Source organism: Arachis ipaensis, chromosome B10 (genome assembly GCF_059453495.1).
Source record: "Arachis ipaensis isolate K30076 ecotype BB chromosome B10, ASM5945349v1, whole genome shotgun sequence".
Classification (NCBI taxonomy): Eukaryota; Viridiplantae; Streptophyta; class Magnoliopsida; order Fabales; family Fabaceae; genus Arachis; species Arachis ipaensis.
The window spans coordinates 51,208,016-51,280,104 of record NC_142435.1 but is presented as its reverse complement, the minus strand read 5'-3'; the positions used below and the strand labels follow the sequence as shown (position 1 = coordinate 51,280,104).

Genomic DNA, 72,089 nt, shown 5'->3' with positions numbered 1-72,089 from the left:
AATTGAGCTAACCATACTCTTCCATTAACCAAGAGTATTTCACTTGTTTGTGTTTGAGCTGTGTTCTTGTATGACAGGTAGGAGAGGAGAGACATCAACTCCTCCATATACCGAACCAGAGAGGACCCTTCATAGACTTAGAAGGGAAGCAAGAGGGAAAAGAGTAGTGGGAGAAGAGGAATCTGAAGGAGAATCTGAGGACAATTTTGAGGAAGCTTTAGATCTCAACATGGATAGAGAAGTTCACAACCATGAGAGAGCTGATGGAAACGATGCCATCCCTGAGAGGAGGGTTCTTAGTTCATACATAAACCCAACCTCTGGGAATTGTGGTAGTAGCATCCAGAAACCACCCATTCAGGCCAACAATTTTGAGCTCAAGCCACAGCTAATATCACTTGTGGAAAATCATTGTTCCTTTGGAGGAAGTGCTAATGAAGACCCAAACCAACATCTCACAAAATTCCTGAGAATTTGTGACACTGTGAAGTCCAATGGAGTCCAGGAAGATGCCTATAAACTGCTTTTGTTCCCATTTTCACTTAGGGACAAAGCAGCTAAGTGGCTGGAATCATTCCCAAGGGGGAGTCTAACAACATGGGATGAGGTGGAAAGCAAGTTTCTGGCACGTTTCTACCCTCCACAAAAGGTCAATAGGCTTCGATCTGAGGTTCAGACTTTTAGACAACAAGATGGTGAAACTCTCTACGAGGCATGGGAGAGATTCAAGGACTTGACAAGGAAATGCCCACCAAACATGTTCCATGATTGGGTGCAACTGCACATCTTCTATGATGGGCTCTCTTATGAATCAAGGAAGGCTGTAGACCATTCATCAGGAGGTTCATTGAACAGGAAAAAGACTGTGGAAGAAGCCATTGAAGTGATCGAGACAGTGGCTGAGAATGAGTACTACTATGCATCAGAAAGACACAACACTAAGGGAGTCATGGAGCTGAACCATGTTGATACAATTCTAGCCCAAAACAAGGTATTTGCCAAGCAACTAGCAGAGCTTACCAGGCAATTAGAAACAAAGCAAGTGGCTGCAATACACACACAAGATCAAGAGGAAGTAGGCATTGAAGGAGGTGATTGGGATGAGGCTAACTATGTGGGAAACCAACAAAGGCAATCATATGATCCACATTCCAACACTTACAACCCAGGCTGGAGAAACCACCCAAACTTTGGGTGGGGAAACCAACAAACCCAACCACAAAACCACAAACCTTACAACCACAACCAACAAAACAATTCCACATACCAAAACTCCAACCAAAGATCATACCAAGCCACACAAAACACTTACCCCCAATCATCATATCATGGCCAAGATAATCAACATACCCAACCTAATCCGAACCAACAATTTCAAGATCAATTAAACCGAATAGAAGGAATTATGGCAACCATGAGTCAAGACATCATTGAACTGAAGAGCTTCAGGGATGATGTGAGAACTACCTTAAGAAACCATGGTGAAAAACTCAAAAGGATGGAATCTCAAGTAGGAGAGCTATCTCAACAGGCACCCAAATCAACTGCAGTGTTTCCTAGTGACACAGAAAAGAATCCTAAAGGGGAACAAAAGAGAGTAAGATGGGAAGAGTGCAAAGCCATCACCATAATGAAGGAAGTCTCAGAAGAAGAAGGAATCAGGCCCTCAGAGCAGGAACCAGAAATCTTGAAGGAAGGTGTGGAAGAAGTTAAGCAAGAAGGTGGAACTGAGCAAGCCAAGGAACTACAAAAAGGCATGATGGAAATATACCAACCAAAAGCACCATTTCCTGAGAGGTTAGGAGGAGGTGAAAAAAGGAAAACCTACTCAAGGTTTCTAGAGACATTTAACTCTCTTCATGTCAATATTCCCTTTCTTGAGATTCTTCATCAAATGCCCACACACATCAAGTATTTAAAGGAATTGTTAAGCAAAAAAAGAGTTTTGAAGGGAGGACAAACAGTAACAATGAACAAAGAATGCAGTGCTCTCATCAAGAAGGACACACTCTCTAAGAAAACGGACCCAGGAAGTTTTCATATCCCTTGCATCATAGGGGAAACAAAAATTGACAGAGGATTCTGTGATCTAGGAGCTAGCATAAATGTGATGCCTCTAACTCTTATGAAGAGGCTACAACTGAATGAGGTGAGATCCACTGATGTAATCATACAACTGGCTGACAAAACTCAGAAGCAAGCTGAAGGGGTAGTTGAAAATGTGCTGGTGAAAGTGGGGGATTATTATTTCCCCACAGACTTTGTCATTGTGGACATGGAGGAAAGCTACTTACACCCTATCATTCTGGGCAGACCATTTCTAGCCACTACTAGAGCACTCATAGATGTAGAACAAGGAGAGCTAATTCTGAGAATACATGATGAACAGCTCATTTTCAAAGTCTTCAAACCTGCATCTGAGCCTGAACCAGAACCTGAAAAGCCTAAAGATGATAGTAGCCATCCGTGTTTGGAGGAAAGTAATCCAGCAGCTGAGACTCTAAAACAGTCATTGGAAGGCAAACAAGAGTTGCAAGAGTTAGAGCCACAAGAATCAGTGGAAACAGATCAGAAGGACCCTCCTGACATAAAGGTCAATGAAGAAATCCTCAAGAGAAAGGGAAGAGTGATAGGGAGATTGCCAAGAGGATGGAGAAACAAGAAAATTCCCACTGAAGGTTTTTCTCCGGGAGATAACGTGATATCAAGTCATTATCTGCCAATCCCACCTGGCCTCAAAACCATTCCTTCCCAGCTCCCTCAAGTGTTCACAATCAGGAAAGTTCTTTCTATGGAACATTTAGAGGTCATGAATGAATCAAGTGGGGACGTTTTCATAGTGAGAGGAGAGGACGTCAAGCACTACAATCCACCCTAACAAGGGACAACCGTCAAGCTAGTGACGTTAAAGAAGCGCTTCATGGGAGGCAACCCATGTTTTTAGTATCCTTAATCTTTAGTGTTTTGTTTTACATCTAATAAAGCATGGTTTCTTATGCATGAACTTGAATCCTCAGGACAACTATTGATTAAGTGCACTAAACCTTGCATGTAAATTACGATGGGTCTCTAAGTTTGGTGTGCTTGATGGCACTCCCAAATCTTACTCGAATTGAATTCCATCTTTCATTCAAGGTGCACAACCAAACATTAAGTTTGGTGTTCTTTTTGAACACAGTTTATGAAAAGCAAGAAGTTCCTCTGGATTTCAAAATTCATGACAAGTATACCATTCACATGTTTTAATACTTTGGTTTCAATTACTTAGGTTAGTCACTTTGTTTAGAATCAAAGAGCCAAGGTGACTATGATTTATTAGAATTATGCACACTCATTAAGGACAACCAATATGGATTTCATGTCATCAGGAGACTTAACCAAACACTAAGTTTGGTGTCCAAATAATAAGTGTGCATACATGTAGAAGTCACGGCTATAAGCTCATAAAGACAAGCATTGATTTACATGTGCAAATACTATTCATAATTCACATGGACCGAAAAATGATAGCAAATTTGTTTGTTTGTGCAGGTACAAAAGAAAAGACAAAAATGGAGGAAAAAGACAAAGGGAGGTACGTGCTTGGTCAAAAAGAAAATTCACAAATCTTTGAAACTAACACATGGGAAAAGGAAGTTCTGCAAGAAAAGAAAGCTACATGTACAACCTAATGCATCCAGAATACTTCCAAGAAAATGAAAAGCCAATCGTCCTTATCTACAATTCATATATTTACCATCAAGCCACCCTTCACAAACCACCCTAGCCGTTCATTTTTCACTCTTGGGCACTATAAAGAACCACTTGGGGAACGAGTCCCACACCACCAATTCTCCTTCATACACATTTTCCTTCATCACAGCATAACTATCTCTTGCCGAAAACAACCTCACCACACCTCCAACAACACTTCTTGCTTCACCTTGTCAACTTTAGCTTGTCACTTACCAAAACTAAAAAAAAACCAATGGCAGCTTCATCTAGCCACAAAAGAAGAAAAGACAAGCAGCCAATGGAGGAAAACAGGGAATTCGATGCATGGAGATACAGATCAGTGTTCCATGAGATTCAAGCCGAATGGATGAGACCTAAAACGGTACTAGCTGAGGTTCCCTTTGACCTTGAAAAGGATGAGTTCCCAGGTGTTTGGGAAAAGATCAAAAAGAGGAAGTGGGAGCTCCTAACTAAGCCAATCACTAGAATCAACATCAACTTGGTGAAAGAGTTTTATGCAAATGCAGTAAGGGAGGATCAAACCAAGAACCCCACATACAAAAGCTATGTGAGAGGGGTGGAAGTTGACTTCAGTCCTAAAGCAATCATGAAAACTCTTGGCCTGAAAAACATACATTTCAGCCAAGTAAGTTATGAAGAAAGGATGATAGGAGAACCTGACTATACAACTATTGCTGAAGACCTTTGTGCCATCAGAGCTGAATGGGTGAGAAAAACAAGAGGGGCTCCAAGAGTCTTGAGAAGGGGAGACCTAACACCTGAAGCTAAAGGGTGGTATGCAATAGTTAGGAGATCCATCCTACCCACTGCAAACTCTTCAGAAATAGTCCCTAAAAGAGCCATCTTGCTACATTGCATTATGGTTGGAGGAGAGATCAAAGTTCATAAACTCATTGCTGAACAGATACAAGAGTTTAGTGAGAAAAGTGACCCTGAATCCTGGCTCCACTTCCCTAGCACTATCATTAGACTATGCATCGATGCCCAAGTACCACTTGAGGATGAAAGACCTAATTGGCTATATCCTGGACTGGCCATAACTGCGCACAGAATGACTCTTGGCCCAACTCCTCCAAGACATACAAGAAGAAGAAATGAAGAAGGGCAACAAGTGGAAGCCGAGCAAGAAGCAGAACAAGAAAGACAGGAAGGAGAAGATAGAGAAGAAGAGCAAGAAGAGCAAGCAACTCCTGAAAGAAGACAACGAATTCCCAGAGACCCCATGGATATGAGCAGAATGCAGGAAATCATGGAAGGAATGTCTCAACAATACATGAGGTCTCAGGAGAGACAAGAGGACTTTCATCTAAAAATGATGGATATGCAAAGGAACTTTGAATCAAGATTCTTCGATCTGCAAATGGAACAAAATTTACACTTACAGGAATCCTTCAGCCACATATGCCAACACCAAGATGCCAATGTCTTGGCAATCAAGGAAGCCACCACTTTACAGAATGCAAGATACTCAGTCCAAGCTGATTACAACATCAGTTCGCAAATCAAGCTTAACTACATAGGGGAACATCTACACAAGATGGACCCAGCATTCCCAGCTTATGATGAGTATTTCAAAGGGAGGAAAGAAGGAGAAATAAACAAGGCAATGATCCTTGAAAAAGGAGTGGAAGAAACGATGAAAAAAGCTGGATTCTGGAAAAAGCTCATAAGAAAAGACAAGGGAGGCACAAGTGGTCAAAAAGAGGCAGGAAGCAAGAAGAAGCAGGATCCCAAGAATTAAGAAGAACCAAGCAATAAATAAGAGGTGGTCTCGTTCCTTAATAATCAAATGATAATTGGTGAATTGTCTTTATGAACGTGTTTTCATCATAAGTCATTTAAGTGTTATGTGGAGTTTTTTTTATGAGTCGTTTTTTTTTTAGTATGTGTGTTTGTTAATTGCTTTGAATAAAGTGAATGCCTAGATGTTTGGATATAACTTCACCTTCTTAAACAAGTGCGTGCCATGCTTGTTCTGTTTCCAAAAATAAAAGAAAAGTTTGAACAAAAGTAACTTGGCTAAATTAGTGACAAATCAAGTAGAATTAAGTGGTGGTATGCATGCTTGATTGTTTAGTCAGATCACTAAAATTAGAGTGTAGAATTATCATTTTTTTTTTTTGTGTAGAAAGTGAACATTGTCTATGGATCTTGATGAATAAATGTCTTTGGCCATGAAAAAGAAAGAAAAAGAAAAAGAAAAAAGCCATGGAAAAAGGCAACCAAAAAGCAAAAAAAATTGAGAAAATAAGCTAGGTACCAATGGTTTGAACTTCTGAGACAAATGCCTGTGGTGTTTATGTATTAAGGATATGCTTGGATGAATAGGTTCTGAGGAGTGTTTCAACACTTGGTAACTTGGGTTAACTAACCCGGGATTATCAACCAAAAGTCCATTATCAAGAGCAACCTAAATACAAAACATTTAGTCACACAAAGAGGTGCTGGGCACCAATGTCTCAAGAAGACATGTGAACTAAAATGCCTAAAGTGGATATGTGTAGTGCACTGATAAGAAAAAGAAAATGCCAAAGGCTTGTGCAACACATGACACTAAGCAAACAAGGAGCAAAAGAAGCTCTAAGAAAAAGAAAAGAAAAACAAAGAAGAGAAAAGTGCCAAAGACATAAGAATAACAAGAGGCCATAGCAATTTTTGATGGATGCAATGAAAAAGTGATAATCCTACCTGATAAGTATGAAAAAGTGATGCTGCAACTTTCTGCATAAAACCCTTCTGATGAACTTCAAATGCTTGCTAATATAGCCAATGTAATTGCTTTTTGTTTCATACTCTCTTCTCAAATAACTCAGGACTTGCTTAGGGACAAGCAAGTATTAAGTTTGGTGTTGTGATGCCAAGGCATCATAGGCTAGTTTCACTAGCATTTTTCTGTTAGTTTTAGTTGTTTTATGCATTTTCTTGAGCTTAAAGTAACCAAAAATGGTTAAATGAAGAACAAAGTAATGAACCATCCAAACAATATGATTTTGATGCAAATTCCATGAGTTTTAGTTCTATTACTTAATTGCTATGAATGAAAGATTTCTCATGAAATTTTGCAAGACTTTGATGCAATTGTTTGGATGATTTCAGGGAAGAAGAGGCTAAGCAAGGAAGCAACAAAATCAATAAAGGAAGCTTGAATATCACATGTGGAGTTTAAGTTCCAGTTTAAGCCTAAACTGGAGCTTAAACGCCAAAATCATGAAGGATAAGAAATGCTGGGATTGAAGTTTAACCTCCAGTTTGACCTCAAACTGGAGGTTAAACGCCAGAATGAAAAGCCTCACTTAAGGAGCATTCCACGTTTAACCTCCAGTTTGACCTCAAACTGGAGGTTAAACGCCAGAATGAGTACGCCACCCAGGGAGGAGTTCCACGTTTAACCTCCAGTTTGACCTCAAACTGGAGGTTAAACGCCAGAACCAGGAAGAGTACCAGGGGCCATTCCACGTTTAAGCTCCAGTTTGACTCAAACTGGAGCTTAAACGTGTTCGATAGCTTTTCTACTCCAGGGTTGCTCTCTCCATCTCCACGTTTAACCTCCAGTTTGACCTCAAACTGGAGGTTAAACGTGTTCGACACCTCCAGGGCCACCATTCTAAGCTTCCACGTTTAACCTCCAGTTTGACCTCAAACTGGAGGTTAAACGTGTTCGACCTCCAGTATGCCTCCACCCTTTTCCACGTTTAACCTCCAGTTTGACCTCAAACTGGAGGTTAAACGTGTTCGACCTCCAGGGCTGCCCTTCCTATCTCCACGTTTAAGCTTCAGTTTAACCTTAAACTGAAGCTTAAACGTGTTCGACTACATGACTCTCCAGGGCTACCTTCTTCCAATTCCACGTTTAAGCTTCAGTTTAACCTTAACTGAAGCTTAAACGTGCTTCTACAAATGGCCTCACTGGAAGTGTCTGGCGTTTAAGCTGCAGTTTAAGCTTAAACTACAACTTAAACGCCACTCTTGAAAAAGGTTTCTGGGCCAAAAATATTGTGATTTAAGTTAGTCTTTGAGCACAATTATTAACTTAAACTTACTTTGGTATGAAACCCAATTAAATATCATGGTTTATGGGATTGGGCCTGAAGGATTGATGAGTTTGAAATCTCAATTTATTGAGTCATGTGTCATTATTTGATTATCACTAAGTTGGCTCAATAAATGTTACAGGATTTGGATCAACAACCTCATCAAGATTATGGATCATAAACCCAAGGCAAAAGGAAAGCAAGGAGAGGCCTCAAAGCCCAAGAAGCACAACTGAAGCTCAATATAGAAAGTGTATAAATAGGATAGAAGTTAAGTTAGAGAGGACTTTTACTTTGGACTTTCAGCTAGTTTTCCTTTTCTTTGTAATTGAATTCAGAGCTATGATTCACTAAACCCCCTTTCATTGGGTTAGGGAGCTCTATTGTAATTCAATGAATCAATAATAGTTTATCTTCTTCTTCAATCTTTTCTCTTGAATTTTGTTAGAAGGCTTCTCGATCTAATTCCATTGAGTAGTTGTCTTGGGAAAGAAACTACTCATACTTGGAATCCTTTGGAGCCTTGGGAAAGGAATGGAGGATTCATGCTAGAGAAGCTTTCTCACAGTGGATTGGATTGGGGTTTGGATGGATATTGTGACATGTAATCCTACCAAATTGTGGTTCATGAAATTGTGTGGTATAATCAGTGATCAAGCATCATCTCTTCTTATGAACATTTAAACCAAGGGATTGGGAATTTGTTTGTTTTTAGAGAGCATTGGTGAGCCAAGGAATTGGGATCCAATCATATAAGATTGCCAAGCAAAATTTAATGAACGCATTGGTTGAGGAAGAGATAAACATGTTTTGATTCGGAGATTTCAATATCTCCTAAACCCAATGAATTCCCCATTTCTGACTTCCACTTTCTATTTACATTCTGCAACTCCATTCTTGCAATCACCCCCATTCCCTTTTAATTTCAGCAATTTACATTCTGCTCTTTAATTCATGCAATTTAAGATTCAGCCATTTAATTTTCTTGTCATTTACTTTTCCCGCCAATTTTACATTCCGCAATTCTCATCTCAAATCTTGATTCCGCTCAACTAGAACACACTTCTAATCCGAATTGCTCACTCAACCAATCCTTGTGGGATTCGACCTCACTCTATTGTGAGTTTTTACTTGACGACGATAACCGGTGCACTTGCCGGAAGGAATTTTGCCGATCGTGCAATTTCCTAAATCGTAGCATAACAAGTTTATGCGCATTACAAGTGCACTGGGTCGTCCAAGTAATAAACCTTACGTGAGTAAGGGTCGATCCCACGGAGATTGTCGGCTTGAAGCAAGCTATGGACATCTTGTAAATCTCAGTCAGGCAGATTCAAATGGTTATGAGGTTTTGATAATTAAAATATAAATAAAATATAAAATAATATAGAAATACTTATGTAATTCATTGGTAAAAATTTCAGATAAGCGTATGGAGATGCTTGTTGCTTCTGAATCTCTACTTTCCTACTGTCTTCATTCAATCATTCATACTCCTTTCCATGGTAAGCTTTATGTTGGGGGATCACCGTTGTTAATGGTTATCGTCCATCCTCTCGGTGAAAACGGTCCAAATGCACTGTCACCGCACGGCTAATCATCTGTCGGTTCTCGATCATGTTGGAATAGGATCTATTGATCCTTTTGCGTCTATCACTACGCCCAACACTCGCGAGTTTGAAGCTCGTCATAGTCATCCCTTCCCAGATCCTACTCGGAATACCACAGACAAGGTTTAGACTTTCCGGATCTCAGGAATGACCGCTAATAATTCTAGCCTATACCACGAAGACTCTGATCATGAACCAGAAGGCTAAGAGATACACACTCAAGCTATTGCAGATAGAACGGAAGTGGTTGTCAGGTACGCGTTCATAGGTGAGAATGATGATGAGTATCACGGATCATCACATTCAACAGGTTGAATTGCGAGTGAATATCTTGGAATAAGAATAAGCTTGAATTGAATAGAAAAATAATAGTACTTTGCATTAATTCATGAAGAACAGCAGAGCTCCATACCTTAATCTATGGAGTGTAGAAACTCCACCGTTGAAAATACATAAGTGATGAAGGTCCAGGCATGGCCGAATGGCCAGCCCCCTAAACATGATCAAGAGATCAAAAATGATACAAAGATAGTCTCAAAAATGATCAAAAGATGTGAAATAAATCATTAAAAGTAGTTTTTATACTAAACTAGTAACTAGGGTTTACAGAAATGAGTAAATGATGCAGAAATCCACTTCTGGGGCCCAATTGGAGTGTGCTTGGGCTGAGCATTGAGCTTTACATGTGTAGAGACTTTTCTTGGAGTTAAACACCAGGTTGCAGCCTGTTTGTGGCGTTTAACTCTAGTTTGTAACATGTTTCTGGCGTTTAACTCCAGAATAGGGCAGGAAGTTGGCGTTTGAATGCCAGTTTGCGTCATCAAAACTTGGGCAAAGTATGGACTATTATATATTGCTGGAAAGCCCTGGATGTCTAAATTTCAACGCAATTGAGAGCGTGCCAATTGGGTTTCTGTAGCTCTATAAAATTAACTTCGAGTGCAGGGAGGTTAGAATCCAACAGCATCTATAGTCCTTTTTCAGCCTCTGAATCAGATTTTTGCTCAAGTTCCTCAATTTCAGCCAGAAAATACCTGAAATCACAGAAAAACACACAAACTCATAGTAAAGTCCAGAAATGTGAATTTTGCATAAAAACTAATAAAAACATAGAAAAAACAAACTAAATTATACTAAAAACTACCTAAAAACGATGCCAAAAAGCGTATAAATTATCCGCTCATCACAACACCAAACTTAAATTGTTACTTGTCCCCAAGCAACTGAAAATCAAATAGGATAAAAAGAAGAGAATATACTATAAATTCCAAAATATCAATGAAACTTAGCTCCAATTAGATGAGCGGGACTAGTAGCTTTTTGCCTCTAAACAGTTTTGGCATCTCACTTTATCCTTTGAAGTTCAGAATGATTGGCATCTATAGGAACTTAGAATTTAGATAGTGTTATTGATTTTTCTAGTTCAGTATGTTGATTCTGGAACACAGCTACTTTATGAGTCTTGGTCGTGGCCCTAAGCACTTTGTTTTCCAGTATTACCACCGGATACAGAAATACCACAGACACATAACTGGGTGAACCTTTTCAGATTGTGACTCAACTTTGCTAGAGTCCCCAATTAGAGGTGTCCAGAGCTCTTAAGCACACTCTTATTGTTTTGGACCACGACTTTAACCGCTCAGTCTCAAGCTTTTCACTGGACACTTTCACGCCACAAGCATATGGTTAGGGACAACTTGGTTTAGCCGCTTATGCCAGGATTTTATTCCTTTGGGCCCTCCTATCCACTGATGCTCAAAGCCTTGGATCTTTTTTATTTTACCCTTGCCTTTTGGTTTAAAGGGCTATTGGCTTTTTCTGCTTGCTTTTTCTTTCTCTTTTTTTTCTCTCTCTCTCTTTTTTTTATTTTGCAAGCTTTTCACTACTTTTTCTTGCTTCAAGAATCAATTTTATGACTTTTCAGATTATCAATAGCATTTCTCCTTTTTTCATCATTCTTTCAAGAGCCAACAATTTTAACATTCATGAACAACAAATTCAAAAATATGCACTGTTCAAGCATTCATTCAGAAAAACAAAAAGTATTGCCACCACATTAATCTATTTTAAAATTCGAAATTCATGTACTTCTTTTTCTTTTTGCAATTAAAAACACTTTTTATTTAAGAAAGGTGATGGATTCATAGGACATTCATAGCTTTAAGGCATAGACACTTAGACACTAGTGATCATGTAATAAGACACAAACATAAATAAAACATAAAGCATACTTTTCGAAAAACAGAAAAATAAGAACAAGGAAATTAAAGAATGGGTCCACCTTAGTGATGGCGGCTTGTTCTTCCTCTTGAAGATCTTATGGAGTCCTTGAGCTCCTCAATGTCTCTTCCTTGATTGTTGCTCCTCCCTCATGTCTCTTTGGTCTTCTCTAATTTCATGGAGGAGAATGGAATGTTCTTGGTGCTCCACCCTTAGTTGTCCCATATTGGAACTTAATTCTCCTAGGGAGGTGTTGATTTGCTCCCAATAGTTTTGTGGAGGAAAATGCATCCTTTGAGGCATCTCAGGGATTTCATGATGAGGGATTTCCTCATGCTCTTGTCCATGAGTGATATCTCTTGTTTGCTCCATCCTTTTCTTAGTGATGGGCTTGTCCTCATCAATGAGGATGTCTTCCTCTATGTCAATTCTAGTTGAATTGTAGAGGTGACAAATGAGATGAGGGAAGGCTAACCTTGCCAAAGTAGAGGACTTGTCCGCCACCTTGTAGAGTTCTAGGGATATAACCTCATGAACTTCTACTTCCTCTCCAATCATGATGCTATGGATCATGATAGCCCGGTCTATAGTAACTTCAGATCGGTTGCTAGTAGGAATGATTGAGCGTTGGATGAACTCCAACCATCCCCTAGCCACGGGCTTGAGGTCATGCCTTCTTAGTTAAACCGGCTTCCCTCTTGAATCTCTTTTCCATTGAGTGCCCTCTTCACAAATGTCTATGAGGACTTGATCCAACCTTTGATCAAAGTTGACCCTTCTAGTGTAGGGGCGTGCATCTCCTTGCATAATGGGCAAGTTGAATACTAAGCTTACATTTTCTAGACTAAAATCTAAGCATTTACCCCGGACCATTGTAAGCCAATTCTTTGGGTCCGGGTTCACACTTTGATCATGGTTCTTGGTGATCCATGCATTGGCATAAAACTCTTGAACCATTAAGATTCTGACTTGTTGAATGGGGTTGGTGAGAACTTCCCAACTTCTTCTTCGAATCTCATGTCGGATCTCCGGATATTCACCCTTTTTGAGTTTGAAGGGGACCTCGGGGATTACCTTCTTCTTGGCCACAACTTCATAGAAGTGGTCTTGATGCACCCTTGAGATGAATCTCTCCATCTCCCATGACTCGGAGGTGGAAGCGTTTGCCTTCCCTTTCCTCTTTCTAGAGGTTTCTCTGGCCTTTGGTGCCATAAATGGTTATGGAAAAACAAGAAGCTTTAGCTTTTACCACACCAAACATAGAAGGTTTGCTCGTTCTCGAGCAAAAGAAGAAAGAAAAGAGTAGAAGAAGAAAATGGAAGAGATGGAGGGGGTTTTGTGGTTCGGCCAATGGGGAGAAGTAGTGTGTATGATATGTGAAAATGAATGAGTGAAGATCAGTTTATATAGGAGTGGAGAGAGGGGTAAGGTTCGGCCATGTATGGGTGGGTTTGGGAGGGAAAGGGGTTTGAATTTCAATGGTGAGGTAGGTGGGGTTTTATGATGGATGGATGTGGATTGGTGAAGAGATTATGGAGAAGAGGGTAGGATTTAATAGGTGAGGAATTTTTGGGGAAGAGGTATTGAGGTGATTGGTGAAGGGTATTTGGGGAAGGGTGTTATAGGAAGGTGCGAAGAAGAGAGAGAGAGGAGGTAGGTGGGGATCCTGTGGGGTCCACAGATCCTGAAGTGTCAAGGATTTCTCATCCCTGCACCATGTTGGCGTGTAGACGCCCCCTTGATTGCCAATCCTAGCGTTAAATGCCAGGTTCCTGCCCATTTCTGGCATTTAACGCCAACTTTTCTCCCCTTTCTGGCGTTTAAACGCCAGCTCTATGCCCATTTCTGGCGTTAAACGTCAGTCTGGTGCCCATTTCTGGCATTAAACGCCAGTCTGGTGCCCATTTCTGGCGTTAAACGCCCAGAATGGTGCCCATTTCTGGCGTTAAACGCTCAGAATGGTGCCAGATTGGGCGTTTAACGCCCATTCTGCTATCCTTACTGGCGTTTAAACGCCAGTAAGCTTCTCCTCCAGGGTGTGCTATTTTTAATACTATTTTTCATTCTATTTTTGCTTTTTCAGTTGTTTTTGTGGCTTCACATGATCATCAACCTACAGAAAACATAAAATAACATTGGAAAATAAATAGATATGATTAAATAAAATTGGGTTGCCTCCCAACAAGCGCTTCTTTAATGTCAATAGCTTGATAGTGAGCTCTCATGGAGCCTGGTGCGTAGAAATTGTGATTACACTTTGATTATGTAAAATTCATTGCTCTTTCTTTCCCTGGCAATGGCGCCAAAAACATGATGCCAATACCATGGTTCACAACTTCGCACAACTAACCAGCAAGTGCACTGGGTCATCCAAGTAATACCTTACGTGAGTAAGGGTCGAATCCCACGGAGATTGTTGGTATGAAGCAAGCTATGGTCACCTTGTAAATCTCAGTCCGACAGATATAAAATAGTAATGGGGTTTTCGAAATTAATTAATAAAAGAAGGATAGAAATACTTATGTAAATCATTGGTGAGAATTTCAGATAAGCGTATGGAGATGTAATCGTTCCTCTGAACCTCCGCTTTCCTGCTGTCTTCATCCAATCAGTCTTACTCCTCCCTAAGGTTGGCTTTATGTAAGGATGTCACCGGTGCCAATGGCTACTCTCGATTTCTCTCGGGAAAATGGTCCAAATGCTCTGTCACATCACGGCTAATCGTCTGGAGGCATCACCCTTGTCGTTGGTTGCATCCTATTCCCCTCTGTGAAAAATGGTCCAATGCGCTGTCACTGCATGGCTAATCATCTTGGAGGTTCCCGATCATACTGGAATAGGATTTACTATCCTTTTGCGTCTGTCACTACGCCCAGCACTCGCGAGTTTGGAGTTTGTCACAGTCATTCAATCCCGGAGTCCTACTCGGAATACCACGGACAAGGTTTAGACTTTCCGGACTCTCATGAATGCCGCCATCAATCTAGCTTATACCACGAAGATTTTGATTAAGAGATCTAAGAGATACTCATTCAATCTAATGTAGAACGGAAGTGGTTGTCAGGCACGCGTTCATAGGGAATGATGATGATTGTCACGTTCATCACATTCAGGTTGAAGTGCGAATAAATATCTTAGAAGCGAAATAAGATGAATTGAATAGAAAACAGTAGTACTTTGCATTAATCTTTGAGGAACAGCAGAGCTCCACACCTTAATCTATGGAGTGTAGAAACTCTACCGTTAAAAATACATAAGTGAAAGGTCCAGGCATGGCCGAATGGCCAGCCCCTCTGATCTAAGAACCAGGCGTCCAAAGATATCTAATACAAAAGTAAAAGGTCCTATTTATAATAAACTAGCTACTAGGGTTTACAGAAGTAAGTAATTGATGCATAAATCCACTTCCGACGCCAGTTTTGGTGCCAGTTTGGGCGTTGAACTCCACTTTGCAACTTGTTTCTGGCGCTGGACGCCAGAATTGGGCAGAGAGCTGGCGTTGAACGCCAGTTTGCGTCGTTTAAACTTGGGCAAAGTATGGATTATTATACATTGCTGGAAAGCCCTGGATGTCTACTTTCCAACGCAATTGGAAGCGCGCCATTTTGAGTTTTGTAGCTCCAGAAAATTCACTTTGAGTGCAGGGAGGTCAGAATCCAACAGCATCAGCAGTCCTTCTTCAACCTCTGAATCTGATTTTTGCTCAAGTCCCTCAATTTCAGCCAGAAAATACCTGAAATCACAGAAAAACACACAAACTCATAGTAAAGTCTAGAAATGTTAATTTAACGTAAAAACTAATGAAAACATCCCTAAAAGTAACTAGATCCTACTAAAAACATACTAAAAATAATGCCAAAAAGCGTATAAATTATCCGCTCATCACAACACCAAACTTAAATTGTTGCCTGTCCCCAAGCAACTGAAAATCAAATAGGATAAAAAGAAGAGAATATACTATAAATTCCAAACTATCAATGAAACATAGCTCCAATCAAATGAGCGAGACTTATAGCTTTTTGCCTCTTGAATAGTTTTGGCATCTCACTTTATCCATTGAGGTTCAGAATGATTGGCATCTATAGGAACTCAGAGTTCAGATAGTGTTATTGATTCTTCTAGTTCAGTATGATGATTCTTGAACACAGCTATTTCATGAGTCTTGGCCGTGGCCCTAAGCACTGTGTTTTCCAGTATTACCACCGGATACATAAATGCCACAGACACATAATTGGGTGAACCTTTTCAGATTGTGACTCAGCTTTGCTAAAGTCCCCAATTAGAGGTGTCCAGGGTTCTTAAGCACACTCTTTTTTTTTTTTTTTGCTTTGGACCTTGACTTTAACCGCTCAGTCTCAAGTTTTCACTTGACACCTACATGCCACAAGCACATGGTTAGGGACAACTTGGTTTAGCCGCTTAGACCAGGATTTTATTCCTTTAGGCCCTCCTATCCACTGATGCTCAAAGCCTTGGGATCCTTTTTATTTCCCTTGGCTTTTGGTTTTAAGGGTTATTGGCTTTTTGCTCTTGCCTCTTGGTTTTAAGAGCTTTTGGCTTTTTTTGCTTGCTTTTTCTTTTTCTATATTTTTTTTTCGCATATTTTTTTTTGCAAGCTTTGTTCTTTGCTGCTTTTTCTTGCTTCAAGAATCATTTTTATGATTTTTCAGATTATCAAATAACATGTCTCCTAGTCATCATTCTTTCAAGAGCCAACATATTTAACATTCTTAAACAACAACTTCAAAAGACATATGCACTGTTCAAGCATACATTCAGAAAACAAGAAGCATTGTCACCACATCAATATAATTAAGCTAAGTTCAAGGATAAATTCAAAACTCATGTACTTCTTGTTCTTTTGAATTAAAACATTTTTCATTTAAGAGAGGTGATGGATTCATAGGACATTCATAACTTTAAGACAAAGTTACTAACTACTAATGATCATGTAATGAAGACACAAACATAGATAAGCACATAACATAGAAAACGAAAAACAGAAGAAATAAGAACAAGGAATGAATCCACCTTAGTGATGGTGGCGTTTCCTTCTTGAGGAACCAATGATGTCCTTGAGCTCTTCTATGCCTCTTCCTTGTCTTTGTTGCTCCTCCCTCATTGATTTTTGATCTTCTCTTATTTGATGAAGGATGATGGAGTGCTCTTGATGTTCCACCCTTAGTTGTCCCATGTTGGAACTTAATTCTCCTAGGGAGGTGTTGATTTGCTCCCAATAGTTTTGTGGAGGAAAATGCATATGAGGCATCTCCGGGATCTCATGGTGATGAGCTTCATACGCCTCTTGAGCTCCATGAATGGGCTCTCTTGCTTGCTCCATCTTTTTTTTAGTGATGGGCTTCTCTTCCTTAATGGGAATGTCTCCTTCTATGAAAGCTCCAGCTGAGTAACATAGATGGCGAATAAGATGAGGAAAAGCTAGCCTTGCCATGGGGGATGACTTTTCGGCTATTTTGTAGAGTTCATTAGAGATGACTTCATGAACTTCTATTTCCTCTCCAATCATGATGCTATGAATCATGATGGCCCGATCCACAGTAACTTCAGATCGGTTGCTAGTGGGGATGATGGAGCATTGGATGAATTCCAACCATCCTCTAGCCACAGGCTTGAGGTCCAATCTTCTTAGTTGAACCGGCTTGCCTTTGGATTCAATCTTCCATTGAGCTCCTTCCACACATATGTCCATAAGGACTTGGTCCAACCTTTGATCAAAGTTGACTCTCCTTGTGTAGGGGCGTGCGTTCTCTTCCATGTTTGGCAAGTTGAACGCTATCCTCACATTCTCCGGACTAAAATCTAAGTATTTCCCCCGAACCATTGTAACATAGTTCTTTGGATCCGGGTTCTTACTTTGATCATGGTTCTTGGTGATCCATGCATTGGCATAGAACTCTTGAACCATTAGGATGCCGACTTGTTGGATGGGATTTGTTAGAACTTCCCAACCTCTTCTTTGAATTTCATGTCGGATCTCCGGATACTCATTTCTTTTGAGTTTGAAAGGGACCTCGGGGATCACCTTCTTCTTGGCCAAAACATCATAGAAGTGGTCTTGATGGGCTTTGGAGATGAACCTTTCCATCTCCCATGACTCGGAGGTGGAAGCTTTTGTCTTCTCTTTTCCTTTTCTAGAGGATTCTCCGGTCTTAGGTGCCATTAATGGTAATGGAAAAACAAAAAGCTTATGCTTTTATCACACCAAACTTAGAATTTTGCTCGCCCTCGAGCAAGAGAAGAAAGAATAGATGAAGAAGAAGAAGAAATGGAGGAGAGGGAGAAGGGGTTGTGTTTCGGCCAAGAAGAGAAGAGAGGGTTCCGTTGTGTGAAAATGAGGAAGAATGGAGGGTTATATATATAGGGATGGGAGGGGGGTGAAAGTTCGGCCATTTAGGGTGGGTTTGGGTGGGAAATTGATTTTGAATTTTGAAGGTAGGTGGAGTTTATGAGGTAGGTTTACGGGGAAGAATGGATGGATGTGAGTGGTGAAGAGGTGATGGGGAAGAGAGATTGAGGTGATTGGTGAAGAGTTTTGGGGAAGAGTGCTTATGGGATTGTGTGAAAGAGGGGTGAGAAAAAGTGAGTGGAGGTAGGTGGGGATCCTGTGGGGTCCACAGATCCTGAGGTGTTCAAGGATTTACAACCTTGCACCAAATTAGGCATGTAAAATGCCCTTGCACACAACTCTGGGCGTTCAGCGCCAGGTTGGTGCCCATTTTGGGTGTTCAACGCCCATTTGTTGCCTATTTCTGGCGTTGAACGCCAGAACCATGCTTGTTCTGGGCATTCAGCGCCAGCTCTTCTCCAGGGTGCAATTCTGGTGTTCAGCACCCAGATGCTGCCCATTTTGGGCGTTCAGCGCCCAGATACTGCCCATTTTGGGCGTTCAGTGCCAGAACCATGCTCTGTTCTGGCGTTGAATGCCAGACAGGTGCTTCCTCCAGGGTGTGATTTTTCTTCCGCTTTATTTGATTCTGTTTCTAAATTTTTTGTTTATTTTGTGACTCCACATGATCATGAACCTAAGAAAACATGAAAAACAAAAATAAAATTAGATAAATAAACATTGGGTTGCCTCCCAACAAGCGCTTCTTTAATGTCAATAGCTTGACAGTGGGCTCTCATGGAGCCTCACAGATGTGCAGAGCTTTGTTGAGACCTCCCAGCACCAAACTTGGAGTTTGGATATGGGGGTTTGACACCAAACTTAGAGTTTGGTTGTGGCCTCCCAACACCAAACTTAGAGTTTGACTGTGGGGGCTTTGTTTGACTCTGCTTTGAGAGAAGCTTTTTCTGCTTCCTCTCCATGGATGCAGAGAGAGATCCTTGAGTTGTAGACACAAGGTTGTCCTCGTTTATTTGAAGGATCAATTATCCTCTGTCCACGTCAATCACAGCTCTTGCTGTGGCTAGGAAAGGTCTTCCTAGGATGATGGATTCATCCTCTTCCTTTCCAGTATCTAAGACTATGAAATCAGCAGAGATGTAAAGGCCTTCAACCCTTACTAACACGTCCTCTACTTGTCCATAAGCCTATTTTCTTGAATTATCTGCTATCTTTAATGAGATTTTAGCAGCTTTCACCCCATAGATTCCCAGTTTCTCTATTACAGAGAGGGGCATGAGGTTTATTCCTGAACCAAGGTCACACAGAGCCTTAAAGATCATGGTGCCTATGGTACAAGGTATTATGAACTTTCCAGGATCCTGTCTCTTCTGAGGCAATGTCAGTTGATCCAGATCACTTAGTTCATTGGTGAACAAGGGAGGTTCATCTTCCCAAGTTTCAATACCAAATAATTTGGCATTTAGCTTCATGATTGCACCAAGGAACTTGGCAGCTTGCTCTTCAGTAACATCCTCATTCTCTTCAGAAGAGGAATACTCATCAGAGCTCATGAATGGCATAAGGAGGTTCAATGGAATCTCTATGGTCTCTAGATGAGTCTCAGATTCCTTTGGTTCCTCAGAGGGAAACTCCTTATTGATCACTGGACGTCCCAGGAGGTCTTCCTCACTGGGATTTATGTCCTCTCCTTCCTTTACAGGTTCGGCCATGGTGATTAGTTCAATGGCCTTGCACTCTCCTTTTGGATTTTCTTCTGTATTGCTTGGGAGAGTACTAGGAGGGATTTCAGTGATCCTTTTACTCAGCTGGCCCACTTGTGCCTCCAAATTTCTAATGGAGGACCTTGTTTCATTCATGAAACTTACAGTGGCCTTAGATAGATCAGAGACTAAGTTTGCTAAATTAGAGGTATTTTGTTCAGAGTTCTCTGTCTGTTGCTGAGTGGATGATGGAAAAGGTTTATTATTGTTAAACCTGTTTCTTCCACCATTATTAAAGCCTTGTTGAGGCTTTTGATCCTTCCATGAGAGATTTGGATGATTTCTCCATGATGGATTATAGGTGTTTCCATAAGGTTCACCTAAGTAATTCACCTCTGCTATTGCAGGGTTTTCAGGATCATAAGCTTCTTCTTCAGAAGATGCCTCTTGAGTACTATTGGATGCAGCTTGCATTCCATTCAGACTCTGAGAAATCATATTGACTTGCTGAGTCAATATTTTGTTCTGAGCCAATATGGCATTCAGAGTATCAATTTCAAGAACTCCCTTCTTCATAGGCGTCCCATTACTCACAGGATTCCTCTCAGAAGTGTACATGAACTGGTTATTAGCAACCATGTCAATGAGTTCTTGAGCTTCTGCAGGCGTTTTCTTTAGGTGAATGGATCCACCTGCAGAAGTATCCAATGACATCTTTGATAGCTCAGATAAACCATCATAGAATATGTCCAGGATGGTCCATTCTGAAAGCATGTCAGAAGGACACTTTTTGGTTAGCTGCTTGTATCTTTCCCAAGCTTCATAGAGGGATTCACCTTCTTTTTGTCTGAAGGTTTGAACATCCGCTCTAAGCTTGCTCAGCTTTTGAGGAGGAAAGAACTTGGCTAAGAAAGCCGTGACCAGCTTATCCCAAGAGTTCAGGCTGTCTTTGGGTTGAGAGTCCAACCATATTCTAGCTCTGTCTCTTACAGCAAAAGGGAAAAGCATGAGCTTGTAGACTTCAGGATCTACTCTATTAGTCTTAACAGTATCACAGATCTGCAAGAATTCAGTTAAGAACTGAAAAGGATCTTCAGATGGAAGTCCATGAAATTTGCAGTTCTACTGCATCAGAGAAACTAATTGAGGTTTCAGCTCAAAGTTGTTTGCTCCAATGGCAGGAATGGAGATGCTTCTTCCATGTAAATTGGAATTTGGTGCAGTAAAGTCACCAAGTATTCTCCTTGCATTATTGTTGTTGGGTTCGGCTGCCATCTCCTTTACTTGTTCGAAATTTTCAATAAGGTTGTCTCTGGATTGTTGTAATTTAGCTTCTCTTAGTTTCCTCTTCAGAGTTCTTTCAGGTTCTGGATCAGCTTCAACAAGAATGCCTTTTTCCTTGTTTCTGCTCATAAGAAAGAGAAGAGAACAAGAAAAGAAGAGGAATCCTCTATGTCACAGTAAAGAGGTTCCTTATTGTTAGTAGATGAATAAATAATTAGAAGGAGATGATGGAGAAGGATTTTCAAAAATTATTTTTGAAAAAGAGTTAGTGATTTTCGAAAATAGTTTTTGAAAAAGGTTAGTAATTTTCGAAAATTAAAATCAAAAATTAAAATAATTAGTTAATTAAAAAGAATTTTTGAAAAAGAGGGAAGATATTTTCGAAAATTAGAGAGAGAGAGTTAGTTAGGTAGTTTTGAAAAAGATAAGAAACAAACAAAAAGTTAGTTAGTTAGTTGAAACAAATTTTGAAAAGATAAGAAGTTAGGAAGTTAGAAAAGATATTTTGAAATCAAATTTTTGAAAGAGATAAGATAAGAAGATATTTTTGAAAGGATATGATTGAAATTAGTTTTGAAAAAGATTTGATTTTTAAAATCACACTTAATGACTTGATTCACAAGAAATCACAAGATATGATTCTAGAACTTAAAGTTTGAATCTTTCTTAACAAGCAAGTAACAAACTTGAAATTTTTGAATCAAAACATTAATTGGTGATGTTATTTTCGAAAATTATGTGATAAAGATAAGAAAAAAGGATTTTTGAAAAATGTTTTTATAATTTTCGAAAACGAATAAGAAAAATGAAAAAGATTTGATTTTTGAAAAAGATAAGAATTTTAAATTGAAAATTTGATTTGACTCATAGAAAACAACTAGATTTTAAAAAATTTTTGAAAAAGTCAAATCAAATTTTCGAATTTATGAGAGAGAAAAAGGGAAAGATATTTTTTTGATTTTTGAATTTTTATGATGAGAGAGAAAAACAAGAAAAATGATGCAATGCATGAAAGTTATGGATCAAAACAATGAATGCATGCAAGAATGTTATGAATGTCAAGATGAACACCAAGAACACTATGACGATCATGATGAACATCAAGAACACATTTTTGAAAAATTTTTAATGCAAAGAAAAAATGCAAGACACCAAACTTAGAATTCTTTAATGCTTAGACATAAAGAATTCAGGAATGCATATGAAAAACAAGAAAAGACACAAAATATGCAAATGCAAAGATCAAACAAGAAGACTTACCAAGAACAACTTGAAGATCATGAAGAACACTATGAATGCATGAATTTTTCGAAAAAATGCAAGATGAACATGCAATTGACACTAAACTTATAACATGACTCAAGACTCAAACAAGAAACACAAAATTTTTTTTTTTTGGATTTTTTTCGAAAATTATTTAGAAAAAAGAAAAATAAGGATTCCAAAATTTTTAATATGAATTCCAGGAATCTTCAATTCTTAGTCTAAAGCTCCAATCTGAGGGTTAGACATGGCTTAATAGCCAGTCAAGCTTTAGAAGATATTGCTACTTTTCATGTATAGACCAACTAAGTATGTGAGAATCTCTTGTGATGATAAGTTAAAACCCCAGTCCAAAAGATTAGACATGGCTTACAGCCAACCAGGATTCAACGAATCATCATGAAATACTAGAATTCATTCTTAAAAATTCTGAAGAAAAATATATTTTTGAAAATAATTTTTTTTCGAAAACAGATGAGAAATTTTTGAAAGATTTTTGAAAAATTTTGAAAACAAAACAAAAAGAAAATTACCTAATCTGAGCAACAAGATGAACCGTCAGTTGTCCAAACTCTAACAATCCCCGGCAATGGCGCCAAAAACTTGGTGCGCAGAAATTGTGATTACACTTTGATTATGTAAAATTCATTGCTCTTTCTTTCCCTGGCAATGGTGCCAAAAACATGATGCCAATACCATGGTTCACAACTTTGCACAACTAACCAGCAAGTGCACTGGGTCGTCCAAGTAATACCTTACGTGAGTAAGGGTCGAATCCCACGGAGATTGTTGGTATGAAGCAAGCTATGGTCACCTAGTAAATCTCAGTCCGGCAGATATAAAATAGTAATGGGGTTTTCAAAATTAATTAATAAAAGAAGGATAGAAATACTTATGTAAATCATTGGTGAGAATTTCAGATAAGCTTATGGAGATGCAATCGTTCCTCTGAACCTCTGCTTTCCTGCTGTCTTCATCCAATCAGTCTTACTCCTCTCTATGGCTGGCTTTATGTAAGGATGTCACCGGTGCCAATGGCTACTTTCGATCTCTCTCGGGAAAATAGTCCAAATGCTCTGTCACAGCACGGCTAATCGTCTAGAGGCATCACCCTTGTCGTTGGTTGCATCCTATTCCCCTCTGTGAAAAATGGCCCGATGCGCTGTCACTGCATGGCTAATCATCTTGGAGGTTCTCGATCATACTGGAATAGGATTTACTATCCTTTTGCGTCTGTCACTACGCCCAGCACTCGCGAGTTTGGAGTTCGACACAGTCATTCAATCCCGGAGTCCTACTCGGAATACCACGGACAAGGTTTAGACTTTCCGGACTCTCATGAATGCCGCCATCAATCTAGCTTATACCACGAAAATTCTGATTAAGAGATATAAGAGATACTCATTCAATCTAATGTAGAACGGAAGTGGTTGTCAGGCACGCGTTCATAGGGAATGATGATGATTGTCACGTTCATCACATTCAGGTTGAAGTGCGAATGAGTATCTTAGAAGCGAAATAAGATGAATTGAATAGAAAACAGTAGTACTTTGCATTAATCTTTGAGGAAAAGCAGAGCTCCACACCTTAATCTATGGAGTGTAGAAACTCTACCGTTAAAAATACATAAGTGAAAGGTCCAGGCATGGCCGAATGGCCAGCCCCTCTGATCTAAGAACCAGGCGTCCAAAGATATCTAATACAATAGTAAAAGGTCCTATTTATAATAAACTAGCTACTACGGTTTACAGAAGTAAGTAATTGATGCATAAATCCACTTCCGGGGCCTACTTGTTGTGTGCTTGGGCTGATCTTGAGTGTTACACGTGTAGAGGTCATTCCTGGAGTTGAACGCCAGTTTTGGTGCCAGTTTGGGCATTGAACTCCACTTTGCAACTTGTTTCTGGCGCTGGACGCCAGAATTGGACAGAGAGCTGGCGTGGAACACCAGTTTGCGTCATTTAAACTTGGGAAAAGTATGGACTATTATATATTGCTGGAAAGCCCTGGATGTCTACTTTCCAACGCAATTGGAAGCGTGCCATTTCGAGTTCTGTAGCTCCAGAAAATTCACTTTGAGTGCAGGGAGGTCAGAATCCAACAGCATCAGCAGTCCTTCTTCAACCTCTGAATCTGATTTTTGCTCAAGTCCCTCAATTTCAGCCAGAAAATACCTGAAATCACAGAAAAACACACAAACTCATAGTATAGTTCAGAAATATGAATTTAACATAAAAACTAATGAAAACATCCCTAAAAGTAACTAGATCCTACTAAAAATATACTAAAAATAATGCCAAAAAGCGTATAAATTATCCGCTCATCAGAGCCTTACAGATACTCAGAGCATGATGATGGCCTCCCAACACCAAACTTAGAGTTTGAATGTGGGGGCTCTAATTGACTCTACATTGAGAGAAGCTTTTCATGCTTCCTCTCCATGGTTACAGAGGAAGATCCTTGAGCTTTAAACACAAGGGAGTCCTCATTCACTTGAAGGACCAATTCTCCTCTGTCAACATCAATCACAGCTTTTGCTGTGGCTAGGAAGGGTCTGCCAAGGATGATGGATTCATCCATACATTTCCCAGTGTCTAGGATTATGAGATCAGCAGGGATGTAGTGGCCTTCAACTTTTACCAAAACATCCTCTACAAGTCCATAAGCCTGCTTTCTTGAATTATCTGCCAGCTCTATTGAGATTCTTGCAGCTTGTACCTCAAGGATCCCTAGCTTCTCCATTACAGAGAGAGGCATGAGATTTATACTTGACCCCAGGTCACACATAGCCTTCTCAAAGGTCATGGTGCCTATGGTACAAGGTATTGAGAATTTTTCAGGATCCTGTCTCTTCTGGGGTAACCTCTGTCTAGTCAAGTTATCCAGTTCTTTGGTGAGCAAGGGGGATTCATCCTCCCAAGTCTCATTACCAAATAACTTGGCATTTAGCTTCATGATTGCTCCAAGGTACTTAGCAACTTGCTCTTTAGTAACATATTCATCCTCTTCAGAGGAAGAATACTCATCAGAGCTCATGAATGGCAGAAGTAAATTCAATGTTTTCTCTATGGTCTCAGTGTGAGCCTCACATTCCCATGGTTCCTCATTAGGGAACTCCTTGGAGTCCAGCGGACGTCCATTGAGGTCTTCCTCAGTGGAAATCACTGTCTTTCCCTCCTCTATGCATTCGGCTATGTGGGACGTGTTTATAGCCTTGCATTCTCTCTTTGGGTTTTCTTCTGTATTACTTGGGAGAGTGCTAGGAGGGAGTTCAGTAATTTTCTTACTTAGCTGACCCACTTCTGCGTCCAAATTTCTAATAGAGGACCTTGTTTCAGTCATGAAACTTTGAGTGGTCTTAGATAGATCAGAGACTACAGTTGCTAAGTCAGAGTGGCTCTGCTTAGAATTCTCTGTCTGTTGCTGAGAAGATGATGGAAAAGGCTTGCTATTGCTAAACCTATTTCTTCTACCATTACTGTTGTTGAAGCCTTGTTGAGGCCTCTATTGGTCCTTCCATGAGAGATTTGGATGATTTCTCTATGAAAGATTATAGGTGTTTCCATAGGGTTCTCCCATGTAATTCACCTCTTCCATTGCTGGGTTCTCAGGATCATAAGCTTCTCCTTCAGATGAAGCTTCTTTGGTACTGCTTGTTGCTGCTTGCATGCCAGACAGACTCTAAGAAATCATATTGACTTGCTGAGTCAATATGTTATTCTGAGCCAATATGGCATTCAGAGTATCAATATCAAGAACTCCTTTCTTCTGATTTGTCCCATTATTCACAGGGTTCCTTTCATAAGTGTACATGAATTGGTTATTTGCAACCATCTCAATGAGTTCCTGAGCTTCTGCAGGCGTCTTCTTCAGATGAAGAGATCCTCCAACAGAGCTGTCCAATGACATCTTGGACAGTTCAGACAGACCATCATAGAAGATACCTATGATGCTCCATTCAGAAAGTATGTCAAAAGGACACCTTCTGATCAATTACTTGTATCTTTCCCAAGATTCATAAAGGGATTCACCTTCCTTCTATCTGAAGGTCTAGACCTCCACTCTTAGCTTACTCAATTTTTGAGGTGGAAAGAATTTGGCCAGAAAAGCACTGATCAGCTTTTCCCAAGAGTTCAAGCTTTCTTTAGGTTGTAAATCCAACCATATCCTAGCTCTGTCTCTTACAGCAAAAGGGAAAAGCATAAGTCTGTAGACCTCAGGGTCAACCCCATTGGTCTTGACAGTGTCACAGATGTGCAAGAATTCAGCTAAGAACTGATGAGGATCTTCCAATGGAAGTCCATGAAACTTGCAATTCTGTTGCATTAGAGAAACTAATTGAGGCTTCAGCTCAAATTTGTTTGCTCCAATGGCAGGGATAGAGATGCTTCTCCCATAGAAGTCGGGAGTAGGTGTAGTAAAGTCACAAAACACCTTCCTTGCATTGTTGGCATTGTTGTTGTTTTCGGCTGCCATGGCTTCTTCTTGCTTGAAAATTTCTGTTAGGTCCTCTCCAGAGAGTTGTGCTTTAGCTTCTCTTAGCTTTCTCTTCAAGGTCCTTTCAGGTTCAGGATCAGCTTCAACAAGAATGCCTTTGTCCTTGCTCCTGCTCATATGAAAGAGAGGAGAAGAAAGTATGGAATCCTCTATGTCACAGTATAGAGATTCCTTGAGATGTCAGAGGAAAAGAAGAATAGAAGGAGGAGGTAGAAAGGAGAGAATTCGAACTTATAGAGAGAGGGAGTCCGAATTGCACATTGAGGAAGAGTGCTAGTCCCTTAAATAGAAGAAGGTGAGAGGGGGGAAAAGAATTAATTTTTGAAAGATTTTGAAATAATTAAAAGAAATTTTGAAAAAAATTGATTGATGATTTTCAAAAATTAAAATTGAGAAAGTAGTTAAGTGATTTTGAAAAAGATTTTGAAATCAGAAATAAAAAAAAGATATGATTGAAAATTATTTTGAAAAAGATGTGATTGAGAAGATATGATTGAGAAGATATGATTGAAAATCAATTTAAAAGAATTTTAAAATTAAAGTTGATTACTTGACTAACAAGAAATTAAAAGACATTATTCTAGAATTTAAAATTTGATCCTTTCTTAATAGGCAGGTAACAACTTGAAAATTTTGAATTAAATCATTAATTGTAGCAAGGATTTTCGAAAATACTAAAAAAATGGAAAGGATTTGATTTTGAAAAGATATGATTGAAAAGATATGATCTGAAAAAGATTTGATTTTGAAAAATTATGAAAATTTGAAAAAGATTTGAATTGAAAACAAAATCTTCCCTCTTGTGCCATCCTGGCGTTAAACGCCCAGAATGGTATCCATTCTGGCATTTAACGCCCAAAATACTACCCTTTTGGGCGTTTAACGCCCAACCAGGTACCCTGACTGGCGTTTAAACGCCAGTTTTCCTTCCTCACTAGGCGTTTTGAACGCCTAGCTTTTTCTCTGGAATTCCTCTACTGCATGTTCTGAATCTTCAATTCTCTGTATTATTGACTTGAAAAGACGTAATTTTGAAAATTTTTTGAATTTTAATGATGAGAAATAATAAAATGAAATTAATCATGGAAAATCAAGATAAAAACAAATAATGCATGCAAGACACCAAACTTATAAGTTTGTATACTAGGGATAACAACAAATTGAGAATGCATATGAAAAACAACAAAACACACAAGACAAGAGAATTTAAAGATCAGAGCAAGGAAATCATCAAGAATAACTTGAAGATTAGTGGAGAACATAATGCATGTAATTTTTGAAATTTAGAAAAATACAATTGACACCAAACTTAAAATTAGACACTAGACTCAAACAAGAAACATAAATTATTTTTTGTTTTTATAATTTTATAAATTTTTTTGTAATTTTTTCAAAAATTATTTGGAAAAGAAAATAAAGATTTCAAAATTCTTAATAAGAATTCCAGGAATCATGCAATGTTAGTCTAAAGCTTCAGTCTAAAAAGATTAGACATGGCTAGCCAAGCTTCAGCAGGATATTACAACAACAGCTAAATTGATGAGAATCAATAAGCTTTTGTGATGATAAAAACATCAAGAGGTTGAATTGCGAGTGAATATCTTGGAATAAGAATAAGCTTGAATTGAATAGAAAAATAATAGTAGTTTGCATTAATTCATGAAGAACAGTATAGCTCCACACCTTAATCTATGGGGTGTAGAAACTCCACCGTTGAAAATACATAAGTGATAAAGGTCCAGGCATGGCCGAATGGCCAGCCCTCTAAACGTGATCAAGAAATCAAAAGTGATACAAAGATACTCTCAAAAATGATCAAAAGATGTGAAATAAATCACTAAAAGTAGTATTTATACTAAACTAGTAACTAGGGTTTATAGAAATGAGTAAATGATGCAGAAATCTACTTTTGGGGCCCACTTGGTGTGTGCTTGGGCTGAACATTGAGCTTTACACGTGTAGAGACTTCTCTTGGAGTTAAACGCCAGGTTGCAGCCTGTTTGTGGCGTTTAACTCTAGTTTGTAACATGTTTCTGGCATTTAACTCCATAATAGGGCAGGAAGTTGGCGTTTGAACGCCAGTTTGCGTCGTCAAAACTTGGGCAAAGTATGTACTATTATATATTGCTGGAAAGCTCTGGATGTCTACATTCAAACGTAATTGAGAGCGCACCAATTGGGTTTCTGTAGCTCTAGAAAATCCACTTCGAGTGCAGGGAGGTCAGAATCCAACAGCATCAGATTTTTGCTCAAGTCCCTCAATTTCAGCCAGAAAATACCTGAAATCACAGAAAAACACACAAACTCATAGTAAAGTCCAGAAATGTGAATTTTGCATAAAAACTAATAAAAACATAGTAAAAACTAACTAAATTATACTAAAAACTACCTAAAAAGCGTATAAATTATCCGCTCATCACTCACTTCCTCACTGTAGAAGCTAGAGCTTGGGCCCAGATCCTATCCCACTATGTGCTACCTAGCACCCACAAGTCGTCCTTCACGGCGGATCTCGCCTTGCTTGTTTGGTGTGTTCTCACGGAGAGGCCGGTGAACATTCCGTTTCTTGTCAAGCAAGCGATGAGTCAAGTCCACGCCCGGGGTAATTTGCCATTTCCAGCATTGGTATCTGATTTAGTTGCTACTGCGGGTGTTCTTTGGGAAGCCAAGGACAGGAAGATTATAGTTCCGGCTAAGGGCGATGTGGTCCCAAGGCGGAAAATACTTACATCTTCCCATGAACAATTCAAGTCTTGACATAGCCCTTCCATCTACTATTCCTTCCACTTCATCATCACCACCACGGCAAAGATCCACACTTCAAAGGATAGAAGATTTTGATGCCAGGGCATCTTGGCTAGTTTTACTAGCCATTTTTTGTATGCTTTAGGTTGGTTTCATGCATTTTGTTAGGAAATAAGAAAGTATTTGGTTGAAAATGCATTCATACCATGATTCAAGCAAACATTCTGAATTTTGAATGATTTCATGAGAATTATGCATGAAATGAATGATAAAATAGATTATGCATGATCTCATGATTAAGAGCAAGACTTTGATGCACTTTGTTTGATTGATTTCAGGTAACAAGAAGCAGAGAAGAGCCACGTTAGTGGCTATGTTAGTACCACTAATGTGGCTATTAACGTGGAAGGAAGGAAAGTTTGGAACGTTAGTGGTAAAAGTAAACACCACTAACGTTAGCGAAGGGCAAGAAGACCCACATTAGTTTCCATGTTAGTTACATTAACGTGGGAACTAATGTGGAAGGAAAGGGAAACTCCAACGTTAGTGGAAAAAGTGAACGCCACTAACGTTTGCGAAGCCAAGAACACCCACGTTAGTGGCCACGTTAGTGCCACTAACGTGGGCATTAACGTGGAAGAAAGGAGGCAGCTGTGAAAATTAGTGAAAAAAATAAACGCCACTAACGCTTGCGAAGCAAAGAAGGCCTACGTTAGTGGCCATGTTAGTGCCACTAACGTGAACAATAATGTGGGCAAAATCTCACCTGGCAGCCTGACCATGCCTTCTTCAAACAAGCATAACATGAGCCAAAAAGCTCCAAATAGGGTGATTCCAGTGGCATTGGAAAGTAGGATTCCAGAGCTTTCCAAGCATCTATGGCACTACATGGTGGACACTAAATTTGAGGGAGAACACCTGCCCCGAAAGTGCAAAGATGAAGATGGTATCAACCTGTAGTAAGGCCAGCTGACCTCTTTGCCTTCCAAGATGTGTAACTCGAGTTGTAGAGCTCCAAATAATGCGCTTCCAATAGCATTGGAAAGTAGACATCTAGGGCTTTCCAACAATATATAATAGTATGGGGTGGACATTAAGTTTGAGCTCCAAAATCTGGAAATATTAATCCCCTAAAGGCTAACGTTATTGGCACTCACTTTTGCCAATAACGCCAACGACTATGCCAGCGACCCTGTCCCCTTCAAAGGAGCATAATTTGAGTTACAGAAGTCCAATCGAGGTGATTCCAGTTGCGTTAGAATGCTAACATTCAGAGCTTTCGAACGATATATAATAGTCTATGATGGGCATGAAATTGGGATACAAACAAGAGGCATTTTTTAAGCCCAAAAATACCAACTGGGTAGCAAGTGTGACGTTAGCCACACTAACTTCAGCACTAACGCCACACTTGTAGCGTTAGTGTGGCTAACGGTAGCACTAACGATTAGCCCTAGACCTCAACTTGATTCACTTCTCTTTCAAGGACCACCCAACCACAAGGAAGCGAGCCCACAAGTGTCAACCAATCAAGGTCACAAGAAGCATCTAGAATAGGAATTTTCATTTAATTGTAATTTACTTTTAGTTTCATTTCATTTTGTAATTTAGGAGAGCCTATATAAAGGCTTTAGTTTTTACATTCTGGAATTTGGGATTGGAGACTGGAATTAGGGATGGAAGAGGGGTCTTCGGAATCCCTCCCCTCACACACTTTTCCTGCTCATTCTTTTCTTTGTACTTTTCATTTATGAATTTTGAAGTTTCAATTTTAGTTTTAATCTTCATCTTTACTTTTCTGCACTTTCTTTCTTTTCTATTTTGGTAGAGCAATGATCAACTAACTCTTTTCATTAGGTTAGAGAGCTCTATTGTGATTCAATGGATTAATTGTAGTTTTTATTCTTCTTCTTCTTTCTTTTCTCTTGATTTTACTAGAGAGCTTTCGATCTTCATCCAATTGGGTAATTGTCTCGGAAGAGAAATTGCTCATACTTGGATTTTCTCTGAACCTTGGAAGAGGAATGAGGAGATCATGCTAGAAATGCTCTCTCACATTGGATTAGGTTGGGGGTTGGATGGATATTGTGACATTTAATCCTACCAATACTTTGATCTATGAATGTGTGTGGTATAATCAGTGACCAAACTTCATCTCTTCTCATGAGCAATTAAATCAAGGAATTGGGAAATTGTTCAAGCTTAGAGAGATTGGATTGCCAAGGAATTGGGATCCAATCACTTAAGATTGCCAAGGAGATCAATGAATGCATTGATTGAGGACGAGATGAGAATGAACTTGATCCGGAGGATTGCAATATCTCTTGATCCCAATGTTCATTTTATTTTTAGTTCTTATATTTACTTTTCTTGCCATTTTACTTTTCTGCACTTTATTACTTTCTTTACTTTTTTGCCATTTACATTTCCTTGTTACTTATCACTCCAATATGATTCGTCTAACTAGGATAATCAATTAACCATTGATTGCTTAATCCGTTAATCCCTGTGGATTCGACCTCACTCTATTGTGAGTTTTTACTTAACGACAATTCAGTATACTTGCTGAAGGGAAATTTGTTGAGAGACAAGTTCCCGTGCATCAAGTTTATGGCGCCGTTGCCGGGGATTAATTGTGATTAACAAACTACCGGTTAATTGATTTACTAGATTAGACACTTTTCTTTTGTCTTTGTTTTCTTTTGTTTCTTTACTTTCTTTTGCTAACTAACTGTTTGTGATATTGCCTCACTGGGAATTTCCTCATCTGTGACAAGGGGAATTCCAAATCTCTTTTATCTTGGTGATTGTTGTTTGGTACAGAGTATTTTGAAGAAAAATGGAATATAGATCATCTTTTGGTCAATCAAGTTACATGGGATACTTCTCACCACCACAAAATAATTCAGGTTATTATGATAATGGTGGTTGGGAATATCAAGAAGATGAAATGGGGTGCTTCCCAGGGTCACAAAATGGTTCATATTTTGATGACTTTGATCACTACTCAAGCTGTGCCTGGGAAGATCAAAACCAAAGAAATTTCACTTATTCACACCCCATTCATCAAGAGCCATCATCCTTTAATTATTCAACCTCACCTCCTAGCTTTCCGCATCAAAACCCTTCACCACTTGGACATGCCTCAACACAAAATTCCTTCCCACATCCATATAATTCATCTCACCACTCACACAATTCATTCTATTACACACAAAATTCTTCTCACAGTCCACAAAACCCATATCATTACCCACAAGAGTCATACCACTCTCAGAACATACAACCACAAAACAACCAATTCCATTCACAAAATAGCCACCATCAACCTCCAAATTCCAACCCAGTTGCACACCCTCCCCTCGAGGATAAGCTATCAAGGATAGAGAACCTATTGGCAATTCTCTTGGAATAATCTAAGGACATGAGGACTTTCAAAGAGGAAGTAAAATCCATTATGCAGAACCGGGGGGCTGCCCTTAAGAAGCTTGAGGCATAAGTTGGATATCTATCAATGTAAATCACTACCCGTAATTCTCTTAGTGGTACCATGGCAAACCCAAGGGAGGAATCAGAAGAACAAAAAAAGGAGGCACCCATACCAAGTGAGATTTCTATCAAGAAGGAGGAGGTTATGAGAGTATATAAGCCCAAAGCTCCATACCCACAGAGGCTACTAAGGGTGACAAAGGAACATGTAAACTCACTCCGAAAAGGCTCAATGCAACACCATGCAGAAGAAAGGGAGAAAGTCAATCAAGGGAGTCCACATTACTCTAATGACATAGACAGTTGCATAAAGGGTGAGTTCATTGAACCACCAATTCAAGAAGCTCTTGATGAAGAGGATGCTCCAACCATCATACAACACCTAAGTCCTGAAATCAAGGTGGTGAAGTGGTATACAAAATCGTGATCGTTCATTCCTTGGTAACGGCGCTAAAAACTTAATACGCACGTTCATAATCTTAGTTCTTTGTCACAACTTCGCACAACTAACCAGCAAGTGCACTGGGTCGTCCAAGTAATAAACCTTACGTGAGTAAGGGTCGATCCCACGGAGATTGTCGGCTTGAAGCAAGCTATGGTCACCTTGTAAATCTCATTCAGGCGGATTTAAAATGGTTATGGTGAATTAATAATTAAAATATAATTAAAATATAAAATAGGATAGAAATACTTATGTAATTCATTGGTGAGAATTTTAGATAAGCGTATAGAGATGCTTGTGTTCCTCCTGAACCTCTGCTTCCTGCTGTCTTTATCCAATCATTCCTACTCCTTTCCATGGCAAGCTTTATGTAGGGCATCACCGTTGTCAATGGCTACTTCCCATCCTCTCAGTGAAAATGGTCCAAAATGTGCTGTCACTGCACGGCTAATCATATGTCGGTTCTCAATCATACTGGAATAGGATTCAGTAATCCTTTTACGTCTGTCACTACGCCCAGCACTCGTGAGTTTGAAGCCCATCACAGCCATCCCTTCCCAGATACTACTCGGAATACCACAGACAAGGTTTAGACTTTTCGGATCTCAAGAATGGCCGCCAATAATTCTAGCCTATACCACGAAGACTCTGATCGTGAATCAGAAGGCTAAGAGATACACATTCAAGCTTGTTTTCATGTAGAACGGAAGTGTTTGTTAGGCACGCGTTCATAAGTGAGAATGGTGATGAGCGTCACATAATCATCACATTCAGCTTGTTCTTCTGTGCGAATGAATATCTTAGAGAGGAAATAGGCTCTTCAGTAACTTGCTCTTCAGTAATGTTTTCATCCTCTTCAGAGGATGAATACTCATCAGAGATCATGAAGGGCAAAAGGAGGTTCAATGGAATCTCTATGGTCTCTAGATGAGCCTCAGATTCCTTTTGTTCCTCAAAGGAAAACTCCTTATTGGTCACTGAGCGTTCCAGGAGGTTTTCCTCACTAGGATTCACGTCCTCCTCCTCCTCTCTGGGTTCGGCCACACCAAGTAAGGTAATGGCCTTGCACTCTCTTTTTGGATTCTCTTCTGTATTGCTTGGGAGAGTACTAGGAGGAGTTTCAGTGACTCTTTTACTCAGCTGGCCCATTTGTGCCTCCAAATTTCTAATAGAGGACCTTGTTTCATTCATGAAACTTAGAGTGGCCTTAGATAGATCAGAGACTATATTTGCTAAGCTAGATGGATTCTGCTCAGAATTTTCTGTCTGTTGCTGAGTGGATAATGGAAAAGGTTTGCTATTGCTGAACCTGTTTCTTCCACCATTATTAAAGCCTTGTTGAGACTTTTGTTGATCCTTCCATGAGAAATTTGGATGATTTCTCCATGAGGGATTATAGGTATTTCCATAGGATTCCCCCATGTAATTCACCTCTGCTATTGCAGGGTTCTCAGGATCATAAGCTTCTTCTTCAGAAGATGCATCTTGAGTACTGTTGGATGCAGCTTGCAATCCATTCAGACTCTGAGAAATCATATTGACTTACTGAGTCAATATTTTATTCTGAGCCAATATGGCATTCAGAGTATGAATTTCAAGAACTCCCTTTCTCTGAGGCGTCCTATTACTCACAGGATTCCTTTAAGAAGTGTACATGAACTGGTTATTTGCAACCATGTCAATAAGTTCTTGAGCTTCTGCAGGCGTTTTCTTTAGGTGAATGGATCCACCTGCAGAATGGTCCAATGACATCTTAGATAATTCAGACAGACCATCATAGAATATATCCAGGATGGTCCATTCTGAAAGCATGTCAGAAGGACACTTTTTGGTCAGTTACTTGTATCTCTCCCAAGCTTCATAGACGGATTCACCTTCTTTCTGTTTGAAGGTTTGAACATCCACTCTAAGCTTGCTAAGCTTTTGAGGAGGAAAGAACTTGGTTAAGAAAGCCGTGACCAGCTTATCCCAAGAGTTCAGGCTATCTTTAAGTTGAGAGTCCAACCATATTCTAGCTCTGTCTCATACAGCAAACGGGAAAAGCATAAGCCTGTAGACCTCGGAGTCAACCCCGTTGGTCTTAACAGTATCACAAATTTGCAAGAATTTGGTTAAGAACTGAAAAGGATCTTCTGATAGAAGTCCATGAAACTTGCAATTCTGTTGCATCAGAGAAACTAATTGAGGCTTTAGCTCAAAATTGTTTGCTCCAATGGCAGGGATTGAGATGCTTCTTCCATGTAAATTGGAATTTGGTGCAGTAAAGTCACCAAGCATCTTCCTTGCATTGTTATTATTTTCGGCCATGTCTCCTTCTTTTTCGAAAATTTCTGTTAGATTTTCTCCTGAGAGTTGTGCTTTAGCTTCTCTTAGCTTCCTCTTCAGAGTCCTTTCAGGTTCAGGATCAGCTTCAACAAGAATGTTCTTATTATCCTTGTTCCTGCTCATATGAAAAAGAAGAAAATAGAAAAGAAGAGGAATCCTCTATGTCACAGTATAGAGATTCCTTTTTGTGAGTAGAAGAAGAAAAGAAATTCGAACACAGAAAGAGGGAGAGGGTTCGAATTTTTAAGAAGAGAAGTGTTAGTAAATAAATAAATAATTAGAAGGAGATGAGAGATGGAAGAATTCGAAAATTAAACAAAATAAAATAAAAATATTTTTTGTTTTTTTTTTAATTTAAAATTAGTTAGAATTCGAAAATTTAAAAAAAAAAGAAATAAAATTGAATCAAATTAATATTTAAAATAAATAGTTAATTAAAAAGAAATTTTGAAAAAAAGGGGAGGGATTTTCGAAAATAAGAGAGAGAAAAGTAGTTAGGTAGTTTTGAAAAAGATATGATTGAAATAGTAAACTTTTAAAATCAAACAAAAAGTCAAGTAGTTAATTGAAAAAGATTTTAAAATCAATTTTTGAAAAGATAAGAAGTTAGAAAAGATTTTGAAATTGATTTTGAAAAAGATGTGATTTAAACTTATTTTGAAAAAGATTTGAAAAAGAAATTTAAAAAGATTTGATTTTGAAGATTAAAGTTGATTACTTGACTAACAAGAAACAAAAAGATATGATTTTAAAATTTAAAGATTGAACCTTTCTTACTAGGCAAGTAACAAACTTAAAATTTTTGAATCAATCACATTAATTGTTAGCATTAATTTCAAAAATAGAAATAAGAAAAAAGATTTTGAAAATAAATTTTGAAAATTTCAAAATTATGAAGGAAAAAAATGAAAAAGATTTGATTTTTGAAAAAGATTTGAAAAAGATAAAATTTTTAAATTGAAAATTTGATTTGACTCATAAGAGACAACTAGATTTTAAAAATTTTTGAAAAAGTCAACTCAATTTTTCGAATTTTATGAGAAGAAAAACGAAAAGATATTTTTTTGATTTTTGAATTTTTAATGATGAAAGAGAAAAATAATAAAAAGACTCAAAACATGAAAATTATGAATCAAAACACATGATGCATGAAAGAACACTTTGAATGTCAAGATGAACACCAAGAACTTATTTTTGAAAATTTTTTAAGAGAAGAAAAACATGCAAGACACCAAACATAGAAATTTTCAAACTTTAGACACTAACAAATTGAAAGTGCATATGAAAAACAAGAAAAGACACCAAACAAGAAAAATTTAAAGATCAAACAAAGAAATTCATCAAGAACAACTTGAAGATCATGAAGAATAAATGCATGAGTTTTCGAAAATTTTAAGAAAAATTAAAAAGATGCAATTGACACCAAACTTAAAATTTGACAAGACTCAAATAAGAAACACAATATTTTTGGTTTTTATGATTTTATTAATTTTTTTTGTATTTTTCGAAAATTATTTTGGGAAAAAAAATAAGAAACTCAAAATTTTTAATAAAGATTCCACGAATCATGCAATGTTAGTCTAAAGCTTCAGTCTAAAGAGGTTAGACAGGGCAGAACAAGCTTTAGCAGGACATTACATACAACAGCCAAATTAATGGGAATCAACTGACTCCTGTGATAGTAAAAGCATCATCTGAAACTCTAGAATTCATTCCTAAAAATTCTGAAGAACATAGAATAAAAATAAATTTTTTTTTGAAAATTTTTCGAAAATAAAAATAATAAAAACAAAAACTTAAAATTAAAATAAAATTACCTAATTTGAGCAACAAGATGAACCGTCAGTTGTCCAAACTCGAACAATCCCCGGCAACGGCGATAAAAACTTGGTATGCAAAATCGTGATCGTTCATTCCTTGGTAACGGTGCTAAAAACTTAATACGCACATTCATAATCTTAGTTCTTTGTCACAACTTCGCACAACTAACCAGCAAGTGTACTGGGTCATCCAAGTAATAAACCTTACGTGAGTAAGGGTCGATCCCACGGAGATTATCGGCTTGAAGCAAGCTATGGTCACCTTGTAAATCTCATTCAGGTGGATTTAAAATGGTTATGGTGAATTAATAATTAAAATATAAAATAGGATAGAAATACTTATGTAATTCATTGGTGAGAATTTCAGATAAGCGTATAGAGATGCTTGTGTTCCTCCTGAACCTCTGCTTCCTGCTGTCTTCATCCAATCATTCCTACTCCTTTCCATGGCAAGCTTTATGTAGGGCATCACCGTTGTCAATGGCTACTTCCCATTCTCTCAGTGAAAATGGTCCAAAATGCGCTGTCACCGCACGACTAATCATCTGTCGGTTCTCAATCATACTGGAATAGGATTCAGTAATCCTTTTGCGTCTGTCACTACGCCTAGCACTCGCGAGTTTGAAGCCCGTCACAGCCATCCATTCCCAGATCCTACTCGAAATACCACAGACAAGGTTTAGACTTTTCGGATCTCAAGAATGGCCGCCAATAATTCTAGCCTATACCACGAGACTCTGATCGTGAATCAGAAGGCTAAGAGATACACATTCAAGCTTGTTTTCATGTAGAACGGAAGTGTTTGTTAGGCACACGTTTATAAGTGAGAATGGTGATGAGCGTCACATAATCATCACATTCAGCATGTTCTTCTGTGCGAATGAATTTCTTAGAGAGTAAATGATGCAGAAATCCACTTCCGGGCCCACTTGGTGTGTGTTTGGGCTGAGCATTGAAGCTTTCACATGCAGAGGTCCTTTTTTGGAGTTAAACGCCAGTTTGTAACCTGTTTCTGGCGTTTAACTCCATAATAGAGCAGAAGGCTGGCGTTGAACGCCAGTTTGCGTCCTTTAAACTCAAGCAAAGTATGGACTATTATATATTTCTGGAAAGCCCTAGATGTCTACTTTCCAACGTAATTGAGAGCACGCCATTTGGACTCCTGTATCTCCAGAAAATCCACTTGAGTGCAGGGAGGTCAGAATCCAACAGCATCTGCAATCCTTCTTCAACCTCTGAATCTGATTTTTGCTCAAGTCCCTCAATTTCAGCCAGAAAATACCTGAAATCACAGAAAAATACACAAACTCATAGTAAAGTCCAGAAATGTAATTTTTATTTAAAAACTAATAAAAATATACTAAAAACTAATTAAATCATACTAAAAACTATGTAAAAACAATGCCAAAAAGTGTATAAATTATCCGCTCATCATGAAGGAAATCAACAAAAGCACTAAAAAGAGGATGGTGACCAAGAAAAGAAGGACAATATCCATGAAGAAAAAATGGTCAACCAAAAGCCATCCCACCCCTACCCCAACAAGCAAGTTTTCTCAAGCTAACAACAAAAGAAAGCTTGTTGGGGAGAGGCACTCAAAACAAGGGGCATTAACTGGCTACTCTTTCCTCTTGAGGTCATTCCTCTAAACAAACTGGAAGAAGAGGAAGAAAGTCATGAACAACATGTCAAGCTAATGACATTAAAAGAGTGCTTGTTGGGAGGCAACCTAACCGTAGGTAACATTTCCTTGCTTTGCTTAGTTTACTTTCAATAATTTGGCATATGATTGCATTCTAAGTTTGGTGTTGCCATGCAACAATTTGATTTTCAATCTTCACTGGGTACTTGCAACATTCTAAATTGAGAGTGTCACACTAAGTTTGGTGTTGCCACTTATCTTTCATGCAAGGTACCAAGCACACCACTTATTAATGAAATCAAAATGTCTCTATTTGTATCTCTTGTGCCTTTATTGTATCCTTAATCTTACTTGCTGAAACACATGCATACTCACACTTCATTCTAATACATTCATGATTCATCATAGACCCCATCACCACTATTTTAATTGTTGCTTGAGTATAAGCAATCATTCTAAGTCTGGTGTGGGAAGGGGAAGAATAGGAGGAAAAGGGCAACAACAATGAAGATGAACTACAAGGTGGTAAAGTTCCTTTTTCCTCTTACTTATTTCCAGCACTTTAAATTGCATGATTGTCTTCTATTTTCTTTTTATGCATGTGTGATTACTCCTTGTGAATAAGCATAATTTGATATTTGATTTGTAACATGTTGCTATGATATCATGATTATCATCTTGAATTTTACTTGCACCCAATATATTTAAGAATGCAACAAAGAAATCATTCTTTTGAAAGGAAAACGTTGAAGAATTTTATAAATCTTCGGGCAAGCAAAAGATTAAGAGGAGTGGAGGTTCTGATTGTATGATTGTGTATTAAGGTTGCATGTTTGTGAAAACTTGCATGGGAGCTCGTAGACAGGAAATGAAGTTTAGAGAAGTATTATGGAATTTCTCAAACATCTATTGATCCAAGAAGCAGTAACAAAAGAAAACAAAAGAAAAAGAAAAACAACGAACAAGCCCAAGGCTCTGAGCATCAATTACTAGGAAGAAAAAGAAAGAAACAAGAACTCAAAGAGTTATTGTCCTAGTTAAATGCTTGTGGTGGATTTGTATCAAAGAGTGAGGCTTGAGCAAGTAAATCCTAAGGGGTGCTTCAACACCTAATACCTTAGACCAACTGGTTTGGGAGTATTGATTGAAAACTTATCTAAAGAGCCGCTTTGAGACATGACACTTAGAGTCGAGGCCAAAATCCAAAAAGAAAGAAAAAAATGCTAGAAAATAAGTGCTACTTCAAGGTGACAATCTATAAAGAAACTTTCATAATTTCATTTGAATGAAAGTCCTAAGATCTAAGACTTCCAAAATGTAAGGACTAATGAGCACTTGAATCCTTGCATAAGCATACAAATTAGAGTTCATCCCACTGTCACTTATTCACTTCACCCACTAAGGCATCATAAGCAATTCTTTAATACATTCCAATTAAGAGAATTCTTTGTGCATAGTTCTTTTCTTGCTTGGGAACAAGCAAGATTTAAGTTTAGTGTTGTGATGCCAGGGCATCTTGGCTAGTTTTACTAGCTATTTTTTGTATGCTTTAGGTTGGTTTCATGCATTTTCTTAGGAAATAAGAAAGTATTTGGTTGAAAATGCATTTATACCATGATTCAAGCAAACATTGTGAATTTTGAATGATTTCATGAGAATTATGCATGAAATGAATGATAAAATGGATGATGCATGATCTCATGATTAAGAGCAAGACTTTGATGCACTTTATTTGATTGATTTCAGGTAACAAGAAGCAGAGAAGATCCACATTAGTGGCTACGTTAGTACCACTAACGTGGCCATTAACGTGGAAGGAAGGAAAGTTTGGAACGTTAGTGGTAAAAGTAAACACCACTAACGTTAGCGAAGGGCAAGAAGACCCACGTTAGTTTCCACGTTAGTTACATTAACGTGGGAACTAACGTGGAAGGAAAGGGAAACTCCAACGTTAGTGGAAAAAGTGAACGCCACTAACGTTTGCGAAGCCAAGAACACCCACGTTAGTGGCCACGTTAGTGCCACTAACGTGGGCATTAACGTGGAAGAAAGGAGGCAACTGTGAAAGTTAGTAGAAAAAGTGAACACCACTAACGCTTGCGAAGCAAAGAAGGCCTACGTTAGTGGCCACGTTAGTGCCACTAACGTAAACACTAACGTGGGCAAAATCTCACCCGGCAGCCTGACCATGCCTTCTTCAAACAAGCATAACATGACCCACAAAGCTCCAAATGAAGTGATTCCAGTGGCATTAGAAAGTAGGATTCTAGAGCTTTCCAAGCATATATGACACTACATGGTGGACACTAAATTTGAGGGAGAAAACTTGCCCCGAAAGTGCAAAGATGAACATGGTATCAACCTGTAGTAAGGCCAGCTGACCTCTTCACCTTCCAAGAAGTGTAACTTGAGTTGTAGAGCTCCAAATGATGTGCTTTCAAAGGCATTGGAAAGTAGACATTCGGGGCTTTCCAACAATATATAATAGTATGGGATGGACATTAAATTTGAGCTCCAAAACCTGGCAATATTAATCCCCTAAATGCTAACGTTATTGGCACTCACTTTTGCCAATAACACCAGCAACTATGCCAGCGACCCTGTCCCCTTCAAAGGGGCATAATTTGAGTTACAGAAGTCCAATCGAGGTGATTCTAGTTGCGTTAGAAAGCTACCATTCAGAGCTTTCTAACGATATATAATAGTTTATAGTGGGCGTGAAATTAGAGTACAAACAAGAGGCATCTTTTAAGCCCCAAAAATACCAACTGGGTAGCAAGTGTGACGTTAGCCTCACTAACTTTAGCACTAACGCCACACTTGTAGCGTTAATGTGGCTAATGGTAGCACTAATGATTAGTACCTGGACCTCAACTTGATTCACTTCTCTTTCAAGGATCACCCAACCACAAGGAACCAAGCCCACAAGTGTCAACCAATCAAGGTCACAAGAAGCATCTAGAATAGGAATTTTCATTTAATTGTAATTTACTTTTAGTTTCATTTCATTTTGTAATTTAGGAGAGCCTATATAAAGGCCTTAGTTTTTAGATTCTGGAATTGGGGATGGAAGAGGGGTCTTCGGACTCTCCCCTCACACACTTTTCCTTCTCTTTCTTTTCTTTGTACTTTTCATTTATGAATTTTGAAGTTTCAATTTTAGTTTTAATCTTCATCTTTATGTTTCTACACTTTCTTTCTTTTCTATTTTGGTAGAGCAATGATCAACTAACTCTTTTCATTGGGTTAGAGAGCTCTATTGTGATTCAATAGATCAATTGTAGTTCTTATTCTTCTTCTTCTTTCTTTTCTCTTGATTTTATTAGAGAGCTTTCGATCTTCATCCAATTGGGTAATTGTCTCGGAAGACAAATTGCTCATACTTGGATTTCCTCTAAACTTTGGAAGAGGAATGAGGAGATCATGCTAGAAATGCTCTCTCACATTGGATTAAGTTGGGGGTTGGATGGATATTGTGACATTTAATCCTACCAACACTTTGATCTATGAATGTGTGTGGTATAATCAGTGACCAAACTTCATCTCTTCTCATGAGCAATTAAATCAAGGAATTGGGAAATTGTTCAAGCTTAGAGAGATTGAATTACCAAAGAATTGGGATCCAATCACTTAAGATTGCCAAGGAGATCAATGAATGCATTGATTGAGGAAGAGATGAGAATGAACTTGATCCGGAGGATTGCAATATCTCTTGATCCCAATGTTCATTTTATTTTTAGTTTTTACATTTACTTTTCTTGCCATTTTACTTTTCTGCACTTTTTTACTTTCTTTACTTTTATGACATTTACATTTCCTTGTTACTTATCACTCCAATATAATTCGTCTAACTAGGATAATCAATTAACCATTGATTGCTTAATCCGTTAATCCCTGTGGATTCGACCTCACTCTATTGTGAGTTTTTACTTGACGATAATTTGGTATACTTGTGGTGCACGAAATTGTGTTCCATGTTCTTTGTACTTGTGTGAGATTAACAATATATAATTGTATTGAATCCTCATTGTGGCTCTATGTGTGGACACAACTCCGTTCAACTAACCAGCAAGTGCACTGGGTCGTCCAAGTAATACCTTACGTGAGTAAGGGTCGAATCCCACGGAGATTGTTGGTATGAAGCAAGCTATGGTCACCTTGCAAATCTCAGTCAGGCGGATTTAAACATGATACTTTATTAGATTAAAATAAACAATAAAAGGGATAGATATACTTATGTAGATTCATTGGCAGGAATTTCAGATAAGCGAATGGAGATGCTTTTCGTTCCTCTGAACCTCTGCTTTCCTGCTATCTTCATCCAATCAGTCTTACTCCTTTCCATGGCTGGCTTTATGTGATACATCACCACTGTCAATGGCTACTTTCGGTCATCTCACGGGAAAATGATCCAATGCCCTGTCACGGCACGGCTAATCGTCTGGAGGCATCACCCTTGTCAATGGCTTCATCTTATCCTCTCAGTGAATAATATGCTCACGCACCCTGTCACGGCACGGCTATTCATCTGTCGGTCCTCGATCATGCTGGAATAGGATTTACTATCCTTTTGCGTCTGTCACTAACGCCCTGCAATCGCGAGTTCGGAGCTCGTCACAGTCATTCAATCATTGAATCCTACTCGGAATACCACAGACAAGGTTTAGACTTTCTGGATTCTCTTGAATGCCGCCATCATTCTAGCTTACGCCACAAAGATTCTGGTTAGGAGATCTAAGAGATACTCATTCTAGCTTAATTCATGTAGAACAGAAGTGTTTGTCAGGCACGCGTTCATAGGGGAGATGGTGATGAGCGTCACACATAATCATCACCTTCATCACGTTCTTGGGTGCGAATGGATATCTTAGAAGAGAAATAAGAAGAATTGAATAGAAAACAGTAGTACTTTGCATTAATATTTGAGGAACAGCAGAGCTCCACACCTTAATCTATGGAGTGTAGAAACTCTACCGTTAAAAATACATAAGTGAAGGTCCAGGCATGGCCGAGATGGCCAGCCCCCTTGATCTAAGAACAATGCGTTCAAAGATGATCCTAAGATCCTAAGATGATCAAAGATGCCTAATACAACAGTAAAAGATCCTATTTATAATAAACTAGTCACTAGGGTTTACATGAGTAAGTAATTGATGCATAAATCCACTTCCGGGGCCCACTTGGTGTGTGTTTGGGCTGAGCTTAAGTGTAGCACGTGCAGAGGCCATTTGTGGAGTTGAACGCCAGTTTCTGTGCCAGTTTGGGCGTTCAACTCTGGTTTTGGATCCTTTTCTGGCGCTGGACGCCAGATTTGAGCAGAAGGCTGGCGTTGAACGCCAGTTTACGTCGTCAATTCTTGGCCAAAGTATGGACTATTATATATTGCTGGAAAGCCCTGGATGTCTACTTTCCAACGCAATTTGAAGCGCGCCATTTCGAGTTGTGTAGCTCCAAAAAATCCATTTTGAGTGCAGGGAGGTCAGAATCCAACAGCATCAGCAGTCCTTTTTCAACCTCTGAATCTGATTTCTGCTCAAGTCCCTCAATTTCAGCCAGAAAATACCTGAAATCATAGAAAAACACACAAACTCATAGTAAATTCCAGAAATGTGAATTTAACATAAAAACTAATGAAAACATCCCTAAAAGTAACTATATCCTACTAAAAACATACTAAAAACAATGCCAAAAAGCGTATAAATTATCCGCTCATCACAACACCAAACTTAAATTGTTGCTTGTCCCCAAGCAACTTAAAATCAAATAGGATAAAAAGAAGAGAATATACTATAAATTCCAAACTATCAATGAAACATAGCTGCAATCATATGAGCGGGACTTATAGCTTTTTGCCTCTTGAATAGTTTTGGCATCTCACTTTATCCATTGAAGTTTAGAATGATTGGTATCTATAGGAACTTAGAGTTCAGATAGTGTTATTGATTCTCCTAGTTCAGTATGATGATTCTTGAACACAGCTTCTTTATGAGTCTTGGCCGTGGCCCTAAGCACTTTGTTTTCCAGTATTACCACCGGATACATAAATGCCACAGACACATAATTGGGTGAACCTTTTCAGATTGTGACTCAGCTTTGCTAGAGTCCCCAATTAGAGGTGTCCAGGGTTCTTAAGCACACTCTTTGTTTTTGCTTTGGACCTTGACTTTAACCGCTCAGTCTCAGGTTTTCACTTGACACCTACACGCCACAAGCACATGGTTAGGGACAACTTGGTTTAGCCGCTTAGACCAGGATTTTATTCCTTTAGGCCCTCCTATCCACTGATGCTCAAAGCCTTGGGATCCTTTTTATTTGCCCTTGCCTTTTGGTTTTAAGGGTTATTGACTTTTTCTGCTTGCTTTTTCTTTTTCTTTCTATTTTTTTTTTCGCCTATTTTTTTCTCTTTTTTTTTTTTCTGCAAGCTTTTGTTTTTTTGCTGCTTTTTCTTGCTTCAAGAATCATTTTTATGATTTTTCAGATTATCGAATAACATGTCTCCTAGTCATCATTCTTTCAAGAGTCAACATATTTAACATTCTTAAACAACAACTTCAAAAGACATATGCACTATTCAAGCATACATTCAGAAAACAGGAAGCATTGTCACCACATCAATATAATTAAGCTAAGTTCAAGGATAAATCCGAAACTCATGTACTTCTTGTTTTTTTGAATTAAAACATTTTTCTTTTAAGAGAGGTGATGGATTCATAGGACATTCATATCTTTAAGACAAAGTTACTAACTACTAATGATCATGTAATGAAGGCACAAACATAGATAAGCACATAACATGGAAAATGAAAAACAGAGAAAGCAAGAACAAGGAATGAGTCCACCTTAGTGATGTCCTTGAGCTCTTCTATGTCTCTTCCTTGTCTTTGCTGCTCCTCCTTCATTGCTTTTAGATCTTCTCTGATTTCATGAAGGATGAAGGAGTGCTCTTGATGTTCCACCCTTAGTTGCTTCCAATAATTGTGTGGAAGAAAATGTATCCCCTGAGGTATCTCAGGGATCTCTTGATTTGCAGTCAAATGTTCTACCACTGAGCTATAGACCCTTGATGGAAGCTTTTGTCTTCCCTTTCCTCTTTCTAGAGGTTTCTCTGGCCTTAGGTGCCATCAATGGTTATGGAAAAAACAAAAAAGCTATGCTTTTACCACACCAAACTTAGAATGTTGCTCGCCCTCGAGCAAAAGAAGAAAGAATAGAAGAATAAGAAGAAGATATGGAGGAGATGGATGAGAGTGTGTATTCGGCCATATGGGTGGGATTGGGTGGGAAATAGATGTTGAATTTTGAAGGTAGTGGGTGTATGGATGTGAGTGGTAGATGGAAAACAGAAGGGATGATCATGAATGGAAAGAGAGATGATGAGGTAGGTGGGGATCCTGTGGGGTCCACAGATCCTGAGGTGTCAAGGCATTTACATCCCTGCACCAAATTAGGCATGTAAAATGCCTTTGCACACAACTCTGGGCGTTCAGCGCCAGGTTGGTACCCATTTTGGGCGTTCAACGCCCATTTGCTGCCATTTCTGGCGTTGAACGCCAGAACCATGCTTGTTCTTGGGCGTTCAGCGCCAGGATGCTCCCATTCTGGGCGTTCAGCGCCAGAACTATGCTCTGTTCTGGCGTTTGAACGCCAGGCAGATGCTCCTCCAGGGTGTGATTTTTCTTCTGCTGTTTTTGATTCTGTTTTCAATTTTTATATTTATTTTGTGACTCCACATGATCAAGAACCTAAGAAAACATGAAAAACAATAAAAATAAGAGTTAGATAAACATTGGGTTGCCTCCCAACAATCGCTTCTTTAATGTCAATAGCTTGACAGTGGGCTCTCATGGAGCCTCACAGATGTGCAGAGTTTTGTTGAAACTCTCCAACACCAAACTTAGAGTTTGGATATGGGAGTTCAACACCAAACTTAGAGTTTGGTTGTGGCCTCCCAACACCAAACTTAGAGTTTGACTGTGGGGGCTCTGGTTGACTCTGCTTGGAGAGAAGCTTTTCCTGCTTCCTCTCCATGGTTGCAGAGGGAGATCCTTGAGTTTTGAATACAAGGGAGTTCTCATTCCATTGAAGGAATATTTCACCTCTGTCAACATCAATCACAGCTCTTGCTGTGGCCAGGAAAGGTCTTCCTAGGATGATAGATTCATCCTCTTCCTTTCCAGTATCCAGGACTATGAAATCAGTAGGTATGTAAAGGCCTTCAACCTTTACTAATACATCTTCTACTTGTCCATAAGCCTGTCTTCTTGAGCTGTCTGCCATCTCTAGTGAGATTTTAGCAGCTTGCACCCCATAGATTCCCAGTTTCTCTATTACAGAGAGGGGCATGAGGTTTATCCCTGAACCAAGATCACACAGAGCCTTAAAGATCATGGTGCCTATGGTACAAGGGATTATGAACTTTCCAGGATCCTGTCTCTTCTGAGGCAATGTCAGTTGATCTAGATCACTTAGTTCATTGATGAACAAGGGAGGTTCAACTTCCCAAGCATCAATGCCAAACAATTTGGCATTCAGCTTCATGATTGCACCAAGAAACTTGGCAGTTTGCTCTTCAGTGACATCCTCATTCTCTTTAGAAGAGGGATACTCATCAGAGCTCATGAAGGGCATAAGGAGGTTCAATGGAATCTCTATGGTCTCTAGATGAGCCTCAGAGTCCTTTGATTCCCCAGAGGGAAGCTCCTTATTGATCACTGGACGTCCCAGGAGGTCTTCCTCCTTGGGATTCACGTCCTCTCCTCTCCTCACAGGTTCGGCCATGGCACTTATGTCAATGGCCTTGCACTCTCCTTTTGGATTCTCTTCTGTATTGCTTGGGAGAGTACTAGGAGGGATTTCAGTGATCCTTTTACTCAGCTGGCCCACTTGTACTTCCAGATTTCTAATGGAAGATCTTGTTTCATTCATGAAACTTACAGTGGCCTTGGATAGATCAGAGACTAGATTTGCTAAATTAGAAGCATTTTGTTCAGAGTTCTCTGTCTGTTGCTGAGTTGATGATGGAAAAGGTTTGCTATTGCTAAACCTGTTTCTTCCACCATTATTAAAGCCTTGTTGAGGCTTTTGATCCTTCCATGAGAAATTTGGATGATTTCTCCATGATGAGTTATAGGTGTTTCCATAAGGTTCACCTAAGTAATTTACCTCTGCTATTGCAGGGTTCTCAGGATCATAAGCTTCTTCTTCAGAAGATGCTTCTTGAGTACTGTTGGATGCAGCTTGCATTCCATGCAGACTCTGAGAAATCATATTGACTTGCTGAGTCAATATTTTATTCTGAGCCAATATGGCATTCAGAGTATCAACTTCAAGAACTCCCTTCTTCACAGGCGTCCCATTGATTACAGGATTCCTTTCAGAAGTGTACATGAACTGGTTATTAGCAACCATGTCAATGAGTTCTTGAGCTTCTGCAGGCGTTTTCTTTAGGTGAATGGATCCACCTGCAGAAGTGTCCAGTGACATCTTTGATAGCTCAGATAAACCATCATAGAATATATCCAGGATGGTCCATTCTGAAAGCATGTCAGAAGGACACTTTTTGGTCAACTGTTTGTATCTTTCCCAAGCTTCATAGAGAGATTCACCTTCTTTCTGTCTGAAGGTTTGAACATCAGCTCTAAGCTTGCTCAGCTTTTGAGGAGGAAAGTACTTGGCTAAGAAAGCCGTGACCAGCTTATCCCAAGAGTTCAGGCTGTCTTTAGGTTGAGAATCCAACCATAATCTAGCTCTGTCTCTTACAGCAAAAGGGAAAAGCATGAGCCTGTAGACTTCAGGATCTACTCCATTAGTCTTAACAGTATCACATATCTGCAAGAATTCAGTTAAGAACTGAAAAGGATCTTCAGATGGAAGTCCATGAAACTTGCAGTTCTGCTGCATCAGAGAAACTAATTGAGGTTTCAGCTCAAAGTTGTTTGCTCCAATGGCAGGAATAGAGATGCTTCTTCCATGTAAATTGGAATTAGGTGCAGTAAAGTCACCAAGCATCCTCCTTGCATTATTATTATTTTCGGCTGCCATCTCCTCTGCCTGTTCGAAAATTTCTGAAAGGTTATCTCTGGATTGTTGTATTTTAGCTTCTCTTAATTTTCTCTTCAGAGTCCTTTCAGGTTCTGGATCTGCTTCCACAAGAATGTTCTTATCCTTGCTCCTGCTCATATGACAAAGAAGAAGGCACAGAAAAATAATAATAATAATAGAGATCCTTTATACCACAGTATAGGGATCCCTTTGTGAGTGGAGGAAAAGAGGGGGAGACAAAGGATGTAATGTACTGGAAGAAACACAACTGTGAGGAGGCTTTGAGATGTGAGGTGAGATGTTAGGATATGAATGAATAAATAGAATGAGATGGGGGAGGGATAATTTTCGAAAATTATTTTGAAAAAGAGTTAGTGATTTTTGAAAATGGTTTTTGAAAAATTGTTAGTAATTTTCGAAAATTAAGTTTTAAAAATTAAAATAATTAATAAATTAAAAAGAAATTTTTGAAAAAGGGGAGAGATATTTTCGAAAAATGAGAGAGAGAGAGTTAGTTAGGTGGTTTTGAAAAAGTTAAGAAACAAACAAAAAGTTAGTTAGTTAGTTGAAACAAATTTTGAAAAGATAAGAAGTTAGGAAGTTAGAAAAGATATTTTGAAAAGATATTTTTGAAAAAGATAAGATAAGAAGATATTTTTGAAAAGATATGATTGAAGTTAGTTTTGAAAAAGATTTGATTTTTTTTTTTAAAATCTCAATTAATGACTTGATTCATAAGAAATCACAAGATATGATTCTAGAACTTAAAGTTTGAATCTTTCTTAACAAGCAAGTAACAAACTTCAAATTTTTGAATCAAAACATTAATTGATTAGTTATTTTCGAAAATTTTATATAAAAATAAGAAAAAGATTTTTGAAAAAGATTTTTGGAATTTTCGAAAATAACTAATAATTTTGAAAAAGATTTGATTTTTGAAAAAAGATTTTGAAAAAGATAAGATTTTCAAATTGAAAATTTGATTTGACTCATGAGAAACAACTTGATTTTAAAAATTTTTGAAAAAGTCAACTCAATTTTCGAATTTGATGAGAGAAAAAGGGAAAGATATTTTTTTGATTTTTGAAATTTTTATGATGAAAAACATGAAAAATATGCAATGCATGAAATTTTTAGATCAAAACATGTGATGCATGCAAGAATGCTATGAATGTCAAGATGAACACCAAGAACACTATGAATGTCATGATGAACATCAAGAACATATTTTTGAAAAATTTTTAATGCAAAGAAAACATGCAAGACACCAAACTTAGAATTCTTTAATGCTTAGACACTAAGAATTCAAGAATGCATATGAAAAACATGAAACAACACAAAACAAAAAATCATCAGGATCAAACAAGAAGACTTACCAAGAACAACTTGAAGATCATGAAGAACACTATGAATGCATGATATTTTCGAAAAATGCAAGATGCATATGCAAGTGACACCAAACTTATGATATGACTCAAGACTCAAACAAGAAACACAAAAATATTTTTGATTTTTATGATTTTCTAATTTTTTTTGGATTTTTATTTTATATTTTTCGAAAATTAAAAGGAAAAATAAGGATTCCAAAATTTTTAATATGAATTCCAGGAATCTTGCCATGTTAGTCTAAAGCTTCAGTCCAGGAATTAGACATGGCTCACTAGCCAGCCAAGCTTTCAATGAAAGCTTCAGTCCAAAACACTAGACATGGCCAATGGCCAGCCAAGCTTCAGCAGGTGATCGTGGATCAACAGCGGGTAGATCAGGAACAGTAGCAGGTGGATTAGCTCCAACTAGCTTGCTCTTGATAACCAATTGCAAGCCTCAGTCCAAATGAATTTAGACATGGCTTTACAGCCAGCCAGGCTGCAACATATAATTACATGGGCTGGAGTGATTAGTTGAATACCAATCCCAAAGAAGTTTGGGTATGGCTTTACAGCCAGATATGATTCAACATATTTCATGAAACACTAGAATTCATTCTTAAAAATTTTGAAGCCATAGAATAATTTATTTTTTGAAAACATTTTTATTTTTTTTCGAAAACATATGAGAGATTTTTGAAAATATTTTTGAAAAATTTTTTTTTGAAAATAAAATAAAAAGAAAATTACCTAATCTGAGCAACAAGATGAACCGTCAGTTGTCCAAACTCAAACAATCCCCGGCAACGGCGCCAAAAACTTTGTGCACGAAATTGTGTTCCATGTTCTTTGTACTTGTGTGAGATTAACAATATATAATTGTATTGAATCCTCATTGTGGCTCTATGTGTGGACACAACTCCGTTCAACTAACCAGCAAGTGCACTGGGTCGTCCAAGTAATACCTTACGTGAGTAAGGGTCGAATCCCACGGAGATTGTTGGTATGAAGCAAGCTATGGTCACCTTGCAAATCTCAGTCAGGCGGATTTAAACATGATACTTTATTAGATTAAAATAAACAATAAAAGGGATAGATATACTTATGTAGATTCATTGGCAGGAATTTCAGATAAGCGAATGGAGATGCTTTTCGTTCCTCTGAACCTCTGCTTTCCTGCTATCTTCATCCAATCAGTCTTACTCCTTTCCATGGCTGGCTTTATGTGATACATCACCACTGTCAATGGCTACTTTCGGTCATCTAAGAGATACTCATTCTAGCTTAATTCATGTAGAACAAAAGTGTTTGTCAGGCACGCGTTCATAGGGGAGATGGTGATGAGCGTCACACATAATCATCACCTTCATCACGTTCTTGGGTGCGAATGGATATCTTAGAAGAGAAATAAGAAGAATTGAATAGAAAACAGTAGTACTTTGCATTAATATTTGAGGAACAGCAGAGCTCCACACCTTAATCTATGGAGTGTAGAAACTCTACCGTTAAAAATACATAAGTGAAGGTCCAGGCATGGCCGAGATGGCCAGCCCCCTTGATCTAAGAACAATGCGTTCAAAGATGATCCTAAGATACTAAGATGATCAAAGATGCCTAATACAACAGTAAAAGGTCCTATTTATAATAAACTAGTCACTAGGGTTTACATGAGTAAGTAATTGATGCATAAATCCACTTCCGGGGCCCACTTGGTGTGTGTTTGGGCTGAGCTTAAGTGTAGCACGTGCAGAGGCCATTTGTGAAGTTGAACGCCAGTTTCTGTGCCAGTTTGGGCGTTCAACTCTGGTTTTGGATCCTTTTCTGGCGCTGGACGCCAGATTTGAGCAGAAGGCTGGCGTTGAACGCCAGTTTACGTCGTCAATTCTTGGCCAAAGTATGGACTATTATATATTGCTGGAAAGCCCTGAATGTCTACCTTCCAACGCAATTAGAATCGCGCCATTTCGAGTTCTGTAGCTCCAAAAAATCCATTTTGAGTGCAGGGAGGTCAGAATCCAACAGCATCAGCAGTCCTTTTTCAACCTCTGAATCTGATTTCTGCTCAAGTCCCTCAATTTCAGCCAGAAAATACCTGAAATCACAGAAAAACACACAAACTCATAGTAAAGTCCAGAAATGTGAATTTAACATAAAAACTAATGAAAATATCCCTAAAAGTAACTATATCCTACTAAAAACATACTAAAAACAATGCCAAAAAGCGTATAAATTATCCGCTCATCAACTTGCCGAAGGGAAATTTGTTGAGAGACAGGTTCCCGTGCATCAGATTTACACCGGAAGCTTGATAGATATGAGCGGCGCAATCAATGCCGATACACTTACATCAAGAAGCTTCTGCGTTGTGTTATCCCTAGCATGGAGGAACCCGAAATATTCACATCCACCTCAAACCCAAGTGACGGGAGCTCTGAAGGAGAGGATAGTGACGGTTCCGGTCCCGACCGCCCTTTGTGCATTGTTCGTAGCACGGAGGACCGTGCTAATTTTTAAGTGTGGAGAGGTTGTTCGACCGATCTCCATGGGTAACAATCTTTTCCTTTCAATACCCATGGATTTATCTTTTGCTTAGTAGTTAGTACATTGTTAGTACACTGCATGTAGAGTTAGTTTTGCTTGTAAATACTCCTTGCATGATAGCTAGTTTCTATAGAGTTGCTTAGTCAAAACAATAACTTCTTCCCCAAGAAACTGTGTTTTGGGGTACCCTACCAATTTTTGAAATATTTTTTTGCAGTAAACTTGCTTTAAGAATGTATTTTGGAACAAAGTGATTGAGCTAAGAACACAAGCATGTAAGTTTTGAGCCTATTGCATGGTTACATCTTCTAACCATTAATTCCCATTCTTGTGTGCATATCTCTCTCTCTATGATTGTGATCCTTGCTTTGTCTGATTCTATATGTCCATTACTTCGTGTATGAATGCATTTACATGATTGAGGCCATCATTTCAATAGTCACTTTTCCCAAATGGCCTTAACCCTTTTATCTACCATTGCTAACCAATTTTGAGCCCATGATAAACCCTTTTTGTTCTTAAATAGAGCACATCAACAACCCTAAGTGAAAAACCATGAATGTCCCTAAATTTGGATCCTTGATTAGCTTAGGTAAGTTAGGATGTGTGTCATTCAATTAGGAGGGTATACTTGAAAAATTTGGGTAGATATATAGGTGTATAATTGTAGTGTAATTGAAATTCTAGGATTTGGGAACATACTCATGTATTGAATGATTGAACTATATGCATTGAAACTTTTGTACATAAAGCCCCAAGAAAAGGGGATGATTAAAAAAAAAAAAGAAAAGAGCAATAAAAGGGGACAAAGAAATGCCAAGACAAAAGTAACGAAAACAATGCATATGGAATGTGAATTGAAAAGAATGCATGAGTATGCAAAAAGTGAAACTCAAGGGTAGCTAGGTAATGTATTATAGTTGTATAGGTTGTTGTATGTGTCTAGTGGGATCCTAGGTTAATCAAGGACTCAAATTTTAAGCTCACTTGGCCATATACATCCCTACCTTCACCCTAGCCCCATTACAACCCATGAATAAGACCTCATGATACTTGTAAGCATGCATTAAGTAATTGTTGATTGTTAGATGAAATACAAATCTTGGAAAGCATGATTAGGAGAAGATTGAGTGACGAACCCTATACACTTGAGCGAATAGAGCGGATACACTTCCGGTGAGGGTTCGATGCTCAATTCTTTGTTCTCAGCTTTCACAAGCGTTCATCTAGCAAGTTATATGCACCCATTAGTGATGTTCAATTTGGTAGGATTCATGAGCTACATACTATTTTCACCTCATATGTTCGCATGTGTTCTTGGAGGATAGATTTACCCTTGACCAAGTAGGTAAATGATTTCACATTAGTTGCATGCATTCACTTAGGTAGTTTGCATTTCATAAACCCTTTCTCACCATGATCTTTGGTCTTTTTATTTTAAGCATGAGGACATGCTTGGTTTAAGTGTGGGGAGATTTGATAAACCCCAATATTGTGGTTTATATTGTGAAGAATTCGGGGGGTTTTGATATAAGATATTTGCTCGATGGTCTAGAATTTCTTCTTATAGGAAAGAATTACTTCGTTGTAAGCATAGCTCCAAACCAACAAAAAACTCTCACATCAAAAAAAAAATTTATCGGTTGTCACAAAGAACAAACCCCAATAAGAATTAACCGAAGTATTTAGACTCTGGGTCGTCTCCCTAGGAAACAATGTAATGCTTAATTATTGGCTATGAAGGGGGGTTTTGGGGGGGGGGGTTTTGGTTCATGAGATGGCAAGAAAGTAAATTGAGTGAATAAGTAAAGAAAGCAAGATAAAGAACTCTTGGCTAAGACTTGGGTAATTGAAATCACCATCCTTGTCAACAACCCGAATATTGATAATTATGAGAGACCAACCTATTAAGTCTACTTCCCAAAAGCCTTAAGTATGTAACATTTACTCCTAAGCGTGAAGTACGTCAAATAGGTTTGAGTACATCAACCCTTAAGTCCTAACCTACCTACTAATTAACTTAGTAGTGGGTTAGCATCAATGGGTATCAAATTGATCACCATGGGTTCTCAATGGACCAATTCCATCATACTCAATGACTCAAGTTTATCCAATTTCCTTGGCTTAGACTAAGAGTTGACAAAACTACTCAAAAATTAAAGAGAACATTTCATCAAACACATAGAGTGCACTAAAAGTAAACATCATAATTTTGCAAAAATAATAAAATCTAACAACTACTAAGTGCAAGAAAAGTAAGATCACAACTCAACTCATCAATTAAAGAGACATCAACATCAAAATTGTATTAAATGTAAACCAAATCTAACATGAGTTCATCATTACAAAAGAGAGCAAAATGAGAAATTAACATCACAATTAAGAGAATCAAGATGTAGAGATGAGAAATTATAAAAGAAACAAGATGAAATCAAATAATTAAACATGAATCTAAGATAATCTAACCTAATCCTAACCTAATTCCAGAGAGAAAAGGGAGCTTCTCTCTCTAGAAACTAACTAAAGGCTCATGTTGGCTAAACTAATTGCTCCTCCTTTGCTTGGACTTCAATTCTGCATGAAATACACTCAGAAACAAGTTGGATTTGGGCCTGGACAGCTCAGAAATTGCCCCCCAGTGTTTTGCTTTTAAGTGGGCCATGTAAGAGTATTGGTGCGTGCGCGCCATGTGCGTGTGCGCGTCAATTGGCAAATTTTCCATCCGCGCGGATGCGGCATGTACGCGTGTGCGTCTATGGGCGACACCACTTTTTGCGCGTGTGCGTCCTTTGATGCATTCCCAATCATTGTTTCTTCATGCATTCTCCCCTTTGTATGCTTTTCTACTCATTTCTTTCATCCAATACTTGCCTTATAAACCTGAAATCACTCAACACACATATCAAGGCATCGAATGGAATTAAGGTGAATCAAAATTACCAATTTAAGGCCTAAAAAGCATGTTTTTACACTTAAGCAAAATTCAAAGAAGAATTACAAAACCATGCTATTTCATTGAATAAATGTGGGAAAAGGTGGTAAAATCCCCCAAAATAAGCACAAGATAAATCACGAAATCGGGGTTTATCAAATCTTCTCACACTTAAACTAAGCATGTCCTCATGCTAAAATCAAGAAAGAAGCAAAGGGTGTTAACATTTATTCAATGCAACTAACTAAATGCAATCTATCTATATGCAATCTATTTACATGATGCAATGGCTTAGTCAAAATAAATCAATTTTCAAGAATATACATGCAAGCACAAGGGCTAAGGTATTAGCAATCAAAGCAAACCACAATTGGATTGAATCATTTGAAAGAGTTCATAAACTTGCAAGAAAAGATGATCATGGGTGGAAACATGTAATTAAGCGATTGAACCCTCGCCGAATGTATATCCGCTCTATGCACTCAAGTGTATGGGGTTGATTCACTCAATTCTTTCCTAATCATGCTTTCCAAGATTTGTTTTCCATCTAACAATCAACAATTACTTTATGCATGCGTACAAATATCATGAGGACTTCCCATAAGTTGTAATGGGGCTAGGTCAAGGTAGGATGCATATGGTCAAGTAGGCTTGAGATTTGAATCTTTGATTAACTTAAACTTCCCACCTAACCTATGACAACCTAGACAATTCTAAACAAACCTAGCTATTCATTCTTCACTTTTCACACATTCATGCATTTCCTTTTTAATCACCACCCATATGCATTGACTTTTATTAAACTTCAAACTTTGGGACATTTTGTTCCCTTCTTGTTGCATTGTAAATTTTCTAAAATTATTTTTTTTGACATCAATGCATATGGTTTACACATGATTAATACATGAGCATGTACCCAATTCTTGAGAACTTTTCAACAAAAACACATACACTTTTATCTCTACCCAATGTACCCAACCTTCCCAAAATCAAGTAATGAACACTCTCACTAGCCTAAACTAATCAAAGATCCAAACAAGAAACATTTATTATTTTTTACTTAAGCTTGTAATGTGCTATAATTATGAACAAATGGGTTAAGCATAGGCTCAAAATTTGCTAACAATGGAAGATAAAAGTTAGGTTATTTTGGATAAGTGAGCTATTTGAACAATGGCCTCAATCATATAAATACATGTATACACAAAATAATGGACATAAAGAATCAAACAATCAAAGATTACAATCATAGGAAGAGAATAATGCACACAAGAATGAAAGTAAGTGGTCATTGGATGTAACCACACAATTAGGCTCGAATCTCACATGCTTGTGTTCTTAGCTCAAAACATGATTCACAAGTGTATAATTCAAGCAAGTTCTAAAAAAAAATTTTCAACCAATTGGGTGGTACCCTAAAAATAAATTTCTTGGAAATTTTCATCATATTGACTAAGCTTATTTTAATGCAATGTTGTGATTTAGAAATCTTAAAAATTTCCCTAGTTTATCCATTTTTCAATCAAAACACAATTCTTATATAAAAAGGGTTAACTAGATTTTTAACAATCCCGAAACACTTTTTTAATCACAATCAAAAACTAAGATGCAAAACACACACATATATATATATATATATATATGTATGTACTAAAAGTGTGCAACTACCGAAATAAAAGTATCCACAATAGCAAATATGTACAGTAATCCCAAAATGATCTAAAACATAAAGTGCAAAATAAAATAAAGTAGCAGAAAATAGAAATAGATGTACGAAAGTTCACCACATAAATGAAAACACCGGTCACGAACGGTGACCTCCCCACACTTTAGAATCAAGCATCGCTCTCGATACTACTGCTGAAGCTCGGGATGGGGGTCAACAATCACGCCGAGCTGTGGCTCAGGCGGTGGATTTGGATGTGGCTGTGGATCCTCAGGAGGCTGTTAGACCTCAGTGGTGGCCTGTGTCTCTGGAGGTGCATCCTGATGAGTCGGCTCCTCAGCCAGCTCCTCCTACTGATCCTGCTCGTCGGAAGCGGGAGAGTCTGGGAGCGGTGGTAGCTCGATGCCCTGTGATACAAACACCTGGTCGATGCGGTCGAGACGTCGCATGACACGACGCTCGAAGCGCTCCATGAAGTGGAGGAGGTGCTGCACCAACAGATAAGTCGGCTTAGGTGCTGGTGGTGGTGGTGGTAAGGATGCTGCGGCTGCTGAGGAGGAGGCAGGTCCTGCTGCCGTGGAGGATGAGGGTCTAGCTGCCTCAATCACCGCTCTCGCTCGAGAACGGCGGCTGGTCGGGGGCTTCTCGTGCACCCATTCACCCCATGGAATGGTAACCTCCTTGTCGTCGTCCTCTGGGGGTGGTGGTGTCACATCGTCATCCTCCCACGAGGCATCAGCTAGCTCAACCAAACTAGTGACTAGTGTTGGAAACGGTAGCAAGCTGCGAATATGAGCTCTCCACATGCTATGCTTGATTAGCCGGGGGAAATACACCCCTTTCCCCTCCATGACACACCCAATCAAAACTAGCATATCCATTGGAATCTCTAAGAAGTGAGTGGTAGGCAAGACATAGTGGGCAAATATCTGCTACCAGGTCCTAGCCTCCTTAGACAGATATGTGGATAACATCCCCTTGGGCTTCTTGTTGTTCGAATCCATCACCCAGGGAGCGTCTGGTGTGGCAATCACGTGCTTAAGCGCCTCATAGTCAAAAGTCATGGAGAGAAGAGCTACCTCTGTCTGATGGTAGGCACAAATGTCAGGAGTACCAACTCTGCAAAGCAGTGCATCCCCTATGGCAGCCTCAGTGACCATAATCTCTCTACCCCTTAAGTGCACTGAATCCAAGCCCGCTCGGAAGAAGTTACAGTAGAACTCCTTAACCCATGAGATGTTAATCCTTCCCAAGTCCCTATCAACGAAATCTAATCCCAACTCTGAGATGCGGGTATTTATGGCACGCCTCACTTCATTGGGAAGGTTCAGCTTCTTCTCAATGTTCAGATTTTTCTTCTTATAACTGGAGAAGCGCAGCTCGCAGTAGAGGTTTGGGAATTTGATTGGGTCAGTGGGTGGCTGCAGCTGATTTTCCTTATCCTCATTGTTTAGCGGATTCTTGGCATAATTATCATATGGTGAGGGGGTAGAGGTCTTAGAGCGCTTCCTCTTTTTGGAGGTAGTGGCTATAGCCTTTTCCTTGTCTGATATCCTGAAAAAATAGAGATGATACAGTATAAGCAGATAGCCAAATAGATACAAAGCACTCAAAGCAAAGCATATTCATGAAGTGAATAAAGTAAAGAGATTTCTTAGAATGCAAGCATCAGAATTTGGAATTCAAATCATACTTCAAACCAAGAATTCAAACCACATTTGCACATTATTCGTTCACTAAGCCTAGGAATCACCATATCCAAAATAATGATCAAAAGAGTTAGGTTGAAACCCAAAAGAAGTTAGTTGGTTAAACAGATTAAAGTTAGAAATCAGTTTAAAAATTAGTGATATAGTGGTTACTGGCTCAATTCAAAAGGAATGCATAAAATAGGAATGTAGGCACTTTCACAATCATGAAATGCATCAAGTCATTGATGATGAAATGTGGTATAGCTAGAAAGTAACTAATGAGAAAATAAGTCATCAATCAATACAAGGATCACTAGAGTTATGTGAATTGGAGTTGGTGAGAGCAAAACCTTGAGAAACAAGTATTTTAAGCACATTTAACACCAATTCCAACCATGCATGCAAGTCACAAGGATTGAGGTGAGATTTGAAAATTTACGCGCCATGTGACCAAAGGTATATAGGAATTGAATCACAATGGCCACATAGGTAGAAGAAACCATCAATCTTGTGAAAGCAAGCAAGTTGAGCTTAACTCTAAATGAAAATCAAGTTTATGGTAAATTTGAAAACTTATTCAATCATGCAATGCATATAGCAAATTAGCATTGCAAGCAAGTAAAGCGCATTAGGAGCATAACCAAAAACCTGTAAACATGCCCATGAGGATTTTTCAAAACCCTTTAGGTAACAAAATTCTAATTGATATAGAAATCATCAACTAGAGTTAGTTACACCAATCAAAGCATTATTAATTCATGGAACATGGTTAGGAAAAATCCGGCAGTATTTCAGCAGCAAATTGGCTATTTCCAAGTTTAAACAGCAAATCAGGTTCCATATGGATTCATCATCAACAATCAAAACACAAAACCATATATATGAATTCATATGAATGCAGCAAACAACCAATAGTTTAGCAGCAACGTAAATTAAATAGCACAAAGAACAGCAGCAGTTCCTTTCATCAATCAAACACAGGCAAGCAGCATCACAGATTAAACGAACATAGAATAATCCAACAAAACAGAGCAATTTCACACAGCAGCAAAGATTTAGTTAATCCTAAATCCACTACTCAGGCCAGATTCAGTAACCACCTAAGTAAACTAAACTAACTAACTAAGCTAGCTAATTAATGAAATTAACATAAAGCAGTAAAAGGGAAGCAGAACAGGGGAGGGTATGGAACCTGGGACGCAGAAACTGAATGGGGCAAATGAAGAGAAGGTGAAGCGGAGTGATGGTTTGACGTCACAGTGTACGCCAGCGTGTGGGTAAGAAAAATAAGGAGTGGCGTGGACGCGTAAAGCGCGTGTCCGCGTGGGTTGAGGCACAGAGTTGGCCCAAAAGTGGCACAACTCTTTGGTCCTTGGCCCAGAAAGCTAAAAATGTGCAGCCGACGTGCGCGTGCTATGCGCTTGCGCGTGGCTTGGTTGTTTTTTTTTTTTTAATGAGCATCAAAAAGAGCTCATAACCTTCCTATCCTCCTCTAAAATTTTAAAACTAGCTAAGATGCAAAATTAAACACATTTTTGAAATATTGGAGATTTTTCAAACAAATTGAAGAAGCTTGCAATTCAAGCAAAAACTCAAGTTCAGAGAATTATCCCTAATTAAAGTATGAATATATAAACACCTTAGCAAGCAAGCAAAATATACCAAGAAGTAAAGAATTATATACAATGGAACTCAATTCATTCATTCATTATATCTACAAGAGAATGGAAAGAGTTTACCATAGTGGGGTGTCTCCCACCAAGCACTTTTAGTTTAAGTCCTTAAGTTGGACATTGGGAGGCTCCTTGTCAATGTGGCTTATGCTTGTATCCATCCTTGAACCTCCAAGAGTGCTTGTCCTTCAATCGGTTGTCAGAAGTTCCAACCATCTTCACTAAGCTTGAGTGAGGTTCTCTCCAAGATATGAGCTCCCAAAATTGACTCTTATAGGGTAATCCAGGGTCCCATATCTTGTCCTCGCACCCATCTTCTAGTTGATTGCCTTGACTTTGTCCGGGCGACGAGAAAGCAGAATTCTCATGAAAGCACCAAACTACTCTCCTGGACCCATTTAATTGAGCATTACACCAATCCATGTTCTTCAATTTTGAGCTTCCAACCATAATGAATCTAGATTTACAATGCCAACCACTAAACATCCTCCTCTTTCACTTAATTCCACAAAGCGCCCTAAGTTGGCCATCCGTCTCAAGCAGACCATACTCAAGTGGGATAATAAAGCTGAAAGTTAGAAGTTTTACCCACTCAAGCGAAGGATTGGATTGCGAACTAGGTGGAGGAGTTCCAAAAGGTCTTGATAAAGCATGCTCTACTCCCGTCCATCTTCTTCTAGAGGCTTCCACCACTTGGCAATGTTTTTCAAGTTTCTCCTATTGCCAAGCTTCCTCAAGTTCACATTCTTCTTCATCAATTTCTTCTATCTCCTCCCCATCACTCTCATCATAGATAGGAGGTCTAGTGAAGTCTATCTCACCATCAAGTCTAAGCATTTTAGGGAAAGACTCTTCAAATTCGAAAGAATCATATGTGGATGCGGAATCATCATAGACAGGAGGGCTTGTTGCTTGGAACACTTATTCCAGTTCTTCACTTACAATGGGTTTTGGAGGTGGCACACCCTTCTCAACATTGCATTCTAATCCACTGGGAGAAGACTCAACAAAATCGTCAAGGGGATTGATCAATGTGGGCAAAAAATCACTAGTGATGGAATCCACTTCTTGAATAATTTCCTTCAACTCTCCATTTACTTTCGCAACTTTACTCTACTCTTCAACATCCGTTATGTTCTCAACTTTACTCTCCTCTTCAACATCCACTACTTCCTTTTGTTCGCTAATCTCTATCTTCTCCTCTTGTTGCTCTTCTTACTTCAACTCTTCTTCCTCACCATGGAGCCTTAAGTTCATTTCCTCACTAAGCTCCTTGATTGTTTCTCCATATTCACAATGGGGTACTTAGGGTGCATGAGCTTAGGTGGGATGTTAGGTGATTCACGGCTTCTACCATGCTAGCTATCCTTGCTCTTAGCTCCTTAAATTGAGTTTCATCCTCCTCTTGTCGCCTTAAGATGCGAGATTCAAGGTCTCTCAATTCTAATATGAAGGCTTCATCGGGAGGTGGTGGTGGAAGGTTTGATTCATTGTTTAAGGGAAGATTATTAATGTTGGAAGGTGGTTCATATTGGTGGAATTCTTGAGGTGGTGTATGTGGAATTTGTGGTTCTAGGGAGTATTGATGTTGGAATAGTAGTTGTTCTAGATGTGGTTCATATGGTGGTTGATATGGTGTGTATGAGTTGTCATATGGAGTTGAATGGTGGTGTGAGGCTTGTGAGTATGGTGTATGGCTATATTGAGGAGTGGGATCACATGCATATGGTGATTGTGGTTGACAACCACAATGAGAGTCATCACATACATTAGATTGATACACATTAGGATCAGGATTATACCCATAAGAGTTCGTAGGAGGTTGTTGCCATGAAGGTGGTTCATAAGCTCGAGGTTCCTCCCATCTTTGATTTCTAAATCCTTGATGTATATCCTCATTAGAGCTTCCATTTCCTACAACATAGTTTTAACTACACTCATAGCCAAAAGGATAAAAATTTATAGTGAAAGAGAAAATAAAATAAAAACAAAGATTAATAAGAAACAAAGAAGTAGATAAAATCCTAAACTAGCAAAAACTAGCAAATAAACCAAAATTCAAACTATTCACAATATATACAATAGCAATAACATAGCACCATTGAATTTCTTACCAAACCTATTTACAATTCTATTATGTAAGATTCAACTGAAGTTTATTAATAACTTGTCAAGTATTACATTTGAACTTTGCTTAATTAGTCCTTGTTTCATGAAATTGTGATCACTATCCATTAGAAACCTTTCTTCCAACAATCTTAAAGGGCCTATTCCAATCAGCTATCACGGATTGGTAATTTGGATACATTGTAAGTATGAATCATTTAATGTATCTACTTATGTAAAATGTAAATCTCTCTGGTACATACTGATGATTTATTCTAGCAGAATTTGCTAATCTTAGAAGTGTTATGGACATGCAAGTCATTTATCTTTTTTTTTCCTCATATGAAATCTGTTTTCTCCTTTGATTACTTCCTTTTTTTTCTGTTTGCTAATTGGTTTTTGTCCTTCTATGTTACATAAATGTATCTTGAATCTTGTAGTAAGCCATCATTACTAAGTTGCATGCTTCTTTTGGCAACAGGTTAGTGTTATTTACTAATACTCTATATATGTCTCAATACCATTATGTATGTCCATCAGAAGAAAGAACAAAACTTGAAGCTATACACATGGACAAAGATACTACAATTTGGTTCTTGTAATCTCAACACCTTAAATTAGATGGATGATATTTAAGTTTCACAGTTTAGTTAAGTGAATGTAGATCGTTCGTATTTCATTTAAGTTTCACATTTTAGTTTATATCTACTTGGAGTGCAGCTTCAAGTTTGTCCATACTGAATGCTGTGAGAAATAATTCCGGGTTAAATGCCTGCAATGCCATAACTTGTTTTGATCTTATTCTTATGGCTTATAGTAATGAGTTAAAGAGAATTAATGAATGAACCTTGTAGTCTCCAGGTGTAGTGAGAGGTATAAAGAGATAGGCAAGGACAAGGTTCTGATTCTCATTTTTGTTAACGAAATAAACTAGTGTGCCTGCTGCTACCCTCATCATGTCTCCATCTTCAAGGTTGAACCTATCCGTTTTGTCTTCTCTCACCAACCCAATTACCGCTCTCCCTATAATTAACAATTCCACAATATAATTATGATTAAATTAAAGAAAGAAAGAAAGAAAGAAAAAGCTACCTTTGAGTACAAAGATAATGGCATCGAAACCAAAGTAAGTTAGAGAGGTGAAAGTGTCTCCCTTAGCTTCCATAGTGACCAAAACATAATTGCTAATGCTTTTGAGGAGCTTAGATCTTCTAGTGAACTTGTTCAGATCCTGAACTCTTCTGTCTTGTGTGTCCAACCTGGTCCTAAAATCTTCATTATCAAACACATAAGGATTTTGATTCTCCATCGTGGTTCCCTCTTCTTCTTCTCGCTCTTTCTTTATTTGATGGTACCTCTTGCAACTGCGAACGTATGCTCGCTTGTCACTCTTCGAATACTGTTGCTGTTGGCCACACTGGTGCAGGCATGTTGTGAGCTCAGGGTCTTCTTCTTCCTGCTCCTCATCTCTGGACAGAGCAGCTAATATGTTGGTGCATAGAGAGAGCAGAATAATGAAGAGAACAAGCTTGGTTTTCATAGGTTACAGTGCTAGACTCCTAGTTATTAAGAAACAAACACAACTAACAATAATAAGACACTGATTTTTGATGGGGTATATGTGTATGCAAGTATTATATATTGTTTGGTAGGTAGTAGGGACTAAGGATGAGTATGCAATATAGGAATAATAATGATGGCACTTGGGACTTGGGACTTTGGAACTTGGAAGTGGGGATGGATGATTATAACATGCACAAGGACAAGTGTATACCAAGCCTTTAGGTGTCACAAATTTGAAAACTAAATGTCTAAATCATCAACACATTGCCAACTACTCTGCTACAATGCACAAAACCATCACAGATAGTAATAGGAGATTTTTTAATATACTGATGAGATAACAGCTTCCCTTATACAAATGCCTGATGAGATAAGCAGTCGACTAATGATTATTCTGACTGTTTGATCACTCTTTAACCCATTACAAAGTTTCATGTTTTGTTTTGTTTTGAAAAAGTGGGGGGAAAAGAGAAAGAATTTACAGCTACCAGCAAAAGGTATCATTTTTTTAGGGTCCTTAGCTTTAATCACTGAGGTTTTTCAGTTTTAATCCCTTAGTGTGCCACCTTGTTGCTTTGCTACTTTGTTTTTATGAGTTCCGTTTTCTGAGCTTGTAAAGTTCAATTATTGTAATTTTTCACATTCCTTTTGGAGTGTGAAATAACAAAGCTTTCATTTTTGGTTTCAGAATGTGAACAAGAGGCTCAATGGCATTTTTTTGTCCATGTAGCTGATTCAACATGGTGGGATAAGCTTTCATTGTTGTTGTTTTATGTTATTATTTTGGTATGATCTAATGTTATTATTTTTAGTTTTTTACATTTTTTGTGTGTGGCCAAAATAGTACCACAGAATCAGATAAGCTTTATATGCCAAGGACACTGACTAGTTTGACAAAATGTTTCCAAGCAGTGGGGTCTATCCTGTAAATATCCTTCCTTGCCGGATACATGATGCTGCTAGTGGGGAGCAGAAGTCACCATCCCTTGTAGCTAAAATAAGGACTACAGTTAAAACTGTAAGTGTTGGGTATTCAAGAATCATGAGGCTTTCTCGGTGCATTTCCCAGGTGGTTCATGCTTGCACTTTATCCCCATGATCATCACTTTTTTACATTTATATTTCAAGTATAACATCAAAGAAATTTGTATATCTACCTTCTGTTTACTAAGTTGGCCAAGTATTCAATTTTGTGTAGGTCAGGCTCAAGAGGTACATGGAAATGAGTGGTGCTGATGGGGGAACTTCAGACATGTTGTATGCTCTGCCAGCATTTTTGGGTAATTGATCTATTTGCCTGCATGTTTTTCCTTCACATTGTGAATTTAATAGTAAAAGTATATGCTTTACTTTTATTAATAGTCTGCAAGCAAGAATAAACAATCCCATATCATTGTTGTCATCTTTCCTATGTCAGGTAGGTCTGCTATATGACGAGGTTTCCCTACATAATGCTCTAGATATGATTGTTCATTGGACCCCCTAGGAGAGACAGAATTTAAGGAACATCGTAATGACTAGTGAATCAAAGCCAAACATTTATGCGGGAAGAACTAAATTCCAGTGAATATAGTGTGGTCGTTGGTCTAGGCCCTCTTCTGTGGACTAAAATTGTGTGATTTGTACGTCTAGGTTCCTATGACTAGTTTAAGGACTCCATTTCAAGGTAGATTACTGTGGCATGTGGCTGAAGATGTGTTGCAGTGGGCGAAGGTGCCTTTGATGCTGATAAATGATAGCCAATTGTTTTGCCGATTTCATTATCTTGGTTGTCTAGAACTACGTCAGGCTTCTATTTATATTGTTTTGCAGTATGGCTTGGACAGGAGAGGCCTAAACGAATCCAGTTTTTTGGATCCATTAAAAGACGTCGTTGGAACAGGTATATAAGCTGATAGCTTTAACGTTATTCGTTCATCCTGCTTTGAGCACTAGAATGTCATTAAGGTGAAAACAACATTGTTCAGTTGTAAGTAATTTAACCTTGGAAAAATGTGGTGTTGTTCTTAACTTTATGACCATCTTCACACTAATATAAAGTTCTTCCTTTTAATCAACCACACTATAATATAAGATTTTGGAGGCCCACGAATAAGAGTTTTACTTGTACTACTGCTGTAAAATATTTTCCATCATGTTTATTAGTGTATATTATAGATTAATTTGTCCTTGTTATTTCTTGCCAGATCTTCCTCTCTTGTCAAACTTGAATCTTAATAGATGCAATATTACCGACGATGGCTGTGAAAAATTTTCACGTAAGCTGTTGGGACTTATCTATCTGCTATTTTTGTTTGATAATTATCTATTTTAAAATATGCTCATTTGTTCCAAATTTCTTGTACCATAAGAATTATTCTGGACAAGGCAGCCGTAGAAAACTCTTTATTTTAATTTTTGCAAGGCTAGAAAATTTGAAAGTACTCAACTTGGGATTTAATGACATTACTGATGCATGTTTAGCACACTTAAAAGGTGAAAAAATATGGACATGTTCTCTCTCTCTCTCCACACAAGCCGTCACAACTCAGTTCGTCATTCATTAAGCTTAAAGTTGATTTTTAATTATTGCGATCTTAAGAATAGGACCAAAGGATGTTATACACTTAAAGTCTTTAGGATAGTTTCACCTCCCGTGATAGGCGTAATTTTAGTAAAGAAGATTTAGATAAAGACAAAATGGAACAACATGAAAATGGATTAGACACTTGAGGACTTGTTCAACACCTTCAAGCAATATATAATGATCTTGCAGATAACCAAGGTGCTTTTTATTTACTAAAATCAATCTTTTTTCTGAGCCAATGTTCATGAGTTTATATTCTAGTAGTGGTGGTGCAAGTTTTAGTAGTGGTCATCATCAACATCAACATCAACATTATCAAGTAGTTGAAGAGATTTCAGTGCAAAGGATGAAGAACGAGGAGGTTAATGCAAAGATATCAGCATGCAGAACAAGATTGCAAAGATTAACAACAGATTCAAGAGAGAAGATACTATCATCAAAGGCTGGGAGAGTGAGCAGGTTCAAAAGGCTACTTATTGGATGAAGGAAGTTGAGGTAATTAACTTTTTCCTCAAGGTCTTATTTGCATGTTGGTGCTCTTCTTAGTCACTCCATTCTCTCTATTTTTTGTCAGTATCTGCGGTTTATAGCTTTTACTTATGTGTGCTGAATTAGTCATTGATTTATTCTGAATACTACCTGTCCTGGTTTATTTTTCTTTTTCATTCCAAAGAAATTTGAGTCATAATTTGAATTCTAAATTTGCATACTTTTTTCACTATGCAGGAACTGAACTAGCTGAAAGAATGTGTTATGGGAATATCTATGAACTTGGTCACATTCTTGGTTGGAACTTTGAATCTTTCATCAGCTAAATCTGCTACAATATTTACCAATTTTATGGGAACTCTCAACCTTCTTGGCCTCCTTGGTGGCTTTTTAGCTGATGCTGGCATTCAAAATTTATATTATGCTATAAGAACAATACACTGAGTTTATGTTTTGAATTATAGTTGATGTATCAACACATTTTGTTGATGTATAGTTGTTATTTATTATTATAGTTGATGTATCAATACACTTTGTTTTTTTTTTTAATTATATTGACTTTCTTGTTTATAGTACTTTTCTTTTAGTTTGATAATACAATAAATTTGTTTATTTTTTGAAATATTATGAATATTTGAATATAAATTAAATAAAAATTTTATTTATTAAATTTATATTTATTTTATATGAAAAAAGATGTATTTTGCAATAAAAAATAAAAAAAATTACTTTACTAATGGATTTACAGACGGATTTTTTGTCTGTATTCAAAGTTTGGAAAATCCGTCTGTAATTACCGATGGAAAATCCGTCGGAAAATCCGTCTGTAATTACCGACGAAAAATCCGTCGGAAAGTTCGTCGTCTTAGGAAAATGGATGGAGAATTTACAGAGGAAAAATCCGTCGGTAACTGGTAAAAATCTTTCGGTAATTTTCCGACGGAAAAAATTCGTCGGTAAATAATTTTCGACGAGGCTTTTACAGAGGGACAAAATCTGTCGGTAATTTCGTCGGTAACCAAAAATTCATCTGTAATAAAGAGTAAACATGTCTGTAAATTTGTCTGTATTAATCCATTTTCTAGTTGTGCGCGCACGCGTGCTTTGTCAATTCTTTACTTCTCATGTGTACGCGTGGGTGACGCGTACGCGTGGCTTGTCAACTTTTCTCTTTTCACGCATACCCGTGGAATCTGATTCTGCACTTCTCACGCGTACACGTGGGGTACGCATACGCATGGATGTTGATTTTTCCAGGCTTCTTTTCGCGCACGTTGAGGGTAACGTTGGATCACCAACGTTCCCTCCAACGTTGCTTCTTTCAATTTTTCCTTACAACGTTGGTTCATTGCCAACGTCTACTCAAACTTTGCCACCAACGTTGGCTCTCCAACTCTGCTTTTCTCTGCTTCTCTGCTTCTCTTTAGCCTATCATCAAACAAACAAGTGTATCAAAGTAACCTACATGATAATCTTTACTATACTAAGTGTGTAAATAATGCTCAAAATTATAACTTTACTTAGTGTGATCTTAATTCATCATATTTACCCTGTATGTTAACAAAAAGTCACCTATGCTTGAGATTTTCTTAATGCAGAGATTATTCATGCTTTTGCTCCTTTATCAACAGAAATTGTATGAAAACTAAGCCGAAATCTAGTGAAAAAGCATAGAAAAACAGGCCATGATGCCTTGGCATCAGCGTATGTGTGGATACAAAATTCCGCCTTCCATACACAGACCCGAGAGTTGTGCGAGTTTTGGGCTGGAATTGTGCCTTCAGCACAAAATCCGCCCACGCGTACGCGTCAACCCACGCGTATGCGTCGCCTGTCTGAATAACCCATCACGCGTACGCCTGCCCCACGCGTACGCGTCGCTTCCATTTCACCTCACCACGCGCAAGCGTCACTCCACGCGTACGTGTGGATCGCCTTGTTCCACCACCTTCTTTTCTCATCTTCTCTCCATTTCTTTCCTTCTCTCTTCTCTTCTTTTCCTTCCCTTCTTCAACCATCATCCAACACTACCAAACGCCATATAACACCATTTCTTTTAGTTAGATAGTTAGTTAGTTATTTAGTAATTTTAATTTTTGTTTAATTTTTGTTTTTCATTATAAGTGTTGGATTACTAATTTTGTTTACTATTATTGCTACTTATTATTCACTTAATGCCATGTTGGCATAATTATTTATGATATTCATTGTTGGATTCTTTGTTGAGGTTACATTTTGTTACTTGGTTTTGAATTTTTATGTTTAACATTTGTGCATGCCAAGTATATATGACATTGCCTTCAAGCTTTTTAAAATCTTATGAATTGCATGTTCTGGCCACGATGCATTCATCATCTGTTGTTAGGCAAGTGTGTAGTATCAATGCATTTTTTTGTTAGGTGATGCTTGTTTATGATTGATCCTTATTTACATCACATATTTCATAGTAGGAAGGTGGTTCTTGCTCGTAATAGTACAAGGATATGGTATGGGTGATTGGTCATATGGTGGATAAGGGTCATATAAAGGTGTTTGGTAAAGAAAGGCTTGTGGGTATGGTTGATGTTCATGTTGAGGATAAGATTCATGGGCATATGATGGTGGTAATTGATTATCACAAAAAGAATCACCATAGCCATTGAATTGACATGCATTAGGATGGTGATTATACCTATAAGTATCCGGAGGTTGTTGCCAATAGGAGTGATCAACTCCTTGAGGCTCCTCCGATCTTTGTTGGTTCTATCCTTGAGACATGTTGTCATTGAGGTTCACACTTCCTACAACATAATTAGAACCAAACTAACTATCAACGGCAATGGCACCATTTTGATGAACGGAATTTTGATGGTATAGAATTCACTAATGAAATCTCGTTGCAATATAGTTTCTGAACCAACAATAATCCTTTCATACAAAATTTTTTTTATCAGAAGTACAAACCCCTAAAATTATAAACCGAAGTATTTAAACCTCGGGTCGTCTCTCAAAGGAATTGCAGGGTAGTGTTCTTGTTATTGGCTATGGACATGTATATTTTGGGGTTTTGAATAGGAATTAAGAAAAGTAAATGACAATGGAAATCAAATGACGAAAGGGTCTTGGCAAGGTTTGGTGGTCAAGGATCTCTATCCTTATCACTAACCATAATATGATAATTACAAGGATCAATCCCACTAAGTCATCCTCTAACAAGTAAAGGAAAGTCAAATGAGCTATATCAATCCAATTCCATAAGTCGTAGCTATTCACTAATCGAATTAATGAGAGCCAGAGTCTATGGCTACCAACTATCAATCACTTGGACATTAGCAACTCAAGAGTTCCTAAGTTACCTTCCCAAGCCAAGAACATAAAATTCTACTCTAACATCTTCTCAAGCATTTTGACAAACACTTGGAAGGTATAAAAGGAAAGCATAGTAAATTCACAACAAGAATGAAATCTAACAACTACTTATTGCAAGGAATTAACAACAACAATCAAAGAGAATACAGTTATCATGAATTACCTCAAATTGCATTCAAAGAAATTGAAAGAAACAAGAGTAGATCTACAACAAAGTATAAGAACAACATAGAGGAAATTACAACAAAATAATAGAAGAATGATGAATGTAACAACAAAGAATTGAGAGGTAGAAGTAGATGAAAGCATGGATTAAAACCTAGATCTAAGATTATTGACCTAAACCTAATCCTAATTCTAGAGAGAAGTGAGAGCTTCTCTCTCTAAAACTAACTAATCCTAATCCTAATGTGTGTAAAATTGATCCAAAGATGCAAAAAGATGCCTCTCTCCTTCAATCTTTGGTCCTTTTAAGCATTTTAGTGCCAAAGTTGGTTACAAACTGGGCCCCACAGCCTCTGTGAATTCGTTGGGCACGTTTTCACTTAAAAATCCCGTGCCAGCACCGATGCGTACGCGTACAGCATGCGTGCATGTCCATGGGGTTTTTATGATCCACGCGTACGCATCCAGTACGCGTGCACGTGGGAGAGTACATCCAAATCTTTGGCTTTTTCCATGTGTTATCCACTTTGCATGCTTTCCTCTTCACTCCTTTGATCCATTCCTAGCCCTTTTCAATCCTAAAATCACTAGCAAGCACATCAAGGCATCTAGTGGAATCAAAGGTGAATAAAAATCGTCAAATTAAAGGTCTAAAAGCATGTTTTTACATTTAAGCACCACTTAACGGAGAATCACAAAATCATGCTATTTCATTGAATAAATGTGAGAAAAGGTTGATAAAATGCTCTAAATTCAACACAAGAATAA

The 72,089-nt window shown here is 38.2% G+C and overlaps 3 non-coding genes across 3 annotated transcripts; 2 read left to right on the top strand and 1 right to left on the bottom strand.

Annotated features, from left to right (window-relative positions):
* Positions 1-655: 655 nt before the first annotated feature.
* Positions 656-759, bottom strand: LOC148580014 (small nucleolar RNA R71). The gene has a single exon (XR_015899299.1). It is a non-coding gene; the product is annotated as a small nucleolar RNA R71 (small nucleolar RNA).
* A 34,433-nt stretch (positions 760-35,192) lies between these two features.
* On the top strand, positions 35,193-35,300 carry LOC148580013 (small nucleolar RNA R71). Its single transcript, XR_015894392.1, has one exon. It is a non-coding gene; the product is annotated as a small nucleolar RNA R71 (small nucleolar RNA).
* A 13,410-nt stretch (positions 35,301-48,710) lies between these two features.
* On the top strand, positions 48,711-48,818 carry LOC148580012 (small nucleolar RNA R71). Its single transcript, XR_015898921.1, has one exon. It is a non-coding gene; the product is annotated as a small nucleolar RNA R71 (small nucleolar RNA).
* The last annotated feature ends 23,271 nt before the right edge of the window (positions 48,819-72,089 follow it).